The 72089-nt window shown below is 45.6% G+C and overlaps 3 protein-coding genes across 3 annotated transcripts; 2 read left to right on the forward strand and 1 right to left on the reverse strand.

Annotated features, from left to right (window-relative positions):
* Positions 1-17759: 17759 nt before the first annotated feature.
* Positions 17760-18651, reverse strand: LOC125544237. Its single transcript, XM_048707853.1, has one exon. It carries the CDS (start codon positions 18407-18409, stop codon positions 17990-17992), a length of 420 nt encoding a protein of 139 aa, XP_048563810.1. The 5' UTR covers positions 18410-18651; the 3' UTR covers positions 17760-17989.
* Positions 18652-18875: 224 nt separating this feature from the next.
* On the forward strand, positions 18876-20432 carry LOC125544238. The gene is made up of 2 exons (XM_048707854.1): positions 18876-19072; positions 20048-20432. Exons 1-2 carry the CDS (start codon positions 18959-18961, stop codon positions 20306-20308), a joined length of 375 nt encoding a protein of 124 aa, XP_048563811.1. The 5' UTR covers positions 18876-18958; the 3' UTR covers positions 20309-20432.
* Positions 20433-37181: 16749 nt separating this feature from the next.
* LOC125548444 lies at positions 37182-37898 on the forward strand. The gene has a single exon (XM_048712034.1). The coding sequence runs from the start codon at positions 37295-37297 to the stop codon at positions 37517-37519; it is 225 nt and encodes a 74-aa protein (XP_048567991.1). The 5' UTR covers positions 37182-37294; the 3' UTR covers positions 37520-37898.
* Positions 37899-72089: the final 34191 nt, after the last annotated feature.

Here is a 72089-nt window from a genome sequence, read left to right on the forward strand (position 1 = left end):
GACGTGATCCAAATTACCGATGACCAAGCGCCGAACGGACGGCACCTCCGCGTTCAACACACGTACGGGACGGGAGACGTCTCCTCCTTCTTGATCCAGCAAGGGAAGAGGAGAGGTTGATGAAGATCCAGCAGCACGACGGCGTGGTGGTGGATGCAGGGCGTCACAGTAGCAGGGCTTCGCCTATACTACGAGAGAGAAGACGTAACGGGGAGAGAGGGAGGCGCCAGGGGCTGGTGTGTCAAGTCCCTCCTCTCCCCCACTATATATAGGAGGGCCAAGGGGGCCTAGGAGATCCAATCTCCTAGGTGCGGCAGCCAAGGGGAGGTTTCCCTCCCCCCCCAAGACACCTAGAGGTGCCTTCCACCATCGGGACTCTTTCCTTAAGTGGAACCCTAGGCGCATGGGCTTTTGGGGCTGGTGCCCTTGGCCCATCTAGGCCAAGGAGCACCCCCTACAGCCCATGTGGCCCCCCGGGACAGGTGGCCCCACCCGGTGGGCCCCCGGGACCCCTCCGGTGGTCCCGGTACAATACCGATAACCCCGAAACTCGTCCCGATGGCCGAAACAGCACTTCCTATATATAATTCTTTACCTCCGGACCATTCCGGAACTCCTCGTGAAGTCCGGGATCTCATCCGGGACTCCGAACAACATTCGGGTTACTGCATATACACATCTTCACAACCCTAGCGTCACCGAACCTTAAGTGTGTAGACCCTACGGGTTCGGGAGACAAGCAGACATGACCGAGACGACTCTCCGGTCAATAACCAACAGCGGGATCTGGATACCCATGTTGGCTCCCACATGCTCCACGATAATCTCATCGGATGAACCACGATGTCGAGGATTCAATCAACCACGTATGCAATTCCCTTTGTCAATCGATATGTTACTTGCCCGAGATTCGATCGTCGGTATCCCTATACCTCGTTCAATCTCGTTACCGGCAAGTCACTTTACTCGTACTGTAATGCATGATCCCGTGACCAGACACTTGGTCACTTTGAGCTCATTATTATGATGCATTACCGAGTGGGCCCAGTGATACCTCTCCGTCATACGGAGTGACAAATCCCAGTCTTGATCCATGTCAACCCAACAGACACTTTCGGAGATACCCGTAGTCTAACTTTATAGTCACCCAGTTACGTTGTGACGTTTGGTATACCCAAAGCACTCCTACGGTATCCGGGAGTTACACGATCTCATGGTCTAAGGAAAGATACTTGACATTGGAAAAACTCTAGCAAACGAACTATACGATCTTGTGCTATGTTTAGGATTGGGTCTTGTCCATCACATCATTCTTCTAATGATGTGATCTTGTTATCAATGACATCCAATGTCCATAGTCAGGAAACCATGACTATCTGTTGATCAACGAGCTAGTCAACTAGAGGCTTACTAGGGACATGCTGGTGTCTGTTATTCACACATGTATTACGATTTCCGGATAACACAATTATAGCATGAATAAAGACAATTATCATGAATAAGGAAATATAATAATAATGCTTTTATTATTGCCTCTAGGGCATATTTCCAACAGTACGTGCATATGCATTGACACAAGACTGATTGAGCTAATTGCGGTCTATGCGGCATACCGACTCATGGAGGCATTCTCTCTTTGAATGCACGATGTCCAGAAGCATTTGGGTCCTCGTTGACAATGATCGAGCACATAGAATGATGACTGTGGCAGAACCATTAGCAAAGCATTCACTGTTCACTTTGAAGGAGTCATTACCACATGATAAGTTCGTTCTACTCTCGGTTACATTGTAGGCCATTTGGTCGGCACGTCGGAAAACAATACACAAATACATCTTATAGAGTCCATAGGCCACCCAATCTTTTATAACTAGAGTCTCTGATCTAGAGATCATCGGTTGCTCCCTGAACCCACCTGCGGGTCATGCTTCTATATTAGATGTGCCACCACCAGTGAGACCCAAGGCTCCACTGGCCGGCAATGCTAAAATACATGTTGACACGGGCGTGCAGCACGAACGAGGAGGATCTGCGGGTGCTATCTGTCGGGATGAGCATGGAAACTATCTGGGAAGCTCTGCTTTGGTCATCTATGGAGTATGTGACCCAACATCATTGGAGGCCATAGCTTGTTGGGAGGCAATAGCACTCGTGGAGGACCTCTTGCAGAAGATCATCGTCACATTTGATGGCAAACAAGTTATCTCTAATATATCTAAAGGGACCCAAGGCTTGTATGGTGCGGTCATTAGAGAGATCAATCTAAAAGCAATTTCTTTCAATTGTAATTTTTCTTTCGAGGATCGTGCTGTCAACTATGAAGCACATAGCTTAGTTAAATTTTTCTCTTTCTCAGGGTCCGGGACGGCACGTCTGGCTTGGCCATCCCCATGACTCTCGATGTACCCCATAACATGTGGACTTTGGTGATGAATAATTTTTTTTCTCACCCCTCAAAAAAGGTAGCGATGTTGCCTAGTTTTTTTCACAGTAGCGATGCTGCCTTATTTTCTTTATATGTGTTATTGTTGTTGTTGTTGTTGTTGTTATCATTATTATTATTATACGAGTATCGGGCCATGTTGGCCTTTTCCGCTTTATTTTTTCTTGGCATTTTATTTATTCACCTTTTTAATTGCTATATATTTTTTGTTTTTAGCTTTTTATTTTTATGTTTTTATTACTCATTTGTATTTTTGTTGTTGTGTTTTTATGTTTCCCCCTTTTATTCTATTGAAATGAAAAGCCAAGCCTATCCTTTGGCGGAAATTCTTTCTCCGTGAATTTTCTAGTCAAATTTATGAAAAGAGAGGAGATGGGTGAGCATATCTTTTTTTTGAAAGAACCAATGTATCACTGGCATACATAAATTAAGCGGGAAGAAGATGGCAAATGCGTTCATGACCAGAAGCCTGGTCATGATGGTTACAAGAGTTTTGGGCGGGCAAAAAGAAAAAGGCATTTCAGCCTGGGTCGCCTAGTGGTGTCTGAAGGCAGTTGGCTCCGGCCAGTTTCCAGCAGTCCATGTCACTCCGAATGGCTGCCATCGTGTCATTGATCTGCTTTGGCGTATTTCTGAAGATGCGATTATTTCTTTTCGTCCAAATGTGCCACGTGACAAGGAAGATCATAGTTTTAAGCTTCGCCCTGAGGTTTCTCCTTGTCTGTTGCAGGGCACTCTTGATTCTTTGCTCGGAGGGCTCATCTCTGCCTTGTGTTAGGAGGACAATCTGCCTACAGCCCGGCCACATTAAGGTTCTCTGCCAGATTTCCTTTGTCACCGGGCAGTCCCAGAAGAGATGAGTAGCCGTTTCCAAATTTCTCATGCACAGGGCGCAGAAGTGTCCATTTTCCCAACCACTACGTTGCAATCTGTCATTGCACCATAAGCAGTTTTGCAGCAGCAGCCAGAAGAAAGCTTTGATCTTTCCAAGGTCCCAGGTCTTCCAGATCAGCTCTTTGTAATCACAAATGCATATCTACTTATCCTATATCCTATATACCTCTAGTTTTTAGATGGGATCACAACTGCATGTGGTCAAACGTTGGTCGCAACCACAAGTATTCAAGAAGGCTCGCAACTGCACCTTTTCAAGGAGAGTCACAACTACAAGTTTTTCAAAAGAGGCCGCAACTACAAGTTTGAAATGGCATCGCAATGGCAAGTTTTTAGTGAAGGATCGCAAGTTCATGTGTTCGAATGCGTTTTAAAGGGGCGTGGAAACTACAAGTTTTTCAAACGGGGCTGCAACTACAAGTTTCAAATGGGGTCACAACTGCAAGTTTTCAAGGAGAGGTTGCACCTGCACATTTTTAAGGGGGGTCAACCGCAAGTTTTTAGTGAGGGTCGCAACTGCAAGTTTTTAAAATGAGATTGCAACTACTTGTTTTTTAAGGGATCGCAATTACTAGTTTTCATAATGGTGTCGCAACTGCAAATTTTCAAAAAGGACTCGCAACTGCACGGTTTTAAGAGGGTTCACAACTGTAAAATATACAAACAGTGCTGCAACTACAAGTTTCAAATTGGGTCGTAACTGCAAGTTTTCAAAAGGAGATCACAACTACACGTTTTCAAGGGAGGTCAGAACTGCATATTTAAATGGGGGTGGCAACTGCAAGTTCTTTCATATGGGATTGCAATTTCAAGTTTTCAGTAAGGTCCATGACTGCAAGTTTTGAAAAATGGGATTACAACCGCTTGTTTTTCAAGGGATCGCAATTGCAAATTTTCATAATGGGGTCGCAACTGTATGTTTTTAAGTTCGGGTCACAACTGCATGTTTCAAAAAGGGTCGCAACTACACATTTTTTTAATTAAAATGCCGGCCAATTGTATGCCCATCACTAGATTCGCAACTACAAGCATTGTAACCCGACTACAACTGCATGTCGGCGATGCCCAGGTTGGTCGCGCCCCAGGCGTCGGTGAGGCCCCACATGTTTCCGCCCTGACTGACACAGCGGCGTCGCCGGCGGAGCTGCCGGCCGGAGCCATGGCGAATTTAAATCGCCCGCCCCGTCGCCCTCTCTCAGTACGTACCATTACATTGGTAGAAAAAGGGCCTATAGTCCCGGTTCGTAAGGGCCTTTAGTCCCGGTTCCTGAACCGGGACTAAAGTGTCGGTACTAATGCCCTGTACCTTTAGTCCTGATTCAATCCAGAACCGGGACTGATGGGCCTCCACGTGGGCAGTGCACCAACCGGGACCAATAGGCATCCACGCGTCAGCATTTCTGTGGCTGGGGTTTTTGTTTTTTTTTAAGGGGGGGGTTTGGGGGTTTTGGGGGGTTAATTTAGGTGTTTCATATATTGTGTTAGCTAGCTATAATTAATAGAGAGAAGTGTCCTCTCTTACGTCCGTGCTTGGTCAACGCTACGTACTATACATACGTATAGAGAGGACTAGACATGCTAGTTAGCTAGTAAGCAAACGAAGGAAACAGAAGATTGTCATGAACATATATGCATACAGAGAGAAGTGATATCGACCACCTCTCCTTCTTCGAGAGATTGGTCGAACAACAAGTTCTCGTATATCTATCCGACACTACCGGCTACATATATACAATAATTATCTCTTACAAATATAATCATAGGAACTCATGGTCCACATAGTATTCTCCGTCTTCAGCGATCACTTGGTCAAGAAACAATGCCGCCAATTCCTCTTGAATTGCTCGCATGCGAGCTGGTGCTAGGAGTTCATCCCGCTTCCGAAACATCTAATTTGAAGAAGGGGGTCAATACATATATATATGAATGAATGAAACTCAATACAAATGATGGTAATAAAATAAAATTGTGAATGTTGTTATTTACGTACTTCATATTGTTCGTCAGAGTACCCGCCCCGCTCACAGGTCGTGTGGCAGATGGACTCACAGACGTAGTATCCATAGAAATCATTCCCTTTTTCCTGCCACAACCACTTTACAAGAAATAGAGGTCAATCAAACTGATAAGCAAGAATGCTAAATGGTATTGATGAAACTAGCGCTTGAATCACTAGGAGATGCGCGGAACATGCTACTATAGTACTTACTTTTGGGTGTCTAAATTCCAGCTCCTTCGGCAGTCCCAGAACTGTTTTAGTGAATTTTCTCCAAACCCTGCCGGACAAACAAAACAATTACTTGATATCAGGAAATGAACAAAGTTGCTGATATGGTGGATAATGATCGATTTAACTTACTTCTTGAGGATTTCAGTCATGTCCACATACTCCTGGGGATCTTTTCGTTTAGAGTCCAAGACGGTTACTACTCCCTGCTCAAGCCTAATCTCTAGGAGAATATAGTGGAAACTGCACACGCATGCATAACTCATCAATTACATTACTATAACATGGACTAATATATAAGGGAAACCGAATATGCACAACACAGTAACACTCACTTGAAGTTGTAAGGAAAGAGTATTATATCTTTGTTTTCATTTTTTTTTGAATGATCGTAGCAAGTTGGCCTCGGTATCTCCGGGACGATGTTGAACCTCAGTTGCATCTATGAGATATGTGTTAATGAACCCAATATCACCGATTTGTCTTTTCTTCAATTCGGCGATCTTCATTCTGCATAATATAGTGAGGATAATTATAAATACATGCAATGAAAGAGATGAGCTATATAGAGAGACTTAATGACAGAAGTAGTAGTACTTACAGACACTAGCAGGTGATCGTTGTTTTATCGAGGGCCAATTGATTGAAAAACTGATAGAACTCCTCAAATGGAATAGGCAACAGTTCAATTCCACCGAGGTCATGCTCCGGTTTAACTCTCGCATACAAAGTACTCCTCCCCCCAGACTCTCTGCAGATTTTCAAGTACCAATCATGTAATCTTCGCATCATCGTTGTTAAAGATTTTTCATCTTTGACGAGAGGCTTCCCGTACTCGTATCTGTGTATCTGCACCTCCATGGTATCATAATGTACATCGTCAGGCAGGTAATCGTCAACATTGCCATAACCGGGCACCATCCTCGGATCGACGATGTCGCTAGGCACCTTGAGGGGGGGGCACGATTGCTTCGCTTGTTCGCCGAGCTGGGCAATTTGTTTCCCAGCTGCTCGTCGTTCTTTCAGCCTTTGATCACTGACTGTACTTCCCGACCGCTCCGCTTTGGCCCATGTCTTTGAAATAATGCGCTCATAGTTGCCTTTCGACGGAGACTTGGGTGGTTTTGCCAGGGCAGCCAGAGTGCGCTTCACTTTCACCGGATCTACCTTCTCCTCCGGAGGTGGATGTCTCTTTGCTCTCAACCCTTGAAACCAGTCATCCACTTTGGTTCGCGCGATCTCGGCGTTCTCCTCCGGGGTCCTCTCATATGGTAACTTCTCTGGAGTCTTCAGAGAAGGACCGAATCTGTATGTCCTCCCGCCTCTGGTTGTACTGCTAGACGCCGACCAAGCAGACGGAGCGGTTGTCTTCTTTACTTGCTTACGAGGCGGAGGAGAAGGACTACGACGCGCCGGAGCAGCTGGAGCGGCGGTAGGTCTCTTCCGCCCTTGCTGACGAGGCGGAGAAGGAGGAGGCTGGCTGCTCGGGCGCGTTGGCGCAGGCGGAGAAGGAGGTGGAGTGCCGCCACGCGCCGGAGAAGGAGCCGGCCTAGGGCCCTGATCGTCACTCGCCGGAGGAGGAGGCGGTGGAGGAGGCGGAGTGCCCTAACTCACCGGAGGAGGAGGAGGAGGCGGAGGCGTCCAGTTCGGAAGGTTGATGAGCTCCTTCCGCCATAGGCATGGAGTCTTTAGAGCAGACCCCAGCCGAGTCTCCCCTTCACCGGTAGGGTGGTCAAGCTGGAGGTCCTCAAATCCCTCCGTTATTTCATCCACCATCACCCTAGCAATATCCTTCTGGAATCGGCCGGCAGTGAAAAGTTGTGTCGGGTTCAGTAGGATAAACAGAGCCAACAACCGCCTTGACCTTCAAATTCATCCATTGCGTCATAAGGTGGCAATTTTGAGACTCCGTGATAGCATCCATGGGATAGCTGGCAGGAGCCATCAAGGCATGCTCCGGCTGAAGCAGCTCGGTGGAAGCCACGCTGCTTCTGCGCTGAGATGGCGGGGTAGCTTCGGGGGAGGCTTCGGTAGTACATTTGCTGCGATTTGCTTCTCGTTCCTCTATCGCGTCTACCCTTGCTTGCAGCGCTTGCATTTGGGTCTGCTGCACTTTTTTCCTCCTCTCATGGGATTTGTAACCGCCTGCGTCCAGAAACCCAACCTTCCACGGAATGGAGCCTGGCGTGCCTCGTGTCCGTCCAGGGTGCTCAGGATTCCCGAGGGCCATTGTGAGCTCGTCGTTCTCTCTGTCTGGAAAGAACTTCCCTTGCCGCGCTGCTTCGATATACTGCTTAAGCTTCCTGACTGGTATGTCCATTTGATCGTTCGTCCAAATGCACTTCCCTGTTACAGGGTCCAAGGTTCCGCCAGCCCCGAAGAACCAAGTCCGGCAACGGTCTGGCCAGCTAATTGTCTCTGGTTCGATCCCTTTATCAACCAGATCATTCTCAGTCTTGGCCCACTTAGGCCGGGCTACGAGGTAGCCACCTGACCCCGTGCGATGGTGAAGCATCTTCTTCGCAGCATTTTGCTTGTTTGTCGCCGACATCTTCTTACTCTTTTTCGATGTCTTGTGGGCCACAAATGCGGGCCTGTGATCTCTGATCTTCTCATATCCGCCCTTGAATTCTGGTGTCTCATTATTTTCGACAAACTTGTTCAGCTCTTTCTTCCACCTCCTGAATAGTTCTGCCATCCTCTTAAGAGCAAAAGACTTGATTAATTTCTCTTTAACTGGGTTCTCTGGATTATCCTCTGGCGGTAGGGTGAAATTTGACTTCAGCTCAGTCCAAAGATCATTTTTCTGCATATCATTGACATAAGACACCTCAGGGTCTTCTGTAGCCGGCTTAAACCATTGCTGGATGCTTATCGGGATCTTGTCCCTAACCAGAACCCTGCACTGAGCAACAAATGCGTTCTTTGTTCGGATGGGTTCAATCGGTTGGCCATCGGGCGCGATTGCTATGATCTCAAACTATTCATCCGAGCTCAACTTTTTCTTCGGGCCTCGTCTCTTTACCGAAGTTGTGCTCGATCCGGAGGGCTAGAAAAAAGAACAAAGACTTAATTAATATGTGTACATACCAAAACAGTGAATGCATCAATCAGCTAGTCAGCACAGGCTTAACTAATATATATACCTGGCCGGACTCGGTTCGGTCACCGGAGCCGTCATCACGGTCTCCTTCTTGCACCGGCATTGGGTCACCGGAGCCGTCCTCATGTTCTTCTTGCACCGGCATTAGGTCACCGTAGCCAGCTTGTTCACCCTCTCCTTCCAGACCATCGGTGTCGTTGAGAAACAACGAGACGGCATCACTTCCTTCTGCGATTATGTCCCTCAACAACGCTTCTTTTCCTTCGTCTCGGGCGGTGTCCATAGTTTCTACAAATATTTACAATATGGCAATTATTATTCAAACATGACAGATGGATATATTAGTGCCAAACGTAGAACTAGCTACCTAATCATAGTAAGCTATCGGGAGGGGGTATATATCGACAACGACGACACTACATCTATGTCCCTCGACGACCCTCGTTCCCGATAAAAAAAGAGGAAGAAGAAGAAAAAAAAGAGGAGAAGAAATAATAGAGGAGAAGAACTCCTCTATTCTTTATTCTCCTCTTTTTTTCTTCTTCCTCTTCTTTTTTTATCCTCTTCTTCCTCTCATGTTCGAGAGCATCGCCGAGGGGTCGGGAGGTTGCCTAGTGTCAAAGGATTCAACAAAACCATGTCTTCATCATTAGGCGAAAGTAACATGTGCATGATGGTATGAAGCTCTCCAAAGTTATTTTGGAACGGAGTCCTAGATAGGATAATTCGCTTTTTGGTACAAAGTTCAGCAAGAACCTTCCAAATATCGTTATTTGGAAGGCCTTTGCTGAAATTCATACAAGAAGGCAAATTATCCTATCCGGGACACCATTCCAAAATAATTTTGGAGGACTTCGTCATGCCCTGGTTACTTCTGGCTAATGATGAAGCCATGGATTTCTTCAATACTTTGACACTAGGAAACCTCTCTCGACCCATTGGCGATCCTCGACCCCTCGAACCCTCGACGACCCTGGAACCCTCGACCCTCGGCGATCCTCTTCTTCCTCTCATGTTCGAGAGGATCGCCGAGGGGTCGGGAGGTTGCGTAGTGTCAAAGGATTCAACAAAACCATGTCTTCATCATTAGGCGAAAGTAACATGTGCATGATGGTACGAATCTCTCCAAAGTTATTTTGGAACGGAGTCCTAGATAGGATAATTCGCTTTTTGGTACAAAGTTCAGCAAGAACCTTCCAAATATCGTTATTTGGAAGGCCTTTGCTGAAATTCATACAAAAAGGCAAATTATCCTATCCGGGACACCATTCCAAAATAATTTTGGAGGACTTCGCCATGCCCTGGTTACTTCCGGCTAATGATGAAGCCATGGATTTCTTCAATACTTTGACACTAGGAAACCTCTCTCGACCCCTCGGCGATCCTCGACCCCTCGAACCCTCGACGACCCTGGAACCCTCGACCCCTAGACGACCCTGGAACCCTCGACCCTCGACCCTATAGAACCCTGGAACCCTCAACCCTGAAACCCTCGACCCTTGACCCCTTAACGACCCTCGACCCTCTACCCTAGTTCCTGACCCTCGACCCCTCGACGATCCTTGACACCCTCGTTCCCGATAAAAATTAAGAAGAAGAAGAAGAAGAAGAAGAAAGAGGAGAAGATCGAAGAAAAACAAGAAGAAAAAGAAGAGGAGAAGAAGAAAGGAATAGTTTCTCCACTATTCCTTTCTTCTTCTCCTCTTCTTTTTCTTCTTTTTTCTTCTTCTTATTTATTTCTCCTCTTCTTCCTCTCCTCTTCTTCTTATTTAGTTCTCTCGACCCCTCGTCCCTCTCTCGACCCCTCGACGACCCTCGTCCCTGATAACATTTTTTTTCTCCCCTCGACACCTCTCGACCTCTCGTCCCACTCTCGACCCCTCATCATCATCTTCTTATTTTCCTTTTTCCACTCCTTCCTTTTCTTCTTCTTCTTCCTTCTTCCTCTTTTCTTCCTTTTCCTTATTTTACTTTTTCCTCTACACTAACCTAATTAAAATGCACTAACCTAAAATTGATATCTACTAACAAACTAAATAAAAAATTAATACATATATGAAAAAACATATATAAACAAAAAAATGCTATGAACATTATATTCATACATACATATATAGCCACATCCATTCATCATATAGCTATAAACAAAAATTAAGAAGAAGAAGTAGAAGATAAAAAAAAGAGGAGAAGAAGAAAAAAAGGAGGAGAAGAAGAAAATATATACTCTATTTTTTCTTCTTCTCCTCTATTCCTTCTTCTTCTCCTCTTTTTTCTTCTTCTTCCTCTTCTTAGTTCATTCCTTCTTCCTTTCTTCCTAGCTAGATATATAAAACTTTTCTAAAAAAATGTTATCGGGGAGGGGTATATCGACCTCCGCTCATGTCGAAATTATCGGGGAGGGGGTATATCGACCCCCACCCCCCTCATCATGCATATATAGCTACCACATACATAGATACATTGAAAAAAATTACATATATGCAACAAAAACATTAATACACATATGAACAAAAAAAATACATATATGAACAAAAACATGCTGTGAACAAAAACATTAATGTAATAAATCTAATAAGAAATTAATCTAATAAAAAACATGCTCTGAACTTACATATATCCACATACATACAAATATACATTATATATATGAACAAAAAATTAATCTAATACAAAATCAAAGCAGAGCCGGACCGGCGTGGCGGCTCACAGCGAGGGCGTCTGGCGATGGCGACGGCGGGGGAGGCAAGGGCGCCGGCAGGCGGGGGCGGGCCGCGGGAAGGGGCTAGAGCGCGGGGCAGGGGCCGGCGCGGCGATGACGTGGTCGGCGGCAGGGGCGGTGCGACGACGGCACCGGAGGCAGGGGTGGCACGGCGACAGCGTCGGGGCAGGGGCGGCGCGGCGACGGCGTCGGAGGCAGGGGCGATGATGGCGACGGCGACGAGGAGCAGCGCTGGGGCGTCGGGCACGAACTGACGGTGAAGTTGTGAAATTTTCACAAGTCCAGCTTATATACCGAGAGCATTGGTCCCGGTTCGTGGCAACAACCGGGACGAATGCTACCTTTAGTCCCGGTTGGTGCCACCAACCGGGACCAAAGGCCTCATTAGTCCCGGTTGGTGCTACGACCCGGGACTAATGCCCCCCTTTAGTTCCGGTTGGTGCCACCAACCGGGACCAACGGCCTGTGCTGCCCCGAACCCAAATATTTAGTCCCACCTCGCTAGTTGAGAGGGAGGCGCACCTGTTTATAAGGTGCCGTGCGCCTTCCCTCTCGAGCTCCTCTCTAAAGCAGGCTTTCGGGCCTAACACTGCAATCTGTGCCTGTGGGCCTACTGGGCCTCCCGCGGGCCTGAATCCTGGCCCATGGTAGGGTTTCTAGTCGTATTCACGCCGTGGGAGCCCAGTAGATGGCATTTTTTTGTTTTTTTGTTTTTTTGTTTCTACTTAGAACTAAATACTTATAGTTTTGTAGTGATTTCTTTTTTATTTTAGGTCACAAAAATTATAAACTTTCTGTTAGTGCCATTAGTTTTAAAATTTGGATAGTTTAAATTTGATTTTTTTTTAAAATTTTGTGTGAATCACTAGTTTATGAATAACTTTACTATAAAAATTGATTTTTGAGTCAATCTTTTTCCTGCTATTTAATATTGCTGTGTTTTATCATTATACTCAATTTGGTAATTTCAGTTAGTCATATCAAATATTATAGGGGTGAGCCCTATTTTTTCCAGTTTTTTTGTTTTGTTTTCTGCATTATTTATTTCCTTTTGTTTTTTGCTTTATTTTTTAATTCTTTTTGCTTTTAGTTTTAGAAAAATTATAAACTTTCTGTTAGTGCCATTAGTTTTCAAATTTGAAAACACTTTTTTAGTTTTTTTTTCTTTGTTGCTTTATTTATTTTATTTTGTTTCTACTTACAACAAAATACTTATTGTTGCTATTTTTATTTTTTTTTCCAGTTTTTTTGTTTTGTTTTCTGTATTTTTTTTTGTTTTTTGCTTTATTTTTTAATTCCTTTTGCTTTCAGGTCAGCAAAATTATAAACTTTCTGTTAGTGCCATTAGTTTTCAAATTTGAATAGTTAAAATTTGAACATAGATGCACCTATAGAGAAAATTCGACCTAAATTCATAGTTTTCAAATGAACTCTAAAAAAATTGGCATAGCATACTCGTCTGTTACAAATTTGGCATGGTATCATCATAATAGTTGCGGGAGAAAGTCTTTACTTTTTCTTCGCTTGTGTCATTTGCTTATTGCGCTGTAACCATGGATAATCTTCATTGTTTATCAGGATGCTTGGGTCAGCCTTGACATTGAAGGGAGGAATTTCATGAAACTTTTCATAATCTTCAAACATGTCTGTCTTGCCGTCCACTCTCAGGATGTCCCTTTTTCCTGAAAGAACTATGTGGCGCTTTGGCTCATCGTATGATGTATTCGCTTCCTTATCTTTTTTTCTCGGTTTGGTAGACATGTCCTTCACATAGATAACCTGTGCCACATCATTGGCTAGGACGAACGGTTCGTCAGTGTACCCAAGATTTTTCAGATTCACTGTTGTCATTCCGTACTATGGGTCTACCTGTACCCCGCCGCCTAACAGATTGACCCATTTGCACTTAAACAAAGGGACCTTAAAATCAGGTCCGTAGTCAAGTTCCCATATGTCCACTATGTAACCATAATATGTATCCTTTCCCCTCTCGGTTGCTGCATCAAAGCGGACACCGCTGTTTTGGTTGGTGCTCTTTTGATCTTGGGCGATCGTGTAAAATGTATTCTCATTTATCTCGTATCCTTCGTAAGTCAATACAGTCAAAGATGGTCCCCTAGACAACAAGTACAACTCATCACAAACAGTGTTGTCACCTCTGAGACGTGTTTTCAACCAACTGCTGAAAGTCCTGATGTGCTCACATGTAATCCAGTCGTTGCACTGCTCCGGGTGTTTGGAGCGCAGACTGTTCTTGTGTTCATCGACATACGGGGTCACCAAGGTAGAGTTCTGTAGAACTGTGTAGTGTGCTTGAGACCAAGAATATCCGTCCCTGCATATTATTGAGTCTCTTCCAAGAGTGCCTTTTCCAGTCAGTCTCCCCTCATACCGTGATTTAGGGAGACCTATCTTGTTAAGGCCAGGAATGAAGTCAACACAAAACCCGATAACATCCTCTGTTTGATGGCCCATGGAGATGCTTCCTTCTGGCCTAGCGCGATTACAGACATATTTCTTTAGGACTCCCATGAACCTCTCAAAGGGGAACATATTGTGTAGAAATACGGGCCCCAGGATGACAATCTCGTCGACTAGATGAACTAGGATGTGCGTCATGATATTGAAGAAGGATGGTGGGAACACCAGCTCAAAACTGACAAGACATTGCGCCACATCACTCCTTAGCCTTGGTACGATTTTTGGATCGATCACCTTCTAAGAGATTGCATTGAGGAATGCACATAGCTTCACAATGGCTAATCGGACGTTTTCCGATAGAAACCCCCTCAATGCAACCGGAAGCAGTTGCGTCATAATCACGTGGCAGTCATGAGACTTTAGGTTCTGAAACTTTTTCTCTGGCATATTTATTATTCTCTTTATATTCGACGAGAAGCCAGTCGTGACCTTCATACTGAGCAGGCATTCAAAGAAGATTTTTTTTTCTCTTATTTCGTAAGAGCGTAGCTGGCAGGACCTTTATACTGCTTCGGAGGCATGCCGTCTTTTTCGTGCAAACATTGCAGGTCCTCTCGTGTCTCAGGTGTATCTTTTGTCTTCCCATACACGCCCAAGAAGCCTAGCAGGTTCACGCAAAGGTTCTTCGTCACGTGCATCACGTCGATTGAGGAGCGGACCTCTAGGTCTTTCCAATAGGGTAGGTCCCAAAATATAGATTTCTTCTTCCACATGGGTGCGTGTCCCTCAGCGTCATTCGGAACAGCTAGTCCACCGGGACCCTTTCCAAAGATTACGTAGTGTAAATCATTGACCATAGCAAGCACGTGATCACCGGTGCGCATGGCGGGCTTCTTCCGGTGATCTGCCTCGTCTTTGAAATGCTTACCTTTCTTTAGACATTGATGGTTGGTCGGAAGAAATCGATGATGGCCCAGGTACACATTCTTCCTGCATTTGTCCAGGTATATACTTTTAGTGTCATCTAAACAGTGCGTGCATGCGTGGTATCCTTTATTTGTCTGTCCTGAAAGGTTACTGAGAGCGGGCCAATCGTTGATGGTCACGAACAGCAACGCCTTAAGGTTAAATTCCTCCTGTCTGTACTCATCCCACGTACGTACACCGTTTTTATTCCACAGCTGTAAAAGTTCTTCAACTAATGGCCTTAGGTACACATCAATTTCGTTGTCGGGTTGCTTAGGGCCTTGGATGAGAACTGGCATCATAATGAACTTCCGCTTCATGCACATCCAAGGAGGAAGGTTATACATACATAGAGTCACGGGCCAGGTGCTGTGATTGCTGTTCTGCTCCCCGAAAGGATTAATGCCATCCGCGCTTAAAGCAAACCATACATTCCTTGGGTCCTTTGCAAACTCATCCCAATACTTTCTTTCAATTTTCTCCACTGCGACCCGTCAGCGGGTGCTCTCAACTTCCCATCTTTCTTTCGGTTCTCAATGTGCCATCGCATCAACTTGGCATGCTCTTCATTTTTGAACAGACGTTTCAACCGTGGTATTATAGGAGCATACCACATCACCTTCGCAGGAACCCTCTTCCTGGGGGTCTCGCCATCAACATCACCAGGGTCATCTCGTCTGATCTTATACCGCAATGCACCGCATACCGGGCATGCGTTCAGATCCTTGTATGCACCGCGGTAGAGGATGCAGTCATTAGGGCATGCATGTATCTTCTCCACCTCCAATCCTAGAGGGCATATGACCTTCTTTGCTGCGTATGTACTGTCGGGCAATTCGTTATCCTTTGGAAGCTTCTTCTTCAATATTTTTAGTAGCTTCTCAAATCCTTTGTCAGCCACAGCATTCTCTGCCTTCCACTGCAGCAATTCCAGTACGGTACCGAGCTTTGTGTTGCCATCTTCGCAATTGGGGTATAACCCTTTTTTGTGATCCTCTAACATGCGATCGAACTTCAACTTCTCCTTTTGACCAATGCATTGCGTTCTTGCATCGACAATGACCCGGCGGAGATCATCATCATCATCGGGCACATCGTGGTTCCTCTTGATCTTCAGCAGCTTCACCCGTTGCAGCATCATTGGCCACATCGTCTGGTTCCTCTTGATTTTCACCAGCTCCCCCCGTTGCAGCATCACCGTATTCAGGGGGCACATAGTTGTCATCGTAGTCTTCTTCTTCGCCGTCTTCCATCATAACCCCTATTTCTCCGTGCCTCGTCCAAACATTATAGTGTGGCATGAAACCCTTGTAAAGCAGGTGGGAGTGAAGGATTTTCCGGTTAGAGTAAGACCTCGTATTCCCACATTCAGTGCATGGACAACACATAAAACCATTCTGCTTGTTTGCCTCAGCCGCATCGAGAAATTCATACACGCCCTTAATGTACTCGCGGGTGTGTCTGTCACCGTACATCCATTGCCGGTTCATCTGCGTGCATTATATATAATTAAGTGTTCAAATTAATAGAAGTTCATCATCACATTAAAACCAAAGTGCATACATAGTTCTCATCTAACAACATATAGCTCTTCAGAGCATCTAATTAATTAAACCATACATTGAAACTATGTAAAACATTTCAATGCGAAAACAAATGCGATCATAATCGCAACCAAGGTAACAATTGATCCAACGGCATAATGATACCAAGCCTCGATATGAATGGCATATTTTCTAATCTTTCTAATCTTCAAGCGCATTGCATCCATCTTGATCTTGTGATCATCGACGACATCCGCAACATGCAACTCCAATATCATCTTCTCCTCCTCAATTTTTTTTATTTTTTCCTTCAACAAATTGTTTTCTTCTTCAACTAAATTTAACCTTTCGACAATAGGGTCGGTTGGCATTTCCGATTCACATACATCCTAGATAAATAAAATCTATGTCACGTTGGTCGGCATAATTTTCATAAACAATAAATGAACCAATAGTTATAAAGATAATATACATACCACATCCGAATCATAGACAGGACGAGGGCTGACGAGGGCGGATACCAAAACCATCGCACTATATAAGATGCAATAATAAATGTAAGAAAATGATACAAGTATCTATCTAAACATACAAGTAAGAATATTTTTCCTTTCAGAAAGAAGATAAGAATAAGAGGCTCACCACGGTGGTGTCGGTGATGAGATCGGCGCGGGTAATCGACGGCGGTGAAGACGGGGACGGGGCGTGACGGACCGCTAAATCTAGACAAATCTCGAGGAAAATGGAGTTTGGAGGTCGAACTTCGAGAGGAGAAAGCTTAAGTAGTGTGGCTTGGGCATTCCATCGAACACCTCATGTGCATAGGAGGTGAGCTAGAGCACCACAAAGCCCTCTCCCCCTCGGCCAGAAAAAACAGAGCACTGTGCTCTGCTCTTGCGCGAGAGGGTATATATAGGCACCTCATTGGTCCCGGTTGGTGACATGAGCCGGGACTAAAGGGGAGCCTTTGGTCCCGGTTCAAGCCACCAACCGGGACCAATGATGATGGGCCAGGAGCGAGGCCCATTGGTCCCGGTTCATCCCATCAATCGGGACCAAAAGGTTCAGATGAACCGGGACTAATGGCCCACATGGCCCGGCCGGCCCCCTGGGCTCACGAACCGGGACCAATGCCCATATTAGTCCCGGTTCTAGACTGAACCGGGATTAATGGGCTGACCCAGCCTGGACCAAAGCCCTGTTTTCTACTAGTGTTAGATAGGTGGCTCAGTTCAGCTCCAGGTTTGGTGTACTGGGAATCGTCATTGGTACGCATGCGTCCAAACGATAAACAGTTTGAACCGCTTATCGTCTGCCAAATCGTTTGTCGACAACGATTGTATCGAATGTTACACGCAAGAGTGAGAGTACATCGCATTGGAGTAAAAGAAATGCTCAGTTTTTCCGTTCCAACATACTGCCAACTACGCAGGACCAAGAGAGAACATAACAACATGATCTTAATGCAATCATACTGGATAGTAGTACCAGGGACGGGAAACGGTGGGGACTGAGAGTGATTTAGTAGAAAGGAAAGAAAAAAAAAAACTAGTGCCTCGGCGATATCTGAGAGCAGGAGGAGGAAATTTAAAAATCGGAGAATCATGCCCTATCAATGTCGATATCCTGAGCAGATCTTCGGTTGTTCGTCCTTGAGTTGTCGAAAGGCGTCTCATGCCCTATCAATGTATCCGAATTCCGAAGAACGGCCGGGGCTCAGGAGCGGAGTCCGTGCATGCCGGAGCCGCCGCCCATCGTTGTCGTAGTGTATCGCCCCGCTGAACTCCAGCGGCTGGCACCTCTGGCCGAGCAGTATCGTTCGCCGCCACAGGCACGGCTCGTCGACGTCGTCGTCGTCCACCGTGCGGCCGTCCTGACCATGCTCCGTGAATCTTTTGCTCGACGGCGCCTTGAGCTTCCTCGTCGTCTTCGGCTTCACGAAAGGGCTGAGGGCGTCGCCGCCGCCGCCGCCGCCGCAGGAGAAGAAGGGTGGGCGGGGATTGACCGAAGAGGACGTGATCCTCTTGTTCCGGCGGCGGAGCCTCAGCCGGCTAGCGATGGAGGAGAGGAGGATGGCCATGGCAGCGAACATGGTGTGATGACGATCCTTTGATTTGCTACTAGGCGGGGTGGGTTTACGAAGGATATTAATATGGGAGCTAGGGTCTGGAAGATCAGCGGACCGTTTGACACCTCGGGATCAGATGAATAAATTCAGGAACAGTATTTCGAAATGGAGTCTATTGCGCAGAAGAGGTTGAAAGCTTAACGGAATCCCTCGCCTGTGCGGCTGCGCCGTTCGGCTGGCTCGTCTGCCTCGTGCGCGGTGTGAGTGACCAGAGTGGTTTACACTCCAGGCTGACTGCAGCATGGCAACGTGGCCGTCTCGTGCACTTTTATTTACGTATGATTTTCCTCACTAATCTTGTTTTTTCTTTTCTTGCCTGAATCACTAATCTTGTTTGAAATACAGCGTAATGCAGGGTCTTATTTGTCAAGACAAACGTGCGTTTGTCCTCCAGTGGGCAGTGGAACTGTTGAGAAGAGTCAAGAAAGCCACGGAGGAAGCACTTGCCTTCCACGGCACTACCACCACCAGTACACGCGCCAGCTTCTCGGTTCTCGCCTAGGAGCAACAACAATGGCCATCACTTCTCTGCAGCTGCCCTCTCAGATCCACGGCCTTACTCCTGCTAGAAATGGGCGCACCCGCACAAGGTCACGGGCTACTCTGCTTAGCTGCAAACACAACCAGGTACGCACTGAATTTAAGGAATCATTTTTGCGGCTCATCAGAATTATTCTACCACATGAACACATCGAATCTATAGTAAGCCGGGGCAAGTTCTGAATGATTCGATGTGTTAGCAGTAGCCAGTTGATAGATCCGATGTGTCTCTTTTGTATGCCTCGCTTGATTGGCTGCCGCTTACAGTAATTTTAGAGATACAAGTTTCGTAACCAGAAAAGCACACTTCTCTCTGCAAATATCAGATCAGGGATATGAGCAGAGTAGCGTGCCGTCGAGTGAGCAAAGGGAGGGAACATCCTACAATTTTCTCTACTGATTCCTGTGTTTTTGTTTTGACAGGTTGAATGAGTAGCTTGGTAAGAGTTTGTAAATCCTGTACGTACTTTCCGTATTGGTCCTCCAGCAGATCCCCAGCCAACATCCTAGATCTTCACTCATACAATGTCCAGTAGAGAAACTTCTAGGATGTTCCATGGCACTCCTTATATAAGTTAATGAAAATTACAACATTTATAGACTATGATTATATTGTTAATGTCATGGTACTCCCCAACATTTGGGGACAGTACGCCATGACACTTAGTTGAAGTACTACTGGTTATCTTACCTAGATTTTTTGACTAAATGTATGGTGCGTATTCATTTGAGGGTAGTGTGAACGAACTCTTCAGTCTTTAAGTTTTCATGCATATACTCGTTGCTGTGTGCAAACTGATGCAGAGACAGTTCTGTCCACTTTTTAGAAGATATACACGTATAGAGCATCAAAACTTCGATTCTAGTCCTGCTTTATCTCTACGTAAATTGTTAAGATGTGTATCCTGTCATCTAATCACACTTGGACTGAAGCCAATTTTCTCTTGTAGACAGAGTTATCATGTCAAGGTTGTCACTTTCGTGCGTGATTTAATTATTACTAACCTCTGTCGAGGCTTGAACTGCCCCTGTTACTTATCAGTTTAGCACTTGTTTCTGCAGTCAACCATTGTCCAAGTAGCCAGCAGGACATCCCGCAGAGGTACCCTGGCATACATTTCGTCTGCCTTCTTTGCAATGTTCCTGGTGGCTGAACATGCTGAAGCTAGAACCTCCAGACAAGAGAACAAGAGGAAAGTAATGGAGAAGTTGGAGAAGGTCCGGGAGGAGGCCCTGAGCTCAAAGGAGAAGAAAGAGGACACGAGCAAGGAGTCTGTGGCGAACTTGTTGATCCCTCCTACTTTGGTCGATGCTTACATCTGAAAGGCATCGTTTCGTTGTAAATCTTATGTTTATGCTAAGTGCTATACTTAACACTATTCTGAATGTACTAATAACAATTGGAACCAAGCAACCTTGCAAAAGAACTTTCCTGTTCCTCGCTGCATTGTTTTTCATGACTATGTTGTACTTTTTTTTTGGAAAATTCTGATTTATTCATCTTCGATAATGGCAGTATAATGAACATCACAAATAATAAAAAGTACATTCATATCCTTAAACCACATAGCGAGGACTACAAACACTAAAGCGAGTTGAGAGCATGCCGCCGCTGTAGCCTCTTCCTCACCCGAGCCAGGCAAAACTTGTTGTAATATATAGTTGGGAAGTCGTCGTGCTCAGGCCCCATAGAATTAGCACACAGAACAACAATAATCACCAATGAAGAACAACAACAATCACCAATGAAGAGTAGCTTAGATTGAAAAGTAGCGTAGATCAAAATGATTAAACCTGAAGACACACGAATATAGGCGAACGACGACTAGATCCGAGCAAATTCATCAAAGACAGATCTATCGAGACACACCTTCACACGCCCATTGACGATGCTAAACGCGCCAACAAGGTGGGGGTTAGGCGGGAAGAACCTTATTCCATCTTCAGGAAGCCGTTGACGTCTCACCTTTTCGAGCAGGACACAAACTCTAACAAAACTCGAAGAAACATCTAAAAATAAAGCCCTTCTACTGGCAAGGGTTAACATCCACTGCGTCCCCATGGCCCTAAGGCCACCAAAGACGAGGCGGACCGGCGGCGGCGCTGATGGGAGACAAAGAAACTCTAATCTTTCTTTGAAGAGGAACCTTTTCTAAGGTATTACTACAATGATTATCTTTGTGACGTATTGTACTCCCTTGATACATACAAGAACAAAAGCTGATAGACATGGAGTTGATCTAGTTTCTATTTTATACGAGATAAAAACTTTTGGTGAGAATACTTGGTGATTCTTTTATTTGAGAGAAGAAAGCATATTTGAGTGTTTTTTTTGAATCGGGAGGTTTTTCTTCTAGTATAGGAGTGAGATTTGAATCTCCATCTATAAAACCGAAATCACTAGTTAGAGGGTACCCCACGAAGGTCACTTCGCATGGCGGCCCAGCGCGGCAAGTGTCGCAACTTCGTGCGTCGAGAGGATTTCCCGTTGCGCTCTGTTGTTGACATGTGGTATAATGAGAGATGACCGTGCATGTTTCTTGTTTCCGGTATCCAGCTTCCGGTTTCAGGATTTCTATTTTCACTTTAGTCCTTAAGCCTTTAGATTTCTTAACCTACCTTCTGTATTCCGCCATCCGTGTTTCTTCCTCACCCTCGCACCGCCGCCGCACTTGTTTCCTCCACCTTTGCTATTGCCTCTCGCGCCGTCGCCTCCTATTGTTTTTCCTCCACCCCCGGTCCTTTGACGGCCGTCGCCTCCTCTCTTGCTCTGCCTCGATCGTCTTCTCTGTTGAATTCCTAATTTTATGTGGGTTGTGGTTAGTTTGTTACTTCCATTGCTCTCACTTTTTCAATTTCTTTTTTCCATTATATTTCTGTGATAAGGAGTTTATGGGGTAAAAATTGGTGGTGCTTTCAATTCTATGAAATGATAGCTTTCAACTTGATGAAAACATGTTTATTGATTCAGTTATTAGTAATTTATCTCTTTTTTTTCTTCTGTTTTTGTAGCCATGGCTTGCCCTTCTTCCCACAGGCAAATGGCTCTTGCCCCCGGCCAGTTCACTATGGTCCTAGATGGGTGGCGCTCGAGGTGTGAGATAAGTTCAACAATTTCTTGAGTTGATATTTTTGTAATAAGTGTGGTGATGTATAGTTAGTTCTAGTTTCGTTATTATGCATAATTAGCTCTAGGTTTATTCTTATGCATGTTTGTTGTTCAATGTGACTTTGCATAATTGGATAAGTTTCACTGATAATTAGTTGATGACATTAATTGTAAAATTTTAGTTGTTTTTCATTTATTGGGTTTTGTTTGTTCTTCGTGTGTAATGCCAGGGCTCATCTTGCATAGTACATTGAGCAATGCAGGTCTTTAGCTACTCAGAGGAGAGGGGCAGGGATACTAAACCTGGCCTTCACACTTCTGAGGGTATACCATATGGTAAAATCAGTAGAAAATTTCATGGTCCTAACTGGGAGGAAGTAGTTGTTGATTACGGATTTCGTCCTCGTGATTCATTGATTGTTGGACTTGAGAATTTTGGGATGTTCCTTGATGTTGACATTTATGGTTGTGCAATATTGTTGCTCTCTTTACCTTGGGTTGGTAAGTTGTTGGTATTCTTTGTGTATTTTTATCGACAAACACCAGGTTTGTCTCATGTCTCATTTCCCCTCTTTTGTATCCTTTGTAGCTCTTGAGGAACTTAGTGAACCTGAAAGGAGCTTGTTGACACCTGCTTTCACACTTGCGGGGTCAATCTTAACTATCACTAGTTATTCTCCATGACACATGCTCTCTTTAGTGACAACTACATAGTGTATCATCCTTTTGTGCATAAGTCGAGTGTTGCTAATGTTAACCACCATCACATGGTCATTCTCTACAGTGAATTCCAACTCTCGTGGTTATTTTCCCGACAATACGTATGGGGATGTGCATAGAGGAGCACATTGATTACCAAAGATGCAAATGGGTGTATACACAAGAAATTATACATACTCATGCCCTCAACGATGGAGATAATACCCTACTTCATGTGTGTTGTTTTCTTCCTTGTGTATAGGATGAGTACAAATGATGTCACCTATTACCCTCCTTGGCTTATATTGAGTGTGACATGAAGAGCAGCAATAACTGTCAGTACAATAAATATGGTTAATGATACATTGATGGCTGAATATTACTACATACGATTACTACAAAAGGTAACGTCATTTTTTATTTCCAAGGTAACACCATTAGTTGATGAATCATAGTGGTCGTGGGAGATGCATCTTGTAACGTCCATCAGTTGACTTGTCGTTGGTCTGACTGATGCCTTGAGACTGAATGAGGATCATTGCTCCACTGCTGCCTGACTGGACAATCATGTCTGATTGATAGCACCACTTCCATTGGTTACGACTCTTCTTTATTGCAGCTAACTAGATCATAGCGTCTCTGAGCCTGGAAGCTGGGTCATGTGTCATTAGGGGCCTACTCCGTAAGGCTTCCCTTTGTTTGTCATGTAGTATTGTGACATACAATCTTCAAATATTTTATAGCTATAATTAGGATGAGCTACAAAAATTAAATTTACATCCACATTTTTTTGAGAGAACAATAGTAGTTTATTCCATTATGGTAGGGCTACAATCCCTCGGCAAGAGTTCCTCAATACATGGGGTTCCTCTTTCGAGCGTGGCTCGCTCAGAGCGACTATACCTTGCCAGACAATTTGCAACACTATTTTGAGACCTATGTAGTTTTTGTGGAATAAATACTCTACCAATCATTAGAGACTTAATCTCGGCTACTAAGTGACCATAATCCGAACGATCTAAACTAGAATCGGAAATAGAAGAAAGGGCAGTCTACTAATCAAACTGAACCATGACCGGTAGCTCCGTATGTTGACGAGCAAGCACCAAAACTGATCTTAATAGCATGGATCTCCGCCTCCGATGCGTCGTTACAATTGAACAGATAGAGGTACGTGACAAAGATGACCGATCCATCGTGTCTCTATAGAATCATCCTAGCTGTCGTCGTACCATCCTCCTCGCGAAATGACCCATCCACCAAGAGTGTCGCGGAGCTGCATGGAGTGTAGGCCACGGGAGCACCTGGGTCGGCGGGTGATGCTTCGAACGCTCTTCATTGTCCATCACTAACATATTTCCTTTTAGCATATCTTCTCTAGAGTATTTTTGAGCTAGCTATAACTAACAAGAAAATCCGCACATGCAGCCATAGGGTGGTCTCCTTTCCATGAGTGATATCAGATACCGGGTCCGTCAAACTCTCCATACCAACATAATGGCCATATCTCAGCAACTCAATAGCAGCAGCTGTTGGAAATATGCCCTAGAGGCAATAATAAAATGGTTATTATTATATTTCTTTGTTCATGATAATTGTCTATTGTTCATGCTATAATTGTGTTATCCGGAAATCGTAATACATGTGTGAATACATAGACCACAACACGTCCCTAGTGAGCCTCTAGTTGACTAGCTCGTTGATCAAAAGATAGTCATGGTTTCCTAACTATGGACATTGGATGTCATTAATAACGGGATCACATCATTAGGAGAATGATGTGATGGACAAGACCCAATACTAAGCTTAGCTCAAAGATCGTGCAGTTCGTTTGCTGTAGCTTTTCTGAATGTCAAGTATCATTTCCTTAGACCATGAGATTGTGCAACTCTCGGATACCGTAGGAGTGCCTTGGGTGTGCCAAATGTCACAACGTAACTAGGTGACTATAAAGGTACATTACAGGTATCTCTGAAAGTGTTTGTTGGATTGGCACGAATCGAGACTGGGATTTGTCACTCTGACGGAGAGGTATCTCTGGGCCCACTCAGTAATGCATCATCATAATGAGCTCAAAGTGATCAAGTGATTGATCACGGGATCATGCATTACGGTATGAGTAAAGTGACTTTCCGGTAACGAGACTGAACAAGGTATTGGGATACCGACGATCGAGTCTCGGGCAAGTAACGTACCGGTTGACAAAGGGAATTGTATACGGATTGATTGAATCCTCGATATCGTGGTTCATCCGATGAGATCATCGTGGAACATGTGGGAGCCAACATGGGTATCCAGATCCCGCTGTTGGTTATTGACCGGAGAGTCGTCTCGGTCATGTCTGCATGTCTCCCGAACCCGTAGGGTCTACACACTTAAGGTTCGGTGACGCTAGGTTGTTAGGAAGACGTGTATGTGATTACCGAATGTTGTTAGGAGTCCCGGATGAGATCCAGGACGTCACGAGGAGTTCCAGAATGGTCCGGAGGTAAAAATTTATATATGGGAAGTTGTCATATGGTCGCCGGAAAGTTTCGGGGGCATATCGGTATTGTACCGGGGCCACCGGAGGGGTTCCGGGGGTCCACCGGGAGGGTCCACCTCTTCCGGAGGGCCTTATGGGCTGTATGGAGAAGGGAACCAGCCCAAGTGGGCTGAGGTGCCACACCCCCCTAGGGCCCATGCGCCTAGGGTTGGGGGAAACCCTAAGGGGGGCGCCCCCTTGCTTGGGGGGCAAGCCCCCCTCCCCTTGGTCGTCCCCCCTCTAGATCTCATGTAGAGGGGGCCGGCCCCCTTCCCCTTTCCCCTATAAATAGAGGGGTGAGGGGAGGGCTGCACACAACATCCAAGGCGCAGCCCCTCTCCTCCTCCATAAGAGCTTGGCGAAGCCCTGCCGGAGTACTGCAGCTTCATCACCACCACGCCGTCGTGCTGCTGTTGGAGCCCTCTTCACTAACCTCTCCCTCCTCCTTGCTGGATCAAGGCGCGGGAGGCGTCCTCGCTCCGTACGTGTGTTGAACACGGAGGTGCCGTCCGTTCGGCACTAGGATCTTCGGTGATTTGGATCACGTCGAGTATGACTCCATCAATCCCGTTCTCTTGAACGCTTCCGCTCGTGATATACAAGGGTATGTAGATGCACTCCTCTCTCCATCGTTGCTATATGACTCCATAGATTGATCTTGGTGATGCGTAGAAAATTTTAAAATTCTGCTACGTTCCCCAACAGTGGTATCAGAGCTAGGTCTATGCGTAGTTACTATGCACGAGTAGAACACAAAGTAGTTGTGGGCGTCGATATTGTCAATTTGCTTGCCGTTACTAGTCTTATCTTGATTCGGCGGCATCGTGGGATGAAGCGGCCCGGACCAACCTTACACGTACGCTTACGTGAGACCGGTTCCACCGACTGACATGCACTAGTTGCATAAGGTGGTTGGCGCGTGTCTGTCTCTCCCACTTTAGTCGGATCGGATTCGATGAACAGGGTCCTTATGAAGGGTAAATAGAAATTGGCAATTCACATTGTGGTTTTGGCGTAGGTAAGAAATGTTCTTGCTAGAAACCTATAGCACGTAAAAACTTGCAACAACAATTAGAGAACGTCTAACTTGTTTTTGCAGCAAGTGTTTTGTGATGTGATATGGCCAAAGGTTGTGATGAATGATGAATGATATATGTGATGTATGAGATTGATCATGTTCTTGTAATAGGAATCACGACTTGCATGTCGATGAGTATGACAACCGGCAGGAGCCATAGGAGTTGTCTTAATTTATTTATGACCTGCGTATCAACATAAACGTCATGTAATTACTTTACTTTATTGCTAAACCGTTAGCCATAGTAGTAGAAGTAATAGTTGACGTGACAACTTCAAGAAGACACGATGATGGAGATCATGGTGTCATGCCGGTGACAACGATGATCATGGAGCCCCGAAGATGGAGATCAAAGGAGCAAATGATATTGGCCATATCATGTCACTATTTGATTGCATGTGATGTTTATCATGTTTTACATCTTATTTGCTTAGAACGGCGATAGCTTAAATAAGATGATCCCTCGTAATAATTTCAAGAAAGTGTTCCCCCTAACTGTGCACCGTTGCGAAGGTTCGTTGTTTTGAAGCACCATGTGATGATCGGGTGTGATAGATTCTAACATTCGAATACAACGGGTGTAAGCCAGATTTACACACGCAATACACTTAGGTTGACTTGACGAGCCTAGCATGTACAGACATGGCCTCGGAACACAGAAGACCGAAAGGTCGAGCATGAGTCGTATAGAAGATACGATCAACATGAAGATGTTCACCGATGTTGACTAGTCCGTCTCACGTGATGATCGGACACGGCCTAGTTAACTCGGATCATGTTATACTTAGATGACTAGAGGGATGTCTATCTGAGTGGGAGTTCATTGAATAATTTCATTAGATGAACTTAATTATCATGAACTTAGTCTAAAATCTTTACAATATGTCTTGTAGATCAAATGGCCCACGTTGTCCTCAACTTCAACGCGTTCCTAGAGAAAACCAAGCTGAAAGACGATGGCAGCAATTATACGGACTGGGTCTGGAACCTGAGGATCATCCTCATAGCTGCCAAGAAAGATTATGTCCTAGAAGCACCGCTAGGTGACGCACCCGTCCCACAGAACCAAGACGTTATGAACTCTTGGCAGACACGTGCTGATGATTACTTCCTCGTTCAGTGTGGCATGCTTTACAGCTTAGAACCAGGGCTCCAAAAGAGTTTTGAGAGACAGGGAGCATATGAGATGTTCGAAGAGCTGAAAATGGTTTTTCAAGCTCATGCCCGGGTCGAGAGATATGAAGTCTCTGACAAGTTCTTCAGCTGTAAGATGGAGGAAAATAGTTCTGTCAGTGAGCACATACTCAAAATGTCTGGGTTGCATAACCGCTTGACACAGCTGGGAGTTAATCTCCCGGATGACGCGGTCATTGACAGAATCCTTCAGTCGCTTCCACCGAGCTACAAGAGCTTTGTGATGAACTTCAATATGCAGGGGATGGAAAAAACCATTCCTGAAGTATTTTCAATGCTGAAATCAGCAGAGATAGAAGTCAAAAAGGAACATCAAGTGTTGATGGTGAATAAAACCACTAAGTTCAAGAAAGGCAAGGGTAAGAAGAACTTCAAGAAGGACGGTAAGGGAGTTGCCGCGCTCGGCAAGCAAGCTGCCGGGAAGAAGCCAAAGAATGGACCCAAGCCCGAGACTGAGTGTTTTTATTGCAAGGGAAGTGGTCACTGGAAGCGGAACTGCCCCAAATACTTAGCGGACAAGAAGGCCGGCATCACGAAAGGTATATGTGATATACATGTAATTGATGTGTACCTTACCAGTACTCGTAGTAGCTCCTGGGTATTTGATACCGGTGCGGTTGCTCAAATTTGTAACTCAAAGCAGGAGCTGCGGAATAAACAGAGACTGGCGAAGGACGAGGTGACGATGCGCGTTGGGAATGGTTCCAAGGTAGATGTGATCGCCGTCGGCACGCTACCTCTACATTTACCTACAGGATTAGTTTTAAACCTCAATAATTGTTATTTAGTGCCAGCTTTGAGCATGAACATTGTATCAGGATCTCGTTTAATACGAGATGGCTACTCATTTAAATCCGAGAATAATGGTTGTTCTATTTATATGAGAGATATGTTTTATGGTCATGCTCCGATGGTGAATGGTTTATTCTTAATGAATCTCGAGCGTAATGCTACACATATTCATAGTGTGAATACCAAAAGATGTAAGGTTGATAATGATAGTCCCACATACTTGTGGCACTGCCACCTTGGTCACATAGGTGTCAAACACATGAAGAAGCTCCATGCAGATGGACTTTTAGAGTCTCTTGATTACAAATCATTTGACACGTGCGAACCATGCTTCATGGGTAAGATGACCAAGACTCCGTTCTCAGGAACAATGGAGCGAGCAACCAACTTATTGGAAATCGTACATACTGATGTGTGCGGTCCAATGAGTGTTGAGGCTCGTGGTGGCTATCATTATGTTCTCACCCTCACTGATGACTTGAGTAGATATGGGTATGTCTACTTAATGAAACACAAGTCTGAGACCTTTGAAAAGTTCAAGGAATTTCAGAGTGAGGTTGAGAATCAACGTGACAGGAAAATCAAGTTCTTGCAATCAGATCGTGGGGGGGAATACTTGAGTCATGAATTTGGCACACACTTAAGAAAATGTGGAATAGTTTCACAACTAACGCCGCCTGGAACACCTCAGCGTAATGGTGTGTCCGAACGTCGTAATCGTACTCTATTAGATATGGTGCGATCTATGATGTCTCTTACCGATTTACCGCTATCATTTTGGGGCTATGCTTTAGAGACTGCCGCATTCACTTTAAATAGGGCTCCGTCGAAATCCGTTGAGACGACACCGTATGAATTATGGTTTGGGAAGAAACCTAAGCTGTCGTTTCTAAAAGTTTGGGGATGCGATGCTTATGTCAAGAAGCTTCAACCTGAAAAGCTCGAACCCAAGTCAGAAAAATGCATCTTCATAGGATACCCTAAAGAAACTGTTGGGTATACCTTCTACCTCAGATCCGAAGGCAAGATCTTTGTTGCCAAGAATGGGTCCTTTCTAGAGAAAGAGTTTCTCTCGAAAGAAATAAGTGGGAGGAAGGTAGAACTTGATGAAGTATTACCTCTTGAACCGGTAAGTGGCGCAACTCAAGAAAATGTTCCTGAGGTGCCTGCACCGACTGGAGAGGAAGTTGATAATGATCATGAAACTTCAGATCAAGTTGCTACTGAACTTCGTAGGTCCACAAGGACACGTTCCGCACCAGAGTGGTACGGCAACCCTGTCTTGGAAATCATGTTGTTAGACAACGGTGAACCTTCGAACTATGAAGAAGCGATGGCGGGCCCGGATTCCGACAAATGGCTGGAAGCCATGAAATCCGAGATAGGATCCATGTATGAAAACGAAGTATGGACTTTGACTGACTTGCCCGTTGACCGGCGAGCCATAGAAAATAAATGGATCTTTAAGAAGAAGACAGACGCGGATGGTAATGTGACCATCTATAAAGCTCGGCTTGTCGCTAAGGGTTATCGACAAGTTCAAGGGGTTGACTACGATGAGACTTTCTCACCCATAGCAAAGCTGAAGTCCGTCTGAATCATGTTAGCAATTGCCGCATTCTATGATTATGAGATATGGCAAATGGACGTCAAAACGGCATTCCTTAATGGTTTCCTTAAGGAAGAATTGTATATGATGCAGCCGGAAGGTTTTGTCGATTCTAAGTATGCTGACAAGGTGTGCAAGCTCCAACGCTCGATTTATGGGCTGGTGCAAGCATCTCGGAGTTGGAACATTCGCTTTGATGAGATGATTAAAGCGTTTGGGTTTATGCAGACTTATGGAGAAGCCTGCATTTACAAGAAAGTGAGTGGGAGCTCTGTAGCATTTCTCATATTGTATGTGGATGACATACTGTTGATGGGAAATGATATAGAATTCTTGGAAAGCATAAAGGCCTACTTGAACAAGTGTTTTTCAATGAAGGACCTTGGAGAAGCTGCTTATATATTAGGGATCAAGATCTATAGTGATAGATCGATACGCCTCATTGGTCTTTCACAGAGTACGTACCTTGACAAGATATTGAAGAAGTTCAAAATGGATCAGTCAAAGAAGGGGTTATTGCCTGTATTGCAAGGTACGAGATTGAGCACGGCTCAATGCCCGACCACGGCAGAAGATAGAGAAAAGATGAGTGTCGTCCCCTATGCCTCGGCCATAGGATCTATCATGTATGCTATGCTGTGTACCAGACCTGATATAAACCTTGCCGTAAGTTTGGTAGGAAGGTACCAAAGTAATCCCGGCATGGAACACTGGACAGCGGTCAAGAATATCCTGAAGTACCTGAAAAGGACTAAAGAAATGTTTCTCGTTTATGGAGGTGACGAAGAGCTCGTCGTAAAGGGTTACGTCGATGCTAGCTTTGACACAGATCTGGATGACTCTAAGTCACAAACCGGATACGTGTATATTTTGAATGGTGGGGCAGTAAGCTGGTGCAGTTGCAAGCAAAGCGTTATGGCGGGATCTACATGTGAAGCGGAGTACATGGCAGCCTCGGAGGCAGCACAAGAAGCAGTCTGGGTGAAGGAGTTCATTATCGACCTAGGAGTCATACCCAAAGCGTCGAGCCCGATGACTCTCTTCTGTGACAACACTGGAGCTATTGCCCTTGCCAAGGAGCCCAGGTTTCACAGGAAGACCAGGCATATCAAGAGTCGCTTCAACTCCATTCGTGAAAGTGTTCAAAATGGAGACATAGAGATTTGTAAAGTACATACGGACCTGAATGTAGCAGATCTGTTGACTAAACCTCTCCCTAGAGCAAAACATGATCAACACCAGAACTGCATGGGTGTTCGATTCATCACAATATAACTAGAATATTGACTCTAGTGCAAGTGGGAGACTGTTGGAAATATGCCCTAGAGGCAATAATAAAATGGTTATTATTATATTTCTTTGTTCATGATAATTGTCTATTGTTCATGCTATAATTGTGTTATCCGGAAATCGTAATACATGTGTGAAAAAGAATACATAGACCACAACACGTCCCTAGTGAGCCCCTAGTTGTCTAGCTCGTTGATCAAAAGATAGTCATGGTTTCCTGATATGGACATTGGATGTCATTGATAACGGGATCACATCATTAGGAGAATGATGTGATGGACAAGACCCAATCCTAAGCTTAGCTCAAAGATCGTGTAGTTCGTTTGCTGTAGCTTTTCTGAATGTCAAGTATCATTTCCTTAGACCATGAGATTGTGCAACTCCCGGATACCGTAGGAGTGCCTTGGGTGTGCCAAACGTCACAACGTAACTAGGTGACTATAAAGGTACATTACAGGTATCTCCGAAAATGTCTGTTGGGTTGGCACGAATCGAGACTGGGATTTGTCACTCCGTATGACGGAGAGGTATCTCTGGGCCCACTCGGTAATGCATCATCATAATGAGCTCAAAGTGATCAAGTGATTGATCACGGGATCATGCATTACGGTACGAGTAAAGTGACTTGCCGGTAACGATACCGAACAAGGTATTGGGATACCGACGATCGAGTCTCGGGCAAGTAACGTACCGATTGACAAAGGGAATTGTATACGGATTGATTGAATCCTCGACATCGTGGTTCATCCAATGAGATCATCGTGGAACATGTGGGAGCCAACATGGGTATCCAGATCCCGCTATTGGTTATTGACCGGAGAGTCGTCTCGGTCATGTCTGCATGTCTCCCGAACCCGTAGGGTCTATACACTTAAGGTTCGGTGACGCTAGGGTTGTTAGGAAGACTTGTATGTGATTACCGAATGTTGTTCGGAGTCCCGGATGAGATCACGGACGTCACGAGGAGTTCCGGAATGGTCCGGAGGTAAAGATTTATATATGGGAAGTTGTCATATGGTCGCCGGAAAGTTTCGGGGGCATATCGGTATTGTACCGGGGCCACCGAAGGGGTTCCGGGGGTCCACCGGGAGGGTCCACCTCTTCCGGAGGGCCTTATGGGCTATATGAAGAAGGGAACCAGCCCAAGTGGGTTGGGGCGCCACACCCCCCTAGGGCCCATGCGCCTAGGGTTGGAGGAAACCCTAAGGGGGGGCGCCCCCTTGCTTGGGGGGCAAGCCTCCCTCCCCTTGGCCGCCGCCCCCCCTCTAGATCTCATCTAGAGGGGGTCGGCCCCCTTCCCCTTTCCCCTATAAATAGAGGGATGAGGGGAGGGCTGCACACAACATCCAAGGCGCAGCCCCTCCCCTCCCCAACACCTCTCCTCCTCCATAAGAGCTTGGCGAAGCCTTGTCGGAGTACTGCAGCTTCATCACCACCACGCCGTCGTGCTGCTATTGGAGCCCTCTTCACCAACCTCTCCCTTAGGGGCGGAGCCAGGATTTTGGTATAGGGGGGGGCCAAGTCAAGTTCATATATTTTTTTTCTTGACTGAAAAAAAACTATCATCATACTATAATAATGCGCCAGACTATAAAATATTGTACGAGTTTAAATTTTGCTCTACAATTGCCAATAAGATGAGAAAATTTAATAATTTCATTGGAAGAGAAATTACCTACTAATTTTTTCAATGTATACCATGGAACACCGAAGTAAGTCATATCCCATTTGGCGGCGCTTAAATGATAAATTACTGTTTAGAGTGTTTCGGGGCACTTTTCGGCAGATATGGTTCCTCGGATATATAAAAATGCCGACCTTCATCTTCCTTGTCCAGTGGCAGCTCTCAAATTTGACAATGTTTACCAAGGTCTTTATGATAAGCCAATTTTATTCTTGTTCTGCAACATTTACTATGTCCAACATATCAGCGTCATTAAAAATTTCACTAGGTTGAGAACTTGAAGCAACCAGCCTAAAGAATGAATTAATCTTAACGGTGTATGACAGCGCTTTTCTCTTCATATCTGCTGAATTGCAATTTCACAATTAGCTATATTGTAGTTTGACATAGGAAAAAATTGCATCCCAAATAATAACTCATACAAGGTAATTTGCATCAGACCACGATAATTTCTAGTACACATATAATATAGGAACTGTTCATAGAATCATAGCATCGCTAATCACACAACCAAAACAAGTAGATAACAAAAATCTGATGATACATGATGAGAATTGAGATTAGTTGATTGTGTGATGTACTGATGTGTGTTAAATCTTGGGTCCTCGGCTAGTTCCTGTTGGTTGCAGCCGGAAGATTTAACAAGTGAAGAAGGCAGTGTCGCGCCGTCGCCGTACGAATAGGATCGAGATCACAGCAGGGCAGGGAGAGCAGAGGCCGGGCAGCCGAAGGCACGGAACGGCGGCGACTAATTTCTGGGTACTAATACACGTACAGGCTTTTTTTGGGAGCGAAATCCACGTACAGGCTAATCATCACAGGAGAACGCAGCGCCCTACCTGGCCGCTAGTGGGGTTTACATGGGCCTTTTTCTAGAATCAACGTTGAGATAGGGGGGCCAAGTATGTATATACGTGGGAAATACGTGCCTTTGTATCGCTAATCACCACAGCATCGCTCGATCATTAGGGGGGGCCAGGCCCCTGCTCGCCCCCCCTTGTCTCCGCCACTGCTCTCCCTCCTCCTTGCTGGATCAAGGCGCGGGAGACGTCCTCGCTCCGTACGTGTGTTGAACGCGGAGGTGTCGTCCGTTCGGCATTAGGATCTTCGGTGATTTGGATCATGTTGAGTACGACTCCATCAACCCCGTTCTCTTGAACGCTTCCGCTCGTGATCTACAAGGGTATGTAGATGCACTCCTCTCTCCCTCGTTGCTAGATGACTCCATGAATTGATTTTGGTGATGCATAGAAAATTTTAAAATTCTGCTACGTTCCCCTACAGTAGCAACAATCAATCTTTCCCAGATTCCACCACCCCCTCTTTGTGTGCCACATACTAGAACTTGGCCATGTCATCCCATAGCGTGGCCGCATGCATGCAACTAGTGCACGGTGTGACCCTTCCTCTTCCCTTCTGTGGATGGGACAAGTAGCCCGCGTGAGTATGCGATGCCATACTTTATTTTTTGCCGCTGGTAAATAGCTCCTGACTCCACCTTTCACGCCAAAATTTTCATCTTTTGCGGGACCTTCGCTTGCCATATAAACTTCCATTGCAGCCTTTCTCTCCCTCCGGATGTGCACTAATCACACCCTCTGCAAACTCATCATCATGTTGTAGTGTCGCTAGCCAGTACGCACTACGTACAATAGACAACCCCGACCGCTCTGGGTGCCAAGCCAAAAAACGTCCCGCTCTATGGTGAGGTTCTGATCTTAAGTATCTGTATAACATCCATAGGCCAGAAAAAATGTTCTCAAGTCATTCTTTCATCCAAGCACCATTCTCATCTATAAAATCAGGCACACGATTATATCTGCAGTTCCTCTTTTGTCTAATTGGCCGAAGAATCAGGAAAGCTTATGTGCAAGGTTGCGTAAGGCAAAAAACGCAGGTGTATTATTGCTGGACAAAAATTGGCTTACCAGCCCCCCTCCTCTCGCCCCCGCGTCGCCCCCGGGCGACACGGGGGAACCCTAGCGCCGCCGCCGTCAGATCCCCCTCGCCCCCTCCCTCGCTTCGCCGCCGCTGGAGGGGCCGTCGGCAAAGTCCGCGCGCGCCCCAGGGAAGGTGGCGCGCGGGGCATTTCCCCTCTCCGCGGCGTTGCGCGCGCATGTGCTGCCTGTGTTGCCTTGGGCGTGGGCGAGATGCAGGGCTGCGGGAGTGGCTTCAGCGCGGGGAGAGGCCGGATCCTAGCCGGGCTTGGCCGGATCTAGCTTCTCCGTCCCCGTTGGCCGCCCTCGATGGGGCTCGGTGGCTTCGTTCCGGCGGCCAGCGAGGGCTGGATCCCGGGGCGGCGGCCTCGGACGGCGGAGGATGTGTCGGCGGCTGTGGACTCGCAACGGGCGACGCAGCGGCCGCGGTGGTGGACAATCCGTGCACAAAACGCTAAATGGAGGCCATTGGAACAGATCTGGGTGAAGACCTGCTTGCGGCTGCAGCCGAGGCCGGCGATGGTGGCACTATTCGGCGTCGTTCCCTTGTTGAAGGCATCGCTGTTGAGAAGTTCCAGGCCACTATCTGCTACCTCCGGGGGAAACCCTAGATCAGTAGATTGGATGACGGCAGCATTATTGTGTCGTTTCCCTCTTGTGGCGTCATTCTTGGAGGTGTACATGGGCTCGAGGGACGAGTGGACGGAATAATTGGTGGAGCGGTGTTCCATCCTGCACATTTGTGGTGTTTCTCGGCGCCGTGGCGCAGTGGAGACTCGGCGCCCGATGTGTGGCGAGGGACTCGCGCGGGAGGGTGACGTTATCATGCGTCGTGGTGGCGTCGATGGCAGAGAGGCCGGACAAGTTGGTGCAGCAGTACAATACTAAAGATGGATTGGTGACAGGTGGCTGCGGCGGCCTCATACCCGGCAGGCGTCCTGATTGGGAGTGCGCCGGACTGGTAGGTGCCACATACCCAGCAGGCATCCTGGTTGGAACCTCAGGTCTTAAATGTTTAGGTTTGGCTGCGATATATGTTTGGTATTAGGCCCAAACTATCAGTGCCCCTTCATTATTTGGATAGGAGTAGCGATAGTTGTTGCTTAAATTGTGGCTTTAGTCTTACTGTTGTATGACTTTATAATGTCTTGTAAAAATAATTAATAAAATGGTTGTATGCATCCCCAAATGCAGAGGCCGGAGGTCCTCCTTCTTTTATAAAAAAAAACTTGTTGGACATAGTTTTTTTTCTGACAACGCATCTTGAGTATGGGGGATCGGGTATGGCCTAGAGTTGGTTTTACAGCCACATTATAGATATACAACTCCAAACTTACATGTCTACATGATTGAAGCACCAGAGTGTAACACAATCATTGTACGGTAATTTTCATCAGTTTATACTTGGATATCTAAGCTATGCACATATATCTTACTAGTAAAATTATTTTACTATGTAATGTATACATATAGAATGGCGTTTTGGATCTTGGAAAATTCAAAAAAAGAGTGTACAAGTAAACAAGGATATAAGGTGTATGCGTGTAAACTTTCAGAATAAAATACAATGCAGTGGCGACCTGTACAAAAAAAACAAATTTATGATATGAGAGAATGAATAGTATCACGTGTTAAAAAGCCATGGTTTTTTTGCACAACCCTTATCTCAACATATTTCATCCTAAAAATTTACACACTTGTGTATTATGCCCTCATGTATGTCAGTATTTTCTTTAGAATTTTTTAAATGTAAAAATATGAATTTTCATGAATTTTGCATTTTGCATTTAGATGCCTTCATGAAGCTCGGCCTTCAAAAGCAATTTCAGTTTCAAATGTCAATTATTAGTGCTTTTTCTGATGGTCTGACGGCATGTGCACTATACGTTTTTTTTCCATACGAGGACGTATCGGGTTTCACCATCATCTATCATCAGATAACGGCATGTGCGCTAGTGTCAATTCACAAACTGGAGCTATTTTTTTTTCACAAACTGGTGCTGAGGAGATCATGTTATTATACATAGAACATAGTCTGATGTGCAATTACGTGTCCCGTTGCTTGTGCATCTTTCTTTTGTTGAGAAAGTTCCAGAGAACTCTAAGAACAACTGAACACACGTGAGCGGAGTCCCGTGCAACGTGGAAGTGATCCAGCAAGCGGAGTCATCACCAACTTTTTGCAACCATGCTGCGAGCGCCACGCGTGCCGGCAGTCGCGCCAACCGTCCTCAACGCAACGACGTTATATATATGCCCGAGATGCGAGAGACCGACCACATCACAACGATTAGCAAGCGGACCATCAATTTCTAGCGCATCTATCCATCCATCAAATTGCGACGCAAACATTCTATCTGACAGCACTAGCAGAGGCTGGTTCAGCGACAACAATGGCGTTCGTGCCGATCTGCGTGCAGTGCGGGACGAGGAGCAACCCGTGCCGGTGCAAGGTGGTCGGCCCGACGCTGGGATTCGTGGCGCTCGTCGTGGCCGGAGTGGTGGAGTGGCCGCTGGGTGCTGCCGTGTACCTTTTCCGCCACCGCAAGGGCCGCCGCATCATGGGTCACCCGGCCAGGGTCGTGTACCCTCGCGTCACCGGCGCAATCCCCATCTAATCGACCGCAGCATCTTCGTCTTCGGTGGTGATCTGTCACGAGGTACCGCCGTTGGCTTGTCAAGCTGTGTCATGTAATCTGGGAGATTCGTCTCTCCGACTTTCAGCATGTGTTTAATAAAGCGAGGTTTTTGTTGTTGTAGTATTTGCAAGGCTTCGCCGTGGTTGTACCAAATATTTGTTCGTCGATGTAAAGTAGAGTAGCCTTTTTGGTTACCCCGAGTGCTGTGTAATAGCATCGATCAACTTTGACTCCTCTTTTCGGAAAATGCTCTTTATGTAGTGCTCCCTCCGATCTTCTCTTTTTCGAAAAATGCTCCTTATGTAATGTTTCCTCCTATACCAAATAAAATAAGTGTCATGGTTTTTTTATTAATCAACTTAAAATGTCTGTACAATCATTCATTACAAACTTTGTCACCCATGACGAAATAGAATGAAAAGGAAAATTATCATATCTATTATCAAAACTAAACTTTGCAACCTGGTGGCCTCTAAATTTGCCCTCATGTTGATCTTTGAAATATGTAAATTCACCGGCATCTTTGAGACATTTACCACCGCCTTCTTTAAATCAACAAGGGAGGACCTGTCCATACAATCTCTTCCAAGAACAGAGGCAGCAAAGGAGCGATCAGTTTCCTCCAAAATGATGGGCATGTCTAGTGTTGTACTAATATACAGGCCGATAGGAACGCTCTAAATTCCGCTTCCTCGACGCTATAGCAAACTCTAATACAATCTCAGAAAGAAAGAATAATCTGTCCACAATGGTTTCTTACAAACTCTAATACAATCCTAGAAAGAAAGAATAATTTGTCCACAATGGTTTCTCACAACCACCCACTCTTACGTTGATATTAATATTGTAGACCTTTAATATTGTACTCCCTCATTTCTGGTTTATAGGGCTTATCTCAAAATTTTACCTTTTTTATTTTACAAAGCTCAATTTGGTTGTTTATCATCACATGTTCAGACTTTAAAGTGCATTAAATCATTGCATTGCATTAAATCATTGCATGCAAGTATTAAGAGAAAACTAACTAATGCATGCACTGTATGCATGCATTGCATTGCAATTAATGTATTCGTAAACATAATTTTTTGAAGAAAATAAAAACATTAATTGGGTGTTTTTGCAAACTACAAAAAATATTTCACCACTCATCATTTATCTTGATTGATGAGATTTTTAAATTAAGCCTTATAAATCAGAAAGGAGGGGGTAGACCTCTGAGATGGGGGGCTGCCAATGAATAACCTTTCTCTCAATATTAGTGCTTTGCTGAGATTCAATATTAGTGCTATATTAATATTGTAGACCTCTGAGATGAGGGCTGCTAACGAATAACTTTCCTCTCAATATTAGTGCTTTGCTGAGATTCAATATTAGTGCTTTGCTGAGATGGGGGGCTGCCAATGAATAACCTTCCTCTCAATATTAATGCTTTGCTGAAATTTCAGCTCCACTTGCTTATCTTTACTGTCTTCCCTTGCAATTTAGCATGATAAGACGAGAAAGATGCCCAATAATTTTCTACGAAGCTCACTGAGGCTGAGATGGATTATGTTCCCTTACTAAAGATCAAATCATTTCTTAAATATCAAACTCTCAAGAACATGAAAATAATTTAATAATTTGCTCATGCACAAGCGAATTTAATTGATCCAATAAAATAAGAAATCATTCCGGTCTAGAATATTTGAAAATCTCCTCAAATGGTAAATTCCACACTTCCTTCGACGCCATACGAAACGCAACTCACCAATGTGTGAAAAATACATTCATTTTCAGTATCACAAATTGAGCACGTACCTAGAATAGATTGATGATGTTTGACCCTATTGACTTGAACCGTCGGACTATTAGAAGCAGCCCTCCACGTAAAAAATTTAACTTTTTGGGAAACATTAGCATTCCAAATTATATTTGAGAGCCTCCTATCCCATTCATGGCACCACTAAAATTGCCTAAATCGATCTTCGGAACCTTATGATCCAGAGCCAGACTATACACACTCTTCACCGACATTAAACCACTTTTCTCGTAATGCTAAGCAATAAAATCTCCCTCGCCCATTCTAAGAGTGCGCAACTTTAGGATCTCCTCTACATCATGGATAAGAAAAAGATGTCTGGTCAGGTTTTCATCCAATCTCCTAGTCCCACTCAAAAATAAGTGTCATGGTTGTAGTTTAAATATAAACTAAATTCATGAATCCTCTCCGATCTGAAGTAAGTGTCATGAAGTATTATTAAAACTAGCCATCATGGTCACCACCTCGGTGATGTTGAGGAAAAAACACCTGCAAAAGAGACAGATAGGTCTCCACTCCTCTAGCCGCCATCAAGGCCGGACTGGGAAGAGAAGGGGGACTGAGGCGGCATTATGTAGGGAAGTTATGGAATCGTCTGTCTCCGGAAGCATTCTACCATGAAAAATAAAATCTCATATGAGGGCTACATTTCCTACCAATTCCTATTCGACATCTCATATGAGTGATACTTCATGCCAATTCCTATTCGACGTCTTTAACGTCATTCAGCGCATCTACAGCCAAAAAAAGCAAATATGACCTCTTAAACGTCCACGGACGCGTCCGGTCAGTGATCAGGCGTGTCCGTTTTGAGCCCCTATTTGTTCGTCCGCGCAGCCACCCTTCTTATTTTTCTCCTCATATGTCCAGTCACTTGCACGTGATTGGTGGAGATGAAGAGAGATAAATAAAAAAAATAAAAAAAGAAAGAGAAAAGATGGTCCATGGTGGGGCCGCGTTCTACGTGACAGACTGTCCGGGCGCGTCTGCGAGCCCTCCTATCCTCCTTATATTTAAGATATATATGAGGGTTCATGAACAGCCCGGAGGCATATAGGAATGATATGAGGGGTCAGATTGGGTCACGTTTTTCTTTCTCTCTTCTGTCCGATTAGTTCTCTCTTCTTTTGTTCGGTCACTGATCGGACGCGTCTGCGGGCGTATGAGAGATGGTTTGAAGCGTTTGGTTGTAGATGCTCTTACAAACGTTTTCAAACCTGATACACACCCTCTCATGATCGATTCTCCGTGGGCCGACCCATTTATAGGTACTCAATGGACCGGTTGCTGGTTTTGCGAAGCCTTCCTGGCTTTTTTTCCTTTTTATTTGTTTTGTTCCTTTTCCTTTTCTTTTTCTAAATACATGAACTTTTTTTTGTTTGATTGGTTTTCATGAACTTCCCTAACTTTGCAATTTTTGAATATTTTTTTATTCATTAACTTGTTCAATTTTGTGAATTTTTAAATGTTTATGAATGTTTTCTTAAATTCACGATTTTTTTTAAAATTTATAAACTTTTTAATCAAATATGTGAACCTTTTTCATGTTCATGAATTTGTTTTGAACCATTGAACTTTTTCCAAAATCAATGGACCTTTTTTAATGGGCCAATTCCATTTCCTCCCCCCCCCAACTTTGTCCCGACCTCATCTTTACCCCTAATAAAAAACAGTGCTCAACTATACCGCTGTTTCGTTTGGTGCCCTTATGAAAATACCCTTTCGTGTCGTTTCCGTCTGGTCAAAGGTCTTTGACCGTTAGTGAGCTGTTATGTGGACATTTGTACCCCTCGCTGCCTATGTCACATACAGGTGGGACCCACCCAAAGAAAAGAAAAAAGAAAAAACTATCTCCCATCACTACCACTTACACATGGATGGGACATATCATCTTTGCTACTATCATCTTTCAACTTAGTTTTCTCTAGGAACATATCAAAAATAAAACAGGGGAGCTATAGAGACGGCTATCGTTTTGGGGTTATGCTTTAGAGACGGCTGCATTCACGTTAAATAGGGCACCATCTAAATTCGTTGAGACGACACCATATGAACTGTTGTTTGGCAAGAAACCTAAGCTGTCGTTTCTTAAACTTTGGGGGTGCGATGCGAATGTGAAAAGGCTTCAACCTGATAAGATCGATCCCAAATCGGAGAAATGTGTCTTCATAGGATACACAAAAGAAACTGTTGGGTACACCTTCTATCACAGATCCGAAGGCAAGATATTCGTTGCTAAGAACGGATCCTTTCTAGAGAAGGAGTTTCTCTCGAAAGAAGTGAGTGTTGGAAATATGCCCTAGAGGCAATAATAAAAGCATTATTATTATATTTCCTTGTTCATGATAATTGTCTTTATTCATGCTATAATTGTGTTATCCGGAAATCGTAATACATGTGTGAATAATAGACACCAACATGTCCCTAGTAAGCCTCTAGTTGACTAGCTCGTTGATCAACAGATAGTCATGGTTTCCTGACTATGGACATTGGATGTCATTGATAACGAGATCACATCATTAGGAGAATGATGTGATGGACAAGACCCAATCCTAAACATAGCATAAGATCGTATAGTTCGTTTGCTAGAGTTTTTCCAATGTCAAGTATCTTTTCCTTAGACCATGAGATCGTGTAACTCCCGGATACCGTAGGAGTGCTTTGGGTGTACCAAACGTCACAACGTAACTGGGTGACTATAAAGGTATACTACGGGTATCTCCGAAAGTGTCTGTTGGGTTAACACGGATCAAGACTGGGATTTGTCACTCCGTATGACGGAGAGGTATCACTGGGCCCACTCGGTAATACATCATCATTATGAGCTCAAAGTGACCAAGTGTCTGGTCACGGGATCATGCATTACGGTATGAGTAAAGTGACTTGCCGGTAACGAGATTGAACAAGGTATTGGGATACCGACGATCGAATCTCGGGCAAGTAGCATACCGATTGACAAAGGGAATTGTATACGGGGTTGCTTGAATCCTCGACATCGTGGTTCATCTGATGAGATCATCGAGGAGCATGTGGGAGCCAACATGGGTATCCAGATCCCGCTGTTGGTTATTGACCGGAGAGCGATCTCGGTCATGTCTACATGTCTCCCGAACCCGTAGGGTCTACACACTTAAGGTTTGGTGACGCTAGGGTTGTAGGGATATGTATATGCAGTAACCCGAATGTTGTTCGGAGTCCCGGATGAGATCCCGGACGTCACGAGGAGTTCCGTAATGGCCCAGAGGTAAAGAATTATATATAGGAAGTGCTATTTCGGCCGTCGGGACAAGTTTCGGGGTCACCAGTATTGTACCGGGACCATCGGAAGGGTCCCGGGGGTCCACCGGGTGGGGCCACCTGCCCCGGGGGGCCACATGGGCTGTAGGGGTGTGCGCCTTGGCCTATATGGGCCAAGGGCACCAGCCCCAAGAGGCCCATGCGCCAGGAGATCAAGAAAGGAAGAGTCCTAAAAGGGGAAGGCACCTCCTAGGTGCCTTGGGGAGGAGGGATTCCTCCCTTGGCCGCCGCCCCCCTAGGAGATTGCATATCCTAGGGCCGGCGCCCTCCCCTAGGCTCCCTATATATAGTGGGGGAAGGAGGGCCTCTCACACCACGCCTTTGGTGCCTCCCTCTTCCTCTCCAACACATCCTCCTCCTCCTCCATAGAGCTTGGCGAAGCCCTGCCGGAGTACCGCAGCTCCATCACCACCACGCCATCGTGCTACTGCTGGAGCCTTCTTCCTCAACCTCTTCTCCCCCTTGCTGGATCAAGAAGGAGGAGACATTACGATGACCATACGTGTGTTGAACGCGAAGGTGCCGTCCGTTCGGCGCTAGGATCTCCAGTGATTTGGATCACGTCGAGTACGCCTTCCTCATCCCCGTTCTTTGAACGCTTCCGCGCGTGATCTACAAAGGTATGTAGATGCAATCCGATCACTCGTTTCTAGATGAACTCCTAGATGGATCTTGGTTAAACCGTAGGAAATTTTTTGTTTTTTGCAACGTTCCACAACAGTGGCATCATGAGCTAGGTCTATGCGTAGTTCTCTTGCACGAGTAGAACACAATTTGTTGTGGGCGTTGATGTTGTCAACTTTCTTGCCGCTACTAGTATTATCTTGCTTCAACGGTATTGTGGGATGAAGCGGCTCGGACCAACCTTACACGTACGCTTACGTGAGACCGGTTCCACCGACTGACATGCACTAGTTGCATAAGGTGGCTGGCGGGTGTCTGTCTCTCCCACTTTAGACTTTAGTTGGAGCGGATTCGATGAACAGGTTCCTTATGAAGGGTAAATAGAAGTTGACAAATCACGTTGTGGCTTTCACGTAGGTAAGAAAACGTTCTTGCTAGAACCCCATTGCAGCCACGTAAAACTTGCAACAACAATTAGAGGACGTCTAACTTGTTTTTGCAGCAAGTGTTTTGTGATGTGATATGGCCAAAGTTGTGATGAATGATGAGATATATATGTGATGTATGAGATGTTCATGTTGCTATTGTAATAGGAATCACGACTTGCATGTCGATGAGTATGACAACCGGCAGGAGCCATAGGAGTTGTCTTTATTTTTTGTATGACCTGCGTGTCATTGAGAAACGCCATGTAAATTACTTTACTTTATTGCTAAACGTTAGCCATAGTAGTAGAAGTAATAGTTGGCGAGCAACTTCATGGAGACACGATGATGGAGATCATGGTGTCATGCCGGTGACAAGATGATCATGGAGCCCCAAGATGGAGATCAAAGGAGCTATGTGATATTGGCCATATCATGTCACTATTATTTGATTGATTGCATGTGATGTTTATCATGTTTTTGCATCTTGTTTACTTAGAATGACGGTAGTAAATAAGATGATCCCTCATAATAATTTCAAGAAGTGTTCCCCCTAACTGTGCACCGTTGCGACAGTTCGCTGTTTCAAAACACCACGTGATGATCGGGTGTTTTATTCAGACGTTCACATACAACGGGTGTAAGACAGATTTACACATGCAAACACTTAGGTTGACTTGACGAGCCTAGCATGTACAGACATGGCCTCGGAACACAGAAGACCGAAAGGTCGAGCATGAGTCGTATAGAAGATACGATCAACATGAAGATGTTCACCGATGTTGACTAGTCCGTCTCACGTGATGATCGGACACGGCCTAGTTAACTCGGATCATGTAATACTTAGATGACTAGAGGGGTGTCTAATCTAAGTGGGAGTTCATTAATAATTTGATTAGATGAACTTAATTATCATGAACTTAGTCTAAAATATTTTACAATATGTCTTGTAGATCAAATGGCCCACGTAGTCCTCAACTTCAACGCGTTCCTAGAGAAAACCAAGCTGAAAGACGATGGCAGCAACTACACGGACTGGGTCCGGAACCTGAGGATCATCCTCATAGCTGCCAAGAAAGATTATGTCCTACAAGCACCGCTGGGTGACGCACCTGTTCTCCCTGCAGAACAAGACGTTATGAATGCTTGGCAGGCACGTACTGATGACTACTCCCTCGTTCAGTGCGGCATGCTTTACAGCTTGGAGCCGGGGCTCCAAAAGCGTTTTGAGAGACACGGAGCATATGAGATGTTCGAAGAGCTGAAAATGGTTTTCCAAGCTCATGCCCGGGTCGAGAGATATGAAGTCTCCGACAAATTCTTCAGCTGTAAGATGGAGGAAAATAGTTCTGTCAGTGAGCACATACTCACAATGTCTGGGTTACATAACCGCTTGACTCAGCTGGGAGTTAATCTCCCGGATGACGCGGTCATTGACAGAATCCTTTAGTCGCTTCCACCGAGCTACAAGAGCTTTGTGATGAACTTCAATATGCAGGGGATGGAAAAGACCATTCCTGAAGTATTTGCAATGCTGAAATCAGCAGAGGTAGAAGTCAAAAAGGAACATCAAGTGTTGATGGTGAATAAAACCACTAAGTTCAAGAAAGGCAAGGGTAAGAAAACCTTCAAGAAGGACGGCAAGGGAGTTGCCGCGCCCGGCAAGCAAGCTGCCTGGAAGAAGCCAAAGAATGGACCCAAGCCCGAGACCGAGTGCTTTTATTGCAAGGAAAGTGGTCACTGGAAGCGGAACTGCCCCAAATACTTAGCAGACAAGAAGGCCGGCAAAACGAAATGTATATGTGATATACATGTAATTGATGTGTACCTTACCAGTACTCGTAGTAGCTCCTGGGTATTTGATACCAGTGCAGTTGCTCACATTTGTAACTCAAAGCAGGAGCTGCGGAATAAGCGGAGACTGGCGAAGGACGAGGTGACGATGCGCGTCGGGAATGGTTCCAAGGTCGATGTGATCGCCGTCGGCACGCTACCTCTACATTTACCTACGGGATTAGTTTTGAACCTCAATAATTGTTATTTAGTGCCAAGTTTGAGCATGAACATTGTATCAGGATCTCGTTTAATTCGAGATGGCTACTCATTTAAATCCGAGAATAATGGTTGTTCTATTTATATGAGAGAAATGTTTTATGGTCATGCTCCGATGGTGAATGGTTTATTCTTAATGAATCTCGAGCGTAATGCTACACATGTTCATAGTGTGAGTACCAAAAGATGTAAGATTGATCCACATACTTGTGGCACTGCCGCCTTGGTCACACAGGTGTCAAACGCATGAAGAAGCTCCATGCTGATGGACTTTTAGAGTCTCTTGATTATGAATCATTTGACACATGCGAACCATGCCTCATGGGTAAAATGACCAAGACTCCGTTCTCAGGAACAATGGAGCGAGCAACCAACTTATTGGAAATCATACATACTGATGTGTGCGGTCCAATGAGTGTTGAGGCTCGCGGTGGCTATCGTTATGTTCTCACCCTCACTGATGACTTGAGTAGATATGGGTATGTCTACTTAATGAAACACAAGTCTGAGACCTTTGAAAAGTTCAAGGAATTTCAGAGTGAGGTTGAGAATCAACGTGACAGGATAATCAAGTTCCTGCGATCAGATCGTGGAGGAGAATACTTGAGTCATGAGTTTGGCACACACTTAAGAAAATGTGGAATAGTTTCACAGCTCACGCCGCCTGGAACACCTCAGCGTAATGGTGTGTCCGAACGTCGTAATCGTACTCTATTAGATATGGTGCGATCTATGATGTCTCTTGCCGATTTACCGCTATCTTTTGGGGGGTATGCTTTAGAGACTGCCGCATTCACTTTAAATAGGGCTCCGTCGAAATCCGTTGAGACGACACCGTATGAATTATGGTTTGGGAAGAAACCTAAGCTGTCATTTCTGAAAGTTTGGGGATGCGATGCTTATGTCAAGAAACTTCAACCTGAAAAGCTCGAACCCAAGTCGGAAAAATGCGTCTTCATAGGATACCCTAAAGAAACTATTGGGTATACCTTCTACCTCAGATCCGAAGGCAAGATCTTTGTTGCCAAGAATGGATCCTTTCTAGAGAAGGAGTTTCTCTCGAAAGAAGTAAGTGGGAGGAAAGTAGAACTTGATGAAGTATTACCTCTTGAACCGGAAAATGGCGCAACTCAAGAAAATGTTCCTGAGGTGCCTGCACCGACTAGAGAGGAAGTTAATGATGATGATCATGAAACTTCAGATCAAGTTGCTACTGAACTTCGTTAGGTCCACAAGGACACGTTCCGCACCAGAGTGGTACGGCAACCCTGTCTTGGAAATCATGTTGTTAGACAACGGTGAACCTTCGAACTATGAAGAAGCATGGCGGGCCCAGATTCCGACAAATGGCTGGAAGCCATGAAATCCGAGATAGGATCCATGTATGAAAACGAAGTATGGACTTTGACTGACTTGCCTTGAGCGGCGAGCCATAGAAAATAAATGGATCTTTAAGAAGAAGACAGACGCGGATGGTAATGTGACCATCTATAAAGCTCGGCTTGTCGCTAAGGGTTATCGACAAGTTCAAGGGGTTGACTACGATGAGACTTTCTCACCGGTAGCGAAGCTAAAGTCCGTCCGAATCATGTTAGCAATTTGCCGCATTCTATGATTATGAGATATGGCAAATGGACGTCAAAACAGCATTCCTTAATGGTTTCCTTAAGGAAGAATTGTATATGATGCAGCCGGAAGGTTTTGTCGATCCTAAGAATGCTGACAAGGTGTGCAAGCTCCAACGCTCATTTATGGGCTGGTGCAAGCATCTCGGAGTTGGAACATTCCTTGATGAGATGATCAAAGCGTTTGGGTTTAGCACAGACTTATGGAGAAGCCTGTTTACAAGAAAGTGAGTGGGAGCTCTGTAGCATTTCTCATATTATATGTGGATGACATACTGTTGATGGAAATGATATAGAATTCTTGGAAAGCATAAAGGCCTACTTGAACAAGTGTTTTTCAATGAAGGACCTTGGAGAAGCTGCTTATATATTAGGCATCAAGATCTATAGAGATAGATCGAGACGCCTCATTGGTCTTTCACAGAGTACGTACCTTGACAAGATATTGAAGAAGTTCAATATGGATCAGTCAAAGAAGGGGTTCTTGCCTGTATTGCAAGGTACGAGATTGAGCACGGCTCAATGCCCGACCACGGCAGAAGATAGAGAAAAGATGAGTGTCGTCCCCTATGCCTCAGCATAGGGTCTATCATGTATGCCATGCTGTGTACCAGACCTGATGTAAACCTTGCCGTAAGTTTGGTAGGAAGGTACCAAAGTAATCCCGGCAAGAACACTGGACAGCGGTCAAGAATATCCTGAAGTACCTGAAAAGGACTAAGGAAATGTTTCTCGTTTATGGAGGTGACGAAGAGCTCGTCGTAAAGGGTTACGTCGACGCTAGCTTCGACACAGATCTGGATGACTCTAAGTCACAAACCGGATACGTGTATATTGAATGGTGGGGCAGTAAGCTGGGGCAGTTGCAAGCAGAGCGTCGTGGCGGGATCTACATGTGAAGCGGAGTACATGGCAGCCTCGGAGGCAGCACATGAAGCAATATGGGTGAAGGAGTTCATCACCGACCTAGGAGTCATACCCAATGCGTCGGGGCCAATCAAACTCTTTTGTGACAACACTGGAGCTATTGCACTTGCCAAAGAGCCCAGGTTTCACAAGAAGACAAGGCACATCAAGCGTCGCTTCAACTCCATTCGTGAAAATGTTCAAGATGGAGACATAGAGATTTGTAAAGTACATACGGACCTGAATGTAGATCCGTTGACTAAACCTCTCCCTAGAGCAAAACATGATCAACACCAGAATTCCATGGGTGTTCGATTCATCACAATGTAACTAGATTATTGACTCTAGTGCAAGTGGGAGACTGTTGGAAATATGCCCTAGAGGCAATAATAAAAGCATTATTATTATATTTCCTTGTTCATGATAATTGTCTTTATTCATGCTATAATTGTGTTATCCGGAAATCGTAATACATGTGTGAATAATAGACACCAACATGTCCCTAGTAAGCCTCTAGTTGACTAGCTCGTTGATCAACAGATAGTCATGGTTTCCTACTATGGACATTGGATGTCATTGATAACGAGATCACATCATTAGGAGAATGATGTGATGGACAAGACCCAATCCTAAACATAGCATAAGATCGTATAGTTCGTTTGCTAGAGTTTTTCCAATGTCAAGTATCTTTTCCTTAGACCATGAGATCGTGTAACTCCCGGATACCGTAGGAGTGCTTTGGTTACCAAACGTCACAACGTAACTGGGTGACTATAAAGGTATACTACGGGTATCTCCGAAAGTGTCTGTTGGGTTGACACGGATCAAGACTGGGATTTGTCACTCCGTATGACGGAGAGGTATCACTGGGCCCACTCGGTAATGCATCATCATTATGAGCTCAAAGTGACCAAGTGTCTGGTCACGGGATCATGCATTACGGTACGAGTAAAGTGACTTGCCGGTAACGAGATTGAACAAGGTATTGGGATACCGACGATCGAATCTCGGGCAAGTAGCATACCGATTGACAAAGGGAATTGTATACGGGGTTGCTTGAATCCTCGACATCGTGGTTCATCCGATGAGATCATCGAGGAGCATGTGGGAGCCAACATGGGTATCCAGATCCCGCTGTTGGTTATTGACCGGAGAGCATCTCGGTCATGTCTACATGTCTCCCGAACCCGTAGGGTCTACACACTTAAGGTTCGGTGACGCTAGGGTTGTAGGGATATGTATATGCAGTAACCCGAAATGTTCGGAGTCCCGGATGAGATCCCGGACGTCACGAGGAGTTCCGGTAATGGCCCAGAGGTAAAGAATTATATATAGGAAGTGCTATTTCGGCCGTCGGGACAAGTTTCGGGGTCACCAGTATTGTACCGGGACCACCGGAAGGGTCCCGGGGGTCCACCGGGTGGGGCCACCTGCCCCGGGGGGCCACATGGGCTGTAGGGGTGTGCGCCTTGGCCTATATGGGCCAAGGGCACCAGCCCCAAGAGGCCCATGCGCCAGGAGATCAAGAAAGGAAGAGTCCTAAAAGGGGAAGGCACCTCCTAGGTGCCTTGGGGAGGAGGGATTCCTCCCTTGGCCGCCGCCCCCCTAGGAGATTGCATCTCCTAGGTCAGGCGCCCCCCCTAGGCTCCCTATATATAGTGGGGGAAGGAGGGCCTCTCACACCACGCCTTTGGTGCCTCTCTCTCCCTCTCCAACACATCCTCCTCCTCCATAGAGCTTGGCGAAACCCTGCCGGAGTACTGCAGCTCCATCACCACCACGCTGTCGTGCTGCTGCTGGAGCTATCTTCCTCAACCTCTTCTCCCCCTTGCTGGATCAAGGAGGAGACATTACGCTGACCGTACGTGTGTTGAACGCGGAGGTGCCGTCCGTTCGGCGCTAGGATCTCCGGTGATTTGGATCACGTCGAGTACGCCTTCCTCATCCCCGTTCTTTGAACGCTTCCGCGCGTGATCTACAAAGGTATGTAGATGCAATCCGATCACTCGTTGATAGATGAACTCCTAGATGGATCTTGGTGAAACCGTAGGAAAATTTTTGTTTTCTGCAACGTTCCACAACAGTGAGTGGGAGGAAAGTAGAACTTGATGAGGTAATTGTACCTTCTCCCGAATTGGAAAGTAGTTCATCACAGAAATCAGTTCCAGTGATGCCTACACAAATTAGTGAGGAAGGTAATGATGATGATCATGAAACTTCAGATCAAGTGACTACCGAACCTCGTAGGTCAACCAGAGTACGGTCCGCACCAGAGTGGTAAAGTAATCCTATTCTAGAAGTCATGTTACTAGACCATGAAGAACCTACGAACTATGAGGAAGCGATGATGAGCCCAGATTCTGATAAATGGCTTGAGACCATGAAATATGAGATATGATCCATGTATGAGAACAAAGTGTAGACTTTGGTGGACTTGCCCGATGATCGACAAGCCATTGAGAATAAATGGATCTTCAAGAAGAAGACTCACGCTAACGGTAATGTTACTGTCTACAAAGCTCGTCTTGTTGCGAAAGGTTTTTGACAAGTTCAAGAAGTTGACTATGATGAGACATTCTCACCCGTAGCGATGCTTAAGTCTATCTGAATCATGTTAGCAATTGCCGCATTTTATGATTATGAAATTTGGCAAATGGATATCAAAACTGCATTCCTTCATGGATATCTTAAAGAAGAGTTGTATATGATGAAACCAGAAGGTTTTGTCGATCCTAAAGGTGGTATCAAAGTGTGCAAGCTCTAGCGATCCATTTATGGACTGGTGCAAGCCTCTCGGAGTTGGAATATACGCTTTGATAGTGTGATCAAAGCATATGGTTTGATACAGACTTTTGGAGAAGTATGTATTTACAAGAAAGTGAGTGCGAGCTCTGTAGCATTTCTAATATTATATATGGATGACATATTGTTGATTGGAAATAATACAGAATTTCTGGATAGCATAAAAGGATACTTGAATAAGAATTTTTCAATGAATGACCTCGGTGAAGCTGCTTATATATTAGGCATCAAGATCTATAGAGATAGATCATGATGCTTAATTGGACTTTCACAAAGCACATACCTTGATAAAGCTTTGAAGAAGTTCAAAATACATAAGCCAAAGAAAGGGTTCTTGCCTGTGTTACAAGGTGTGAAGTTGAGTCAGACTCAATGCCCGACCACTGCAAAATATAGAGAGAAAATGAAAGTCATTCTCTATGCCTCAACCATAGGTTCTATCATGTATGCAATGTTGTGTACCAAACCTGATGTGTTCCTTGCTGTAAGTTTAGCAGGGAGGTACCAATGTAATCCAGGAGTGAATCACTAGACAATGGTCAAGAACATCCTGAAATACCTGAAAAGGACTAAGGATATGTTTCTCGTTTATGGAGGTGACAAAGATCTTATCATAAATGGTTACGTCGATGCAAGCTTTGACACTTATTCGGATAACTCTAAGTCACAAACCGGATATGTATTTATATTGAATGGTGGAGTTGTCAGTTGGTGCAGTTCCAAGCAGAGCGTCGTGGCGGGATCTACGTGTGAAGCGGAGTACATAGCTGCTTCAGAAACAGCAAATGAAGGAGTCTGGATGAAGGAGTTCATATCTAATCTAGGTGTAATACCTAGTGCATCAGGTCCAATGAAAATCTTTTGTGACAATACTGGAGCAATTGCCTTGGCGAAGGAATCCAGATTTCACAAGAGAACCAAACACATCAAGAGACGCTTCAATTCCATCCGCGATCAAGTCAAGGAGGGAGACATAGAGATTTGCAAGATACATACGGATATGAATGTTGCAGACCTGTTGACTAAGCCTCTCTCACGAGCAAAACATGATCAGCACTAAGACTCCATGGGTGTTAGAATCATTACTATGTAATCTAGATTATTGACTCTAGTGCAAGTGGGAGACTGAGGGAAATATGCCCTAGAGGCAATAATAAAGTTGTTATTTATATTTCCTTATATCATGATAATTGTTTATTATTCATGCTAGAGTTGTATTAACCGGAAACTTAGTACATGTGTCAATACATAGAAAAATAGAGTGTCCCTATTATGCCTCTACTTGACTAGCTCGTTAGTCAAAGATGGTTAAGTTTCCTAGCCATAGACATGTGCTGTCATTTGATGAACGAGATCACATCACTAGAGAATGATGTGATGGACAAGGCCCATCCGTTAGCTTAGCATAATGATCGTTTAGTTTTATTGCTATTGCTTTCTTCATGACTTATACATATTCCTCTGACTATGAGATTATGCAACTCCCGGATACCGGAGGAACACCTGGTGTGCTATCAAACGTCACAACATAACTGGGTGATTATAAAGATGCTCTACGGGTGTCTCTAAAGGTGTTTGTTGAGTTGGCATAGATCGAGATTAGGATTTGTCACTCCGAGTATCGGAGAGGTATCTCTGGGCCCTCTCGATAATGCACATCACTATAAGCCTTGCAAGCAATGTAACTAATGAGTTAGTTGTGGGATGATGCATTACTGTTGGGGATATTACTACTGGATGTAAACCGGCCAGGAGTAGCCGGGTTAACCCTATGAAGATTAGAAGCCCATGAAGACATAAGGATGGTGGCGCTTTACAAAGGCCCAAGGCCCAAAGTCGGGTTAAGGTCTGTAGATGTAAACCGACTTTCTCATGTAACTTGTATTGTAAGATAGGAAGGATAGAGACCGAGCCGGACACGTTTATGATCCGGCCTCGGGACTCTGTAAACTGGCGGGCATCAACCTGTGTATTTAAAGAGATGACCCGGCAACGGTTTAGGGACAACACACAACAACTCGAGAGCCAGGCAAAGCGGATTCACTCCCTGGTCATCGAAACCCTAGCAATACCAACACAACTAGACGTAGGCATTTACCTTCATCGAAGGGGCTGAACTAGTATAAAAACCCTCGTGTCCCTTGTCCGGTTTAACCCCTTTAAGCTAACCCGTAGCGATGGCTCCACGACTAAGTCCTTTCACGAGGACATCTCCCGTGACAAAACCACGACAGTTGGCACCCACCATGGGGCTATCGCATGATGGTTTTGAGGTCTTGAAGGGCAGCTTCGAAGGACTCAAGGGATACGTCGTGGGCCGGATTACTAAGAGTTGTCACGGCAAGCTCTACATCGACGATGCAGGATGGGGTCCCGAGGCCGGTTCAATTGAATACGGATACCGGGTCCTCTTTGGCGGGATTCACGTCTTCATTGGCAAGATTGGTGAACCGGGCCCTGAGCCGGACACCTGCACCAACATCATCGAGACGGCTCAGCGTGCAGCCCAGCCTAGGTTCAGCCTGCAGCAAGGCATGTTTTCGTAGGTGTCGTCCATGGAGCGGAATATGAGGATGGACCGGCATCTGATGGGGAAACCGTTGTCTGTTCTGATGACGAGTCTTCAACCGGAGACACCGAGTCGCTATATCATCTACAGGACGACCGAATTGGTGGAGGTTCCGATGGCAACAGTATTTCGGACCCCCTCGATCTGCCAAGCCGGGTCGCGGTCTTCATGGCCGGTACACAACTAGCGCAACACTCTTCTACCGCCACGACAATGCTCTCCGGTTCAGCAACAGCAACGCCAGCAGGAGCAGGGGGCTCTGCGCCGCCTCCGGCTCAGGTTCTGTCTGATTTATTCGACGCCTTAGCAACGTTGATGGCAGCGAAAGTAGATGCGGCGACCCGAGATCAACACAATACAGAGATTGCAAAGGTGAAAAATCAGATAACTCAGGCTAAAGCGGACCTGGCAGCAGAGAACGCCGGGATGGCTACAGAACGGGCCGAGTTGGAAGCTCAGGCCTACCGGCTTAGGCTGGATCAGAGTGCCTCAGACAATGTCATGAGGAGGACATACCGGTCGCACCTCCCGCCGGGCTATGAACCAAGAAATCTCTTCAACACACCAGGAGCAGGAACCAGTAACCAGCCGGTGGGGAACCGGACTGAGGCACCGGGAACAGGAGTGCCGGTTCAGCCACGTGTGATGAACCCGCCTCGTCAGAACAACATTGTGCCACAGTACGTTCCGACGCCCCCGGGGCATTACTCCAACCCGTTGGATAACATTGTGGCCACCGCTTCACGATTGGCAGCCCTCCCAACTGACGGCGAGTCACCAGTGGCGACTCAGACACGACGGGCCAGAGAGCTCCTTCAAACAGCTTTAGACAGCAGCAGGCTTATTCGCATAGTCGCGAGAGGATTCATTCCACCCCCCGTCCGAGTCGGAGCTACAGCAGGCACGTTGAGGAGGAACCGGCCGTGTCAAGCAGTGCGCGTCACCGTAACTCACCGCGAGGGCATAACCCGGCAGGTGGTGGTGCTAATGCGCAAGATGTGGTGGATCATGGTCGTGCACGTCGAGAAGCCGAGTTAGTAGCACAGCATGCGGCTCGTCAGCTTACTCTGATTCGTCCTATCGCGTCAGTGGAGTCAGGTGTGGTCTTCAGTTCTTTAGGGGTGCCGTGTCTCACCCCCGCTTTGCGTAATGTACGACTACCCAAGGATTTCAAAGACCCCTGTAAGGTGCCCAATTACACTGCCGATTTACCCCCCGAGTCATGGGTCGAGAGTTATGAGATGGCGATGGAGATGCTGGATGTGGATGAAGCACTGTGTGCTAAGTACTTCACCATTATGTTGGAGGGGACAACTCGTACTTGGTTAAAGAGCTTACCGGCTAACTCCGTCGGGTCATGGGCAACCTATGTCGATTGTGGACCTGGCCGCTTGTGTTCAAGAGGATGGGGAGTCTACAACCCATTGGTTGTAGCGGGTCTCAGCTATTCTACATTCGTTGGACCGCATCAATGCGGATACATCAGTTTTGACGTTGTAAGGCAATTGCCGGTTTATGCCATTAAAACTGAAGTTAGGGAGGCTCAAATGTCACTGCAATGACATGTCAACCCTTATGGCTGCTTTTGTGAAATATGCCGATTCAGATAGTACCAAAGACCGTGAGTACGAGGATGACAAACCGGTGAAGGGGAAAAAGAACGGTAATAACAAGGGGCAGCAGCACAATCCGACAGGTCATGGGAATAACGGTAAGTGCAAGGCAGACAATAGTTTGGACTTTGTGGCTAACACCAATGCTCAGGATAACGGTCAGCGTCGTAAGGGCAAACTGCCCTAGAGGGGCGGAGGGTCAAGCCCCAATCTGGAGTGCCTGTTAAATCAACCTTGTCCAAAGCATGGATCGAAGGAGAAACCAGCTTCTCATCTTTGGAAGGATTGCTACATCATGCGAGAGTTCAAAAATTCCAATATGTTCCAATACGACAATGGCCCGCCCATCGGTTCAGGAGGCGGTTTTCATGGGCCGGGTTATGGAGGCGGCAGCTCCGATTTAGGATTCCAAGGCCATCAGATCGGACACGGTAATCAAGGTAATCAGGGCAATCAGGGAGGTTATAACCATCAGGGGAATCAGCAGCAGTAGCAGTCGGGTTATCAGAGCAATCCGAAGTAGTTGAATAGTGGGCAGTATCACGTTTTCACCACTAGCTTGTGTAAGCGTGATCAGAAGCTTCACAAGAGTGTCGTGAACTCTGTTGAACCGGCAGTGCCTCAGTATTTGCGCTGGTCTGAACAACCAATTTTATGGAGTCGAGAGGATCACCCACCCTGGGTTGATAATCCAGGTCATCTGGCCTTAGTGGTGGCACCTCAAGTTGGGGGGTATAAGTTCACTAAGGTGCTTATGGATGGAGGAAGTAGTATCAATATCCTTTACTATGATACCTTCCGCCGTATGGGATTGGCAGATAAGAATCTTAAACCGTCGAACACCGTTTTTCATGGTGTGGTGCCTGGTAAATCGGCGTATCCAGTAGGCAAGATATCCCTAGAGGTGGCTTTTGGAGATGATCATGATTCAAGGTCAGAAAGGTTGACTTTCGAAGTGGTGAAAATCAAAAGTCCGTATCATGCCTTGTTCGGACGACCGGCTTATGCCAAGTTCATGGCGAGGCCGTGTTATCTGTATCTACAGCTTAAGATGCTGGGTCATAAGGGGACCATCACAGTACATGGGAGCAGGAAGATTGCTTTGGAATGTGAAGAGGGAGATGCGGCTTATGCTGAGTCGGTTTGTGCCACAGAGGAGCTGAAGTTTTATAAAGACAAGGTTGATCCGGCAGACATGACTCCCTTGAAAAAACCAACTATGGAGCATGATCCGACGTTGAAGTTTAAATCGGCTACAGACACTAAGATGGTTGATTTTTTTCCTGGCGATTCATCCAAGCAGTTCAACATCAGCGCTAACCTGGATCTCAAATAGGAAAGCGCACTCATCGAGTTCATCCGTGAGAACTGGGACATCTTTGCATGGAAGCCTTCTGACATGCCAGGTGTATCGAGGGAATTCGCTGAGCACACACTTAATATAGATCCTAAGTTTAAACCGATCAGGCAGTTTCTCCGCCGCTTCAACGAAGAAAGGCGTAAGGCTATTGGTGAGGAGGTAGCTCGGCTGTTGGCCGCAGGGTTTATTGTGGAGGTCTTTCACCCGGAGTGTCTGGCTAATCCGGTGCTGGTTCTTAAGAAAAACGGCACTTGGCGTATGTGTGTGGACTACACAGACTTGAACAAGGCTTGTCCAGCTGATCCCTTTGCCCTCCCTCGTATTGATCAGATTATTGATGCTACGGCAGGTTGTGTTTTCTGGATGCTTATTCTGGTTATCATCAGATCAAAATGGCAGTTAAGGACCAGGAGAAGACGACTTTTATAACTCCCTTTGGAGCCTTCTGCTATGTCTCTATGCCCTTTGGGCTCAAGAGTGCCCAGGCGACTTATCAGCGCTGTGTTCAGAATTGTCTTCATAAGCAGATTGGGCACAATGTTCATGCATATGTGGATGATATTGTGGTGAAGTCCAGGAAGGAGGAAACATTTATAGATGACTTGAGAGAGACTTTTGACAACCTCCGGGTTTATAAGATGATGCTTAATCCGGACAAATGTGTCTTTGGTGTTCCGGCAGGCAAGCTCTTGGGTTTTCTAGTGTCTAACAGGGGCATTGAGGATAATCTGGAGAAGATCACATCTATCACCTCTCTGGCTAAACCGGCATGTATCAATGACGTTCAGCGTTTGGCAGGCCGGATTGCGGCTTTGAGCCAGTTTATCAGTCATCTTGGGGAGAAGGCTATCCCTTTATATCAGATGCTAAAGAAAACGGATGACTTTGTCTGGAGCGATGCGGTTGATAAAGCGTTTGAGGATTTGAAGAGACAGTTAGCTGAACCGCCTGTCCTTGCGGCTCCGGTCGATAAAGAGCCTTTATTGCTATATGTAGCTGCTAATGTCCAGGCTGTTAGTGGGGCTATTGTTATGGAGTGCAAGGAGGCTGGAAAGGAGTATCCGGTTCAACGGCCGGTTTATTATATCAGTGAGGTGCTTATCAAATCAAAGCAGAGGTATCTGCATTGGCAGAAGCTGGTGTATGGGGTGTTTATGGCAAGCCGAAAGCTCAAACATTATTTTCAATGTCATCCTATCACAGTGGTTAGTTCAGCCCCTTTGGGAGATATCATCCAAAACAGAGAGGCGACTGACCGGATTGCCAAGTGGGCTATTGAGCTTGGACCTCACGGGCTTAAATATACACCTCGCACAGCGACCAAATCTCAAGCACTCGTGGACTTCATCAATGATTGGACAGAGTTGCAGGCACCAGAGGAAAAGCCAGACAACACTTCTTGGACTGTTCACTTTGATGGGTCCAGGCAATTGGAGGGCTCGGGGGCTGGAGTCATATTAACTTCCCCACGAGGTGATAAGTTTTGTTATGTTCTCCGTTTAATGTTCCCTTGTACTAACAATGCAGCTGAGTATGAGGCCTTACTCCACGGTCTACGGATGGCTAAGGAGATGAACTTAAGCCGGGTTAAGTGCTTCGGTGACTTGGACCTGGTTGCTCAGCAGGTATCTGGCACTTGGGGTTCTAAGGATCCACTCATGGCTGCATATCGACGGGAGGTGGACATAGTGGCTGGTCATTTCAAGGGCTATCAAGTTGACCACATAGACCGGCGAAAGAATGAAGCGGTGGACACTTTAAGTCGTCTGGGCTCTCAGCGTAAACCGGTGCCACCTAATGTCTTCCTCGACACACTCTATAATCTGTCGGTCAAGATACCCACAAAGGAGGAGTTGGCTATACCTGACCAGGAGGCCCATTTGGTGGCGGCTTTGCATGTTATACCGGATTGGACAGTCCCGTACCTGGCTTACATGAACCGGGGCGAGTTACCAGATGATGAAACCTTGGCCCGACAGATAATCCGGCGATCCAAGTCAATGACCATTATCAATGGGGAGCTACATCATTACAGCGTCACAGGAGCAATTCAGCGTTGTGTATCTCCTCAAGAGGGTTGTGAGATTTTACGAGAAATCCACAAAGGAGATTGTGGTCACCATGCCGGTTCAAAATCCTTGGTGGCTAAGGCTTTTCGTCATGGCTTCTACTGGTTGACGGCTCATGCTGATGCTGAGGATTTAGTAAAAAGGTGTGAAGGTTGTCAGAAATTTGCACGCCGCACTCATGTTCCGGCTTAGGAGTTGAGAATGATTCTAATCACTTGGCTGTTTGCAACTTGGGGGCTCAATATGGTTGGACCCTTTAAGAGATCCAAGGACAAAAAGACCCACCTGTTGGTAGTAGTTGACAAGTTTACCAAGTGGGTCGAGGCAGAGCCAGTCAGTAAGTGTGATGCAGCCATGGCAGTTCAATTCACCAAAAAGGTGATATTCTAGTTTGGTTTTCCACACAACATTATAACTGATAATGGCACTAATCTGTCCAAAGGTGATATAGAGGAATTTTGTCAACGTGAGCACATCCGGCTTGATGTAGCGTTAGTGGCTCACCCTCAGTCTAATGGTCAAGCAGAGAGGGCAAATCAAGAAATTTTGAGAGGTATCAAACCCCATCTTATGGTTCCTTTAAAGCGGACACCGGGTTGTTGGGTGGAGGAGTTACCTTCTGTGTTATGGAGTATCAACACCACACCAAATAGATCAACGGGTTACACGCCTTTTCTTCATGGTTTATGGAGCAGAGGCGGTTCTTCCTAGTGACATCCGTCATGACTCGCCCCGGGTGGCGGCTTACGTTGATGCTGAGAATGAGAAAGCACACCAGGACTCACTGGACCTGTTAGATGAGGAACGTGATTTAGCAGCAGCACGTTCGGTGATTTATCAGCAAGATCTCCGATGTTATCACAGCCGCCGGGTTAAGACCAGAACTTTTCAAGAAGGCGATTTGGTGCTCCGGCTCATCCAGGATCAGACTGATATGCACAAGTTATCCCCACCTTGGGAAGGACCTTTTGTGGTCAACAAAAACTTGCACAACGGGTCATACTACCTTATCGATGTCCGAGAGCACAAAGACTCACGCAAAGCGGAGGAGGAGACCCAGCGGCCATGGAATATAGCTCTTCTTCGGCCTTACTATACTTGAGCCACAGGATCTTCTTATGTACATACTTATGAAAATGTATATATTATATAATAAACCAGAGCCTCAGCTAAAGCGGGGTCTCTATTCTTTTTACATCATGTGTGGTTCCATGGGGGCTTCTACTTACAAAGCGGAGTTCTATTAACCCGGCCTATAAAGCCACACAGATATGAAGGAAATCACTAGGGGTCTTGGTCGTATCCAAACCATAGCTACACCTCTTGATCGGTTTAAAACCAAAAAGGGAAATCACTAGGGGGCTTGGTTGTATTTATACCATAGCTACACCTTTTGATAGGCTTAAAGCCAAAAGGACATTATGTGGAACCAAAGAGAGTCTGTTGCATATAGCACAACTCAAACATAGGTAACCACTGAGCATAGCTCAAATATTACTTGGGGGCTCCTTCCTTCTCAAAGAACAACGAGTTTCCACCCTTGTAATAGGCTATCAAGCCAGGCTTGGAAGCTAGGTGTATTCACCTAAAACCCCGGGTTATCCTGCCTCTTTAAGTAAGCCACTCCATCCAGGTAAACCTGGTATGACCCATCGAATGTTTGACAAGTCAATCTCATAGACCTTGAACTTGTCAAAGTTAAAACGGCGATTGGTTAAAGATTAATGTCCATCTTAAAAGGCTTTGCAAAATGGTTTAACTCACCGGACTGGCAGCTCATGAAAAGCCTCGATTTAGGGCCTGGCAGCCCATGAAAAGCCTTGCATATTTCTTTTGGATTTGCTGTTTTTAAACATCTTTTGATAAGGGTTTTATGAATATTTTTTGATAAACCGGTGTTTATTACAACCCGGTGTGGCTTTCAACGCTCAATTGTCAGTACATGATCAGTTCTAAACTGGCAGTAAGTTGCTCCGATCTGGTTTTGACTAGATGTCACCAGCATTATACAAACAAACCGGTGGTTATCATAACCGGCAAGAGGAAAAGGAGTCATCAATACTCCAGATTGGTGTTTTCACCCTTACTATACCAACGGTTGGACAGCCAACAAGACATATCACAGGTATCATCTCTTTTATATTACAATCTTGGTTATCCATCCAAGTTATGTATATATTTTGGGCATCATGACCCGTCCAGTGCTAAACCACTAGGACACTTTCAAGTTCTTATCTGCAGGAGCAAGTTAAATCAAAGCCATAATGGACTATGCATATAAATCCCAAAGGCATGACAAGTTCTCAGTATCAAGCGAGGCAAACATGCTCGATGGCATGACAGATAAAGTATTCACGCTATCCTATTACAAGGCGCTTTAAACAGCCCAAATTGAACAATTGTTTTAATACAAGTGGCAGGCTGCAACTGATAAAACGGCCTCCGGTTTATGATTCCTCCTTTGGACGGCTTGAAGATTGAGGGTCATCTTGAGTGGTCGCATTCTCCTCATCCCTACCCAGTCGCTGGAAATCAATCGTTGACCAATCGATTCCAGTTAAGGCTTGAAAAACGGCATCTTCATGAATAAGGTTGGAAGGGTCAATGTCAGGAGCGTAAGTATGCTTACGGATTGGCGGAACAAGATGTTCTACATTATGAATCAGCGCGGGCTATCTTTTCCCCTCAAAATCGTAAACCGGTTGGAAATGAGATAGATATGTGTCATCCGCCAATTTGCTTGCTATAGGCTGCATCTCCTTTATCATCCTTCGGAGATCGTCATTATTGAAATCTGAACCGTCTTCCTTCACACTAGGATAGCATTTGACGATATCTGCTGGTTCAAGATCTGGAATCCACACCTTAGCCCGGATTAGTGCGGTCAGCGCACCGGACCTTGCGGCTAATCTCTTCAGTTCATCCAACCGGGCAGGCAGCATGGCCAGATTTTCGATGGTTTCTTTTATCAACGTTGGAGGAGGCTTGTTATAAGTTGCCATGCAAATCGCTTGCTGGGATCCCAGAATATAGCTGTTCTATCAAAGTATAGGCCGCTTTAAGCTTCATCCGCATGTCAGAGCCCAGATGAGTAATGCGGATCCCTGTCATGGTAAAATATCAGTAAATCGGTCATTGATAAGATATTATGAATTAGAAAAACTTCATGAGAGGGTACTCACCAAACACAGCATAAGTCATAGCATTAATATGCCGCTTTAAGCCGGTCAGTTCTTCAACCGCCGGCTTCAAGGCTGCTTCTGCGTCTTCGGCCTTCTTTGTTAAACCGGCATTTTCTGTCTCCTCGCTCTTTGTTAAAGGTTTATTTCAGCCTCTCCATGGCTGCTAAGGCATTTGTCAGTTCTTCCTTGGCCTTTGAAGCCTCTGCTTGCTGAGATTTAACATTCTCCTGAAGGTCAGCGGTTTGAGCGTCCTTCTTACTCAATTCGGCCTGCAAGAGCAAGATAAGTCATCAAAGAGATATGCATATTTGAAGTACCAAGCGTATAACAAGTTATGCACTTTGTACTTGGGGGCTAATGCCTATTGGTTCTATTATCAGAAATTTTTGCAAGTCTCAAGTACAATGCACGCATTATCCTTGACACTTGAGGGCTAATGTACATCTGTTCAAAGTTGAAGCATTGATTCACGATCCGGTTTACCTTGAAAAGATAAACTGGCCCTTTGGGGCTACACAAATGAAAACTACAGGAATACAGGATCACCTGACATATGGAGGATAAAGCATGCAAGGATTGAGACATTACAAAGTCCCGATTTATGATTGTCATCATAAACCGGCCCTTGGGGGCTACTTGAGTTGATATTTACAAATTGGATTTATGAAAGGGAAAGTGATGAAAATACCTCATAGCGCTCCTTCATAAGATTCACTAGACCGGCTTCATAATCACGGTTTGAGTGAAGACGGTTTAGGAAACCAGAGTGGAGTTCTTGAGCACTAAGATGGGCATAGCTGGATAAATCAGTGCTCCATTTGCCTTTCTCCATAGCAGCACGCTCTTCCTTGGCACTATGTTTTGCCAACATTACAGGATGGCCAGGAGAAGTGTGACCAATACCAGTAATGATAACCTCGCCTTCTTTGTCTCCAGCAGCCTTTTCTGGAGTTGATGGGGTGTCAGCAGTTTTCACTAGACTAGAAGGTCTGTCATCAGTCCGGATTGGATTTGCCGGTTCATCATCAGGCACAGTAGTATCAACTTCTATTTGTTCATCGGTATTGTGATCTTAAGGGGGTGGTTCATCAAAGGTGGCTTCAGGATTTGGACCCTCCGGCGCATGAGTCTGCTAAGCATGCTCTTCCTTGGCACTATGTTTTGCCAAAATAATAGGATGGCCAGGGGAGGTGTGACCAATACCAGTAATGATAACCTCGCCTTCTTTGTCTCCAGCAGCCTTTTCTGGAGTTGATGGGGTGTCAGCAGTTTTCACTAGACTAGAAGGTCTGTCATCAGTCCGGATTGGATTTGCCGGTTCATCATCAGGCACAGCAGTATCAACTTCTTCTTGTTCATCAGTATTATGATCTTGAGGGGGTGGTTCATCAAATATGGCCTCAGTATTCAGATCCTCCGGTCCAGCAGTTTGCTCCGGTTCAATAACCACCTGGTCTTCGGGCGGATTATTCACCCGACCCTTTTTACTGGGTCTTGCTTTGGCTCTAAACAGAATAAGATGCAAATGTTAGCATAGCATATAAAGTATGAAACATCAAAAGAAGGGGGTGAAGTACTTACCCAGCTACAGTTTTGAGAGGAGGGAGTTGGGTCACTGTTGATTCACCAGAGGATGAAGGAGGTGTCACCTGATAATTCGAATCAGACGGATTAAGAGGTTGTAGGAAATAGCCTGCCTTGGGATAAGAAGTGTCAGAAGTGGATGAGACCTCAGATCGGCGTTTTCGAACTGGGGTGTCCAGTAAACCGGTTGAAGTGACCTTTTGACCGCTGTGCCGGGTTGTGCGGCGAGCCTCATGCTGCTGTTTCTTCAAAATAAATGTTGGATCCAAGTGAGCTAGAGGATGAGAAAAGCTTACTTTCTGGACCGCTTGATGGATGTTTTGTGTTGGCATAGAGTCTGAACCGGAGGAAAGGATAATTACCTCTGCATCGTCAGCTTGGCTGCCCTCAACGTCCTCCTGATAAGTATCATTGTCAATGAGATGCATGAAAAGTGAACCAAGTGAATCAAGTTCTACCTCAACTTCCGGTTCATCCAGGTCATCATCCAGTTCCATACTGATGCGTTCAGGTGCCTTCCGCTTTGTGGTTTTCTTGACGGCTTTTGTTTTAGGACGGGAAGGCTTTGCCGCTTTCTCTTGAGGTTTCTTCTTCCAGAACGGGTCATCGCCCTGTTTAAAAATAAGCAGAAGGGTATTCAATGATTGTACAGTCTAAAGATATCAAGTGTAAAGCGGAAGAACAATACTTACAGCGGGCGGTTTGTTTTGCGTGTAAAAGGGGTTTAATCCGGTTTGACGACAGACAGCTTCCGATTCGTTCAATATTTTCTTGACAGCCTCAGTGACTTCTTCATCTCTTAGCTAAATATTGATATGACGTTGGGAGTCTTCTACTTCACTAGTATACCCGCACATTAAGCCGGAGTGGCGACTTAACGGCAAGATACTCCAGGATATCTAGCAACGGACGAAGTCTACACCTGTTAAACCGTTGGCCAAGAAGGCTCTCAGCTTGGCGAGTTGAGGTGCGTACGGGGCCCATTCTTGGGCACTTAGTCGTTGTGGAAGTGGATGGGTATTGGCAAGACGGTGGGCACGGTAACCCGGTAGAGGGTTCTCATCTTCAGGGGAGGTGTCTCTACAATAGAACCAAGTTTGATTCCATTCTTTAGGGTGACTGTGCATCTTGGCATGAGGAAATTCAACCTCTTTTCTTTTTCTGAATAGAGACGCCGCCAAGTTCAGTATTGGGTCCATCTACAAACTCAGTATGGCGGTTCAGATGGAAGAAATCTCGGAACAACTCAACAGTTGGCTCTTCTTGTAGGTACACTTCACAGAAAACTTGAAAGTTGCATATATTGGATACCGAGTTGGGTCCAATATCTTGAGGGTGGAGTTGAAAGCTGGCAAGCACATCCCGGAAAAACTTTGATCCGGGCGGTTTGAAACCACGGCCTATGTGATCAACAAACACCACTACCTCACCCTGCTTAGGGGTGGGAGGATTTTCCGGCCCAGGAACTCTCCACCGGATCTCATTCTTCTTTGGTAAAGTGCCGATCTTGACCATTCCATTCAGTTGCTCCTCTGTAACCCAGGAGGGAGCCCAGTTGCAGGAATAAAGCTGCTTGTCCATTGCAAGTGAAAAGCTGGAAAGAAATGCCGGTTTACAATTCATTCATAGTGATGCATAAGGTGCAACAGGACAAAGGAATCCAAGTATGTGAAATTGGTAAACCGGAGGATGATACAATTATGAATGACAAAGCGATAAGTGGAAAAAGAGATGTACACATATTATTAAACCGGAGTATGACAACAAAGATAAAGGGATTGCCGGTTTACAAGGGGACTAATGGTATGTGATAGATTGCTTTCTACAAAGGTAAACCGCCTATGTGATAAAGAAGGTACAGATCTAAGGCAAGAACGACTAAGTAAGGTAAAACAGGTTTCACAAGATCACAGTGAAATTTTGGATCTACCATAAGTCAAGAAAGGGAAAATTATTGATACTTAAAAGTTTGGTCCCGAAACAGTTCACAAAAGGTCCAGATCAAGTTACTATGTATTTAAGGTTTGGATCAAATGGCTGAGATAAGGAGTCCTGTAGCTACTATGCGGAACACATCAAGATCAAGATCGGCTATTTATGGGTTGACGAAGAACACGAGGAAAGCAACATGAACCTGCATGAACCCTAACGGATCTACAGAGGAAAGAGGAGAGGCTTACAGCGGCGGTTGAGGTCACGGAGATGCGTCGTGTCTTTCTGATGCAACCAGGTTGATGTAGCGGCCAACGAAGATGCAGAGGCGAAGCTCGACGACGACGGCGCCGCTCGGGTGCAGGGGCTTCGCAAGGAGGAAGAAGAAGCGAGGAGACAAAGGGGGAAAAAGAAAATGACCCCTGGTTCTATTTATAAGGTAAAGGGACAGGTGACAAGCGCGAGAATAGAGGAGCCGGAATATTGGATACCTAACAGGAGCGGTCGCCTCGATTGTCGGAGGCTCATTAACTGAAAGGGAGATGTATCATTTTTAAATAACAAAGTGACGTCATGGCGATTTATCATGATCCTGGAGTATAACTGAAAGGAATTTTTCTAAGTGTTGAAGATTGACATGAACAAGTTCAAATCAATCTGGGGCCTAATGTTGGGGATATTACTACTGGATGTAAACCGTCCAGGAGTAGCCAGGTTAACTCTATGAAGATTAGAAGCCCATGAAGACGTAAGGATGGTGGTGCTTTAAAAAGGCTCAAGGCCCAAAGGCGGATTAAGGTCTGTAGATGTAAATCGACTTTCTCATGTAACTTGTATTGTAAGATAGGAAGGATAGAGACCGAGCCGGACACGTTTATGATCCGGCCTCGGGACTCTGTAAACCGGCAGGCGTCAACCTATGTATTTAAAAGGACAACCCGGTAGCGGTTTAGGGACAACACACAACAACTCAAGAGCCAGGCAAAGCGGATTCGCTCCCTGGCCATCGAAACCCTAGCAATACTAACACAACTAGACGTAGGCTTTTACCTTCATTGAAGGGGCCGAACTAGTATAAAAACCCTCGTGTCCCTTGTCCGGTTTAACCCCTTTAAGCTAACCCGTAGCGATGGCTCCACGACTAAGTCCTTTCATGAGGACATCTGCCGTGACAAAACCACGACAATTACAGAATGAGTAAAGAGACTTGCCGGTAACGAGATTGAACTAGGTATGATGATACCGAGGATCGAATCTCGGGCAAGTAACACACCGATGACAAAGGGAATAATGTATGTTGTTATGCGGTTTGACCAATAAAGATCTTCATAGAATATGTAGGAACCAATATGAGCATCTAGGTTCCGCTATTGGTTATTGACCAGAGATGTGTCTCGGTCATGTCTACATAGTTCTCAAACCCGTAGGGTCCGCACGCTCACCGTTTGATGATGATTTGTATTATGAGTTATGTGTTTTGGTGACCGAAGTTTGTTCGGAGTCTCGGATGAAATCAGGGACATAACGAGGAGTCTCGAAATGGTTGAGAGGTAAAGATTGATATATTGGAAGGTTACACACAGACACCAGAATGGTTTCGATAAGGTTCGAGGATTTTTCGGAGTACCAGGAGGCTACCGGAACCCCCGGGAAAGTTAATGGGCCTAATGTGCCATAGTGGAGGAGAGGAGGCAGGACACTGGAGGTGGTGCCCGCCCCCTTGCCCAATCCGAGTTGGACAAGGGGAGGGGGTGCGGACCCCCTCTTTCCTTCTCCTTCTCCCTCCTTTCCCCTTTCCGTTGGAAGGAAGGAGGGTGAGTCCTACTTGGACTAGGAGTCCAAGTAGGACACCGCCCTAGGCGCGTCCCCTTGGTCCGGCCACCTCCTCCACCCCCCTTTATATACGGGGGCAGGGGGCACCCCAAAGGCACACCAAGATTTTTCTTAGCCGTGTGTGGTGCCCCCTCCACAGTTTACTCCTCCGGTCATATTGTCATAGTGCTTAGGCGAAGCCCTGCGTGGATCACATCACCGTCACCGCCACCACGCCGTCGTGCTGTCGGAACTCTCCCTCGACCCTCTATAGGATCAAGAGCTCAAGGGACGTCATCGAGCTGAACGTGTGTTGAACACAGAGGTGTCATACGTTTGGTACTTGGATCGGTTGGATCGTGAAGACATTCGACTACATCAATTGCGTTAACCTAACGCTTCCGCTTTTGGTCTACGAGGGTACGTGGAGACACTCTCCCCGTCTCATTGCTATGCATCTCCTAGATAGATCTTGAGCAATCGTAGGATATTTTTTTAATTGCGTGCTACATTCCCCAACAGCCTCTACATGATGTCATTGACTCCTTGCAAGGTTGGATGTTGCGGATGGAGAGCTTCAATGGAGCGTGTTGAGGTCACACTATGTGAGTTCTCCATGGTGCCGCCTGTGTTGTAGACTCCTCATGTATTGCACCCTTTGGTTGTGCCTATAGATAGCTTCGAGGTCGATATGGGTACCGAGCTTCATGGTCATTTCTCCCCTCATGCTAGAACCCATTAGCCGTCGTCAGCTTATGAGATATTGGACAATGATGTGGTTGTGACTCCAGTGTTGCAGACCATGCCTGAGTTGCGGGAGCTATGTGGGGGCCGGTTCTTCCTTTATCCGTCGAAAAACTAAAGGTGGACCCCTTGAGATCTCAATTGTGGCTTTACCGCCATCATCAGCCCTGGAATCTAGCTAGATACCTGATGCTGAGGGATGTGGTGATTTGGGCGTTGTAGTCTATCGCTCGCCTAAGTCCATTAAGTGTCACGTGTCAGCCAGCCTTCCTCTCGGTATCATGGAGCATGGAGTTTTAGATGTTGTTGTCCTTCCCTCATCTGTGACCATCGAGAAGGTGATGCTTGTGAGTGACATGACCCCCGAGCCAAGAGTGGTTGCACCTACTCCAAATCCAGATGCTCTCTTCACCAAAAAACTATGTGACTTGCTAGCCAGTGTGGAGGTTGCTAGACCTGGTTTGGGTTGGTCGATTGCTTGCCTCCTGACGAGGATGCCAATAAGAGGCAAATAAAAGAAGGTGAGAAAAAGGCAAGAGTGGTGCCTTAGGCAAGGTGTCTCTGAATTCTTGACGGATGATCTTGAGTCTCTCGGTCAGTCCTCTTGGATTGGGTTGTCGTTGTGGGTTGGAAGATGTTTGATGTCTTATGTCAAGGTTTTCTTGTCGAGGGTCACATGGCGTAGTAGGAATGTCGAGGTTTGTGAATGTTGTGTAATCGAAGAGTCTGGGAGGGGCCGCCTGTGTGGTGGTGGGGTTTTCTTGCCATGTGAGTAGTTAGTCCGTGCTCCGTTTGTATTGATTTTAGTTAGTTTTCCATTAATTAACTGGTCAATTCTCTTTTTCTTAATTAATCGATGAGGCAAAACTTTTGCCTTCGTTTCAAAATAAATAAGAGTAGATTTTGATAGATCATTTTCTTCATACATAACTCATTTAAAATTAATCTTTAACTTCTTGCCCCAAGGCATAGGGAAATCATCTATTTTTAGAGAACGAACGTTCTCCAGCTAGTGTCCGAGACCGACGCATCTTGTGCTAATGGATTTGGCGCGTTACATGGGTTACGGTGAAGGCGCGACATCAAACTGGTAGGGAGACTCTAATCTCAAACAATTCTCTAATTTCAAAAAATATACATGTAGTGTAATCCTATAAATTAGCCAAATTAACCCGGCCCTTGTACTGTTTACGAGCAAGACTCTAGGTAGGTTGATCACGCGGCAGGGGATCTGGGTGCTCGGCGGTTGCGTGGGGGCACACGGAGGGCGACGGTGTCCCACATCCATGAGCTTTTGAGGTTTCAAGTACATGGACCCTATTAGGCAATCCACCAACTTCCAAAAATCCCAAAATCTTGGTCCTTGATTTTCAACTGCAGCGCCGCTTGCTCCTGCTGCGGAGTTGTGGAGCAGAGGGACTCCGAATAAGGCCATAGTAGCAGCTGCTTTTTTGGAAACATGGTAGTTGATGTTCATGTTTAATACGAAGTAATTTACTTTATTTGTTCACCTCTTAATCTTCACACCTCTACTTTATGAGATGACATTTATGAGCAATGTTTGATGTTGCTAATCACAACTTTAGCTACTATCCTTTGACACAAACCTTATAACGTGTTCGGTTCATGGAAATTGGAGATGAAGAATGGAAGTTGAGGGGTGAGAAGATTAAAAGTCTACTGATTGGTTAGAGGGGATAGGAGTTTAAGTGTGAAGGAAAATAAGAGTTGAAGAAGTCAATTATCATCATTTTCTTTGTCGGGGAACGCAGTATTTCAAAAAAATCCTACAAACACGCAAGATTGATCTAGGAGTGCATAGCAACGAGAGGGAGAGTGTGTCTACGTACCCTCATAGACCGAAAGCGGAAGCGTTGAGTAACGCGGTTGATGTAGTCGAACGTCTTCGCGATCCAACCGATCAAGTAACCGAACGCACGGCACCTCCGTGATATGCACACGTTCAGATCGGTGACGTCCCTTGAACTCTAGATCCAGCTGAGGCCGAGGGAGAGTTTCTCGCAGCACGACGGCGTGTTGACGGTGATGATGAAGTTACCGACGCAGGGCTTCGCCTAAGCACTACGACAATATGACCGAGGTGGAAAACTGTGGAGGGGGGCACCGCACACGGCTAAGAAATCAACTTGTGTGTCATGGGGTGCCCCCTCCCCCGTATATAAAGGAGGGGAGGAGGGGCGGCGGCCGGCCTCAAGGGGCGTGCCCCAAGGTGGAATCCTACTCCTACTAGGAGTAGGTTCCCCCTTTCCTAGTCCAACAAGGAGGAGGAAGGAAGGGGAAGGGGAGAGATGGAAGGAGGGGGCACTGCCCCCACCCCTTGTCCAATTTGGACTGGGGGGCGCGCGCCACCTCCTGGCCGACCCTCTCTCCTCTAAGGCCCATGGTGTCCCATTAACTTCCGGGGGGGGGGGGGGTCCGGTAACCCTCCGGCACTCCGGTTTTATCCAAAACTCTCCGGAACACTTCCGGTGTCCGAACAACATGGTCCAATATATCAATCTTTATGTCTCGACCATTTCGAGACTCCTCTTCATGTCCGTGATCTCATCCGGGACTCCGAACAACCTTCGGTACATCAAATCACATAAACTCATAATACCAATCGTCATCGAACGTTAAGCGTGCGGACCCTACGGGTTCGAGAACTATGTAGACATGACCAAGACACTTCTCCGGTTAATAACCAACAGCGGAACCTGGATGCTCATATTGGTTCCTACATATTCTACGAAGATCTTTATCGGTCAAACCGCACAACAACATATGTTGTTCCCTTTGTCATCGGTATGTTACTTGCCCGAGATTCGATCGTCGGTATCATCATACTAGTTCAATCTCGTTATCGGCAAGTATCTCTACTTGTTCCATAGTGCATCATCCCACAACTAACTCATTAGTTACATTGCTTGCAAGGCTTATAGTGATGTACATTACCGAGAGGCCCAGAGATACCTCTCCGACAATAGGAGTGACAAATCATAATCTCGATCTATGCCAACTCAACAAACACCATTGGAGACAACTGTAGAGCACCTTTATAATCACCCAGTTACGTTGTGACATTTGGTAGCACACTAAGTGTTCCTCCGATATTCGGGAGTTGCATAATCTCATAGTCATAGGAACATGTCTAAGTCATGAAGAAAGCCATAGCAATAAACTAAACGATCATAGTGCTAAGCTACCGGATGGGTCTTGTCCATCACATCATTCTATAATGATGTGATCCCTTTCATCAAATGACAGCACATGTCTATGGCTAGGAAACTTAACCATCTTTGATTAATGAGCTAGTCTAGTACAGGCATACTAGGGACACTCTTGTTTGTCTATGTATTCACACATGTATTATGTTTCCGGTTAATACAATTCTAGCATGAATAATAAACATTTATCATGATTATAAGGAAATAAATAATAACTTTATTATTGCCTCTAGGGCATATTTCCTTCAGTCTCCCACTTGCACTATAGTCAATAATCTAGATCACACTGTAATGATTCTAACACCCATGGAGCCTTGGTGCTGATCATGTTTTGCTCGTGGAAGAGGCTTAGTCAACAGGTCTGCAACATTCAGATCCGTATGTATCTTGCAAATCTCTATGTCTCCCACCTGGACTAGATCCCGGATGGAGTTGAAGCGTCTCTTGATGTGCTTGGTCCTTTTGTGAAATCTGGATTCCTTTGCCAAGGCAATTGCACCAGTATTGTCACAAAAGATTTTCATTGGACCCGATGCACTAGGTATGACACCTAGATCGGATATGAACTCCTTCATCCAGACTCCTTCGTTCACTGCTTCCGAAGCAGCTATGTACTCCGCTTCACATGTAGATCCCGCTACGACGCTTTGTTTAGAACTGCACCAACTGACAGCTCCACCGTTCAATGTAAACACGTATCCGGTTTGCGATTTAGAATCGTCCGGATCAGTGTCAAAGCTTGCATCAACGTAACCTTTTACGGTGAGCTCTTTGTCACCTCCATATACGAGAAACATATCCTTAGTCCTTTTCAGGTATTTCAGGATGTTCTTGACCGCTGTCCAGTGATCCACTCCTGGATTACTTTGGTACCTCCCTGCTAAACTTATAGCAAGGCACACATCAGGTCTGGTACACAGCATTGCAT

The sequence above is a fragment of the Triticum urartu genome, chromosome 3 (genome assembly GCF_003073215.2).
Source record: "Triticum urartu cultivar G1812 chromosome 3, Tu2.1, whole genome shotgun sequence".
NCBI classification, from domain to species: Eukaryota; Viridiplantae; Streptophyta; class Magnoliopsida; order Poales; family Poaceae; genus Triticum; species Triticum urartu.

Excerpts from the sequence above, each read along its gene's own strand:
- LOC125544237 (XM_048707853.1), bottom strand. The coding sequence starts at position 18,409 with ATGTTCGCTGCCATGGCCATCCTCCTCTCCTCCATCGCTAGCCGGCTG.
- LOC125544238 (XM_048707854.1), top strand. The coding sequence starts at position 18,959 with ATGGCCATCACTTCTCTGCAGCTGCCCTCTCAGATCCACGGCCTTACT. Across the intron at positions 19,073-20,047 it reads TTAGCTGCAAACACAACCAG|TCAACCATTGTCCAAGTAGC; the intron begins GTACGCACTGAA and ends TTGTTTCTGCAG.
- LOC125548444 (XM_048712034.1), top strand. The coding sequence starts at position 37,295 with ATGGCGTTCGTGCCGATCTGCGTGCAGTGCGGGACGAGGAGCAACCCG.